This window comes from Arachis hypogaea, chromosome 15, assembly GCF_003086295.3.
Source record: "Arachis hypogaea cultivar Tifrunner chromosome 15, arahy.Tifrunner.gnm2.J5K5, whole genome shotgun sequence".
Taxonomy (NCBI): Eukaryota; Viridiplantae; Streptophyta; class Magnoliopsida; order Fabales; family Fabaceae; genus Arachis; species Arachis hypogaea.
Genome location: NC_092050.1, coordinates 41,268,942 through 41,341,030, shown reverse-complemented (window position 1 = coordinate 41,341,030; position 72,089 = coordinate 41,268,942). Strand labels below are relative to the sequence as shown.

The window sequence follows — 72,089 nt, the reverse complement described above, 5'->3', positions numbered from 1 at the left end:
TCTATCATGGGGGGTGAAAGTTGTGAGTCTTCATGTTCTCTTGTCATCTCAAGTGTAGTTTCAGGTTCAACCACCTCATTCTTCATTGAAAGTTCACTTGATGCAGTGGCCTCCTTATCTTGCTCTTCCACTTTATCCTTCACATCCATCAATTGGTCTTCATTTTCCTTGCTTAGTAGTTCTAAGCGTTTATCTGTGTCCTCCAATTGCTTATCTGTCTCCTGAGAAAGGATTTCTAGTTCCCTCCGGGATTGTTGATATTCCTCCGCCATTCTGTTGAACCTAGACTCAAATTCTGAAAACCATGAGTGGTTCATGGAAGTTTGTGTGGGTGGTGAGTTTTGAAAGGGGCTTTCGGTTGAAGTATGGTCAAGTGATGATATCTCTGGATGAATATCATATGGAGCACTAGAATTCCCTTCCCAGCCACCATTAGAATCATGACTTGCATTATTTTGTGGTGGAGAGAAATATCCCATATGATTTTCTTTCTCATCTTGTGGTTCTGAAGCATAGCTCCATGAATTGGAGTGCCCAGAATTTGAAGTTTCTTGGTGATATCCCCAGCCATCATTAGAGATTGGTGATGGTGGTTGATATCCCATAGAATTTGTTTGATCATAAGATGACTTGAACTCCATTTGAGTTTTGTAAAACACACAACTAAGGAAAATTGAAATTACTCATATCAGAGATGAGAATTTCTTAGTGAGGCAAAAACTCAAACACCTTGGTTTCACTTTGAAACAGAAAACAAAAATAAAGAAAATGCTTGATCTAGACTTCTCACCCACATAATCATTGTTGATCTAATCAATCCCCGGCAACGGCGCCAAAAACTTGATGAGTATTTTGGAGGAAAAATAATTTTCTCCCAAAACACACAAATCTAACCGGCAAGTGCACCGGGTCGCATCAAGTAATAATAACTCACGGGAGTGAGGTCGATCCCACAGGGATTGATGGATCAAGCAATTTTAGTGGGTGATTAGTTTAGTCAAGCTAACATTGAGTGATTTGAGTGACCATTGAAGCCAACAGAATGTAAATGACAAGGAAAATTAAAGTGAAGAAAGTAAATTGCATTGAAACTTAAAGAGCAAGAAATGTAAATTGCATGAAAGTAAAGGGAATTGGGTGCAGGGAAATTAAATGAAAGCAGTAAATCAAAGCTTAGAACAATTGCAAGAGAAATTAAAGAAAAGTAAATTGCAGAAGCCAAGAGAAGGTGAAGTAGTAAACAGGAATGGAAATTCAATTGTGCAGAGAAAGTAAACAAGAAAATTTTCAAGGTGAGATTGAAACAGAATTTCTTCAATTCTCAACCTAAGATTTAAAACGAAATTGAAAACTAAGAGAGAGCTCTCAAATCCTAATGCTCCCTCGTGGAGCCAGCCTCCTCACAAATATGAAAATGATGCCTTATATAGGCTTTACAAAATGGAAATGAAAATGAAATTAAAAACAAATTACAATTAAATAAAATTCCTATTTTATCTATTTCTTGTGCCTTTGAGTGATGATCATTTGGGCCCTTGCTCTTGATGGAATTGGGTTGATAAAGGCCTTGGTTGATTGCTCTTGGAGTTTGAAGAGGAACCGAATTGAACCGGGTTGAGTTTGCAAAAGTTGGACCAAAAGTTGGAGCTAAAGTTAGGGGTCTAACTTTGGCTCCAACTTTTCATAGCAGCCCACAAAACTTGCTGGTATGAACGTTGGTGCCAACGTTAGGTGTCTAACTTTGACCCTAACGTTGGCCTCCCTCATGCACATTTATGGCGCCAACTTTGTCCTCTTGTCATGTTGCCAATTTTATGCCCAATATAGACTATCATATATGGTTGGAAAGCTCTGAGTGTCCGCTTTCTAACCCACTTGGAATCACTTCAATTGGACATCTACAACTCAAGTTATGATCATTTGAAGAGGGCATGGTCGCTGGCTTTGGTGTGCAGCGTTTGAGGTAACGTTTGCCTCAAACGTTGGCGAAAACGCCAGTTCTGGAGGCTCAAACGTATTGTCCACCCCATACTATTGTACATTGTTGGAAAGCCCTGGATGTCTACTTTCTAATGCCGTTGGGAGCACATTATTTAGAGCTCTACAGCTCGATTTATACTCCGTTGAAGGTGCAGAGGTCAGTTGGCCTCACTGCAGGTTGCCACCATGTTCGTTTATGCACATTGCGGGGCAGTTTTCTCCCTCAATTTTAGTGTCCACCATGCAGTGCCATATATGCTTGGAAAGCTCTTGATCCCTACTTTCCAATGCTTCTTGAATCACCTCATTTGGAGCTCTGTAGCTCAAGTTATTCTTGTTGGAAGTATACCCCTTCAAGCTGTTGTGGTGTGTGGCGCCAACGTTAGCCTCAAAGTTAGGGGGCTAACGTTGGCGCAAACTTTTGCTCCTCCCCTTGTGAATTTCATGTGCCAACGTTAGCCACCAAGTTAGGGGGCTAACGTTGGCGCAAACTTTTGGTGCCCAGGGAGGTTCTCTTCATGCCAACGTTAGCCTCAAAGTTAGGGGGCTAACGTTGGCGCAAACTTTTGGTGCCCAGGGGTGAATTTCATGTGCCAACGTTAGCCTCCAAGTTAGGGGTCTAACTTTGAGGCTAACTTTTCACCCAAAAGATTTTGCTTCCTGGTTCAACTTATTCCATTGTCCTTTCTTTACTCCTAGCCATTCCTTCTTGCTTCACCCTTTCTCCAAGCCTTCTTCACCTATCATTAATCAACCAAACACATCAAAGCTATGCTCAAAATCATGAGATATTCATTCTTTCATAATATGTGACAATTTTAGCATAAAACCTCATGAAATAGCATGAATTCATACATGGTTGATTAAATCAAAGGAAGCATGAAAATCTACCCACTTGGCTTGCTTATGGCTCAAGAAAGTGCATAAAACCTATTGAAAACAAAGGAAAAAGGCATAGAAAAACATGACATGATGACATGTCATCAGCACCCATTCCACGTTAGAGGTCACGTTAGTGGGACTAACGTGACTGCTAATGTGGTTCTTCTTTGCTTCCTTTGTCCTGAAATCAAGCAACAAAGTGCATCAAAGTTCTAGTCCAAGTCATGAGTCATGCATCATCCAATTTATCATATAATTCATGCAAAATCCTCATGAAATCATGTAAAGCGCACAATGTATGCTTGAATGAAGATGTAAGTGAATATCTACCTAAAACTAGCTTATTTTCTAAGAAAATGCATGAAACGACCCTAAAAACAGTAAAGAAAAGGTAAGTGAAACTGGCCAAAATGCCCTGGCATCATTAGTAAGTGTGGTTGTAAATTACCGCACCACCTGACACACCATCAGAGCCATCTGAGGAGGAGGCGGATGATCACGAGGCAGATACCCACCCCCAGAGAGAGGCTGAGCAGGCAGGCACAGAGCAAGCTACATCACAGCAGGAGGCCTCGCATCAGATTCAGGCTGCAGACCCTGAGGTTCCTATTCAGTCAGCACCTCCTCTGCAGTAGGCAGACCCTCAGACCACCACCACACCACAGAGACTCCAGCTACCCACCCTTCCAGTGATGACACCCCTTCACACCCTGCTTGATTGAGCATTAGGGACGATGCTTCATTTTAAGTGTGGGGAGGTCGCCATCTCTGGCGTATTTTTTTGGTGAACCACTACAGACTCTTTTTACTTTATTTTGCTACTTTTTCTGTATTTTTCTCTTTTATTTTTATTTTTATTTTTATTTTCTCAGTACTTATATATTGCTATTTTCATGTATTTTGACTCTATTTCTGCATGTTGCACCTTAGTTCATATTTTAGCAATTTAGTTTAGTTACAATTCTAACTTATTAGTTATAGAAATTGTGGATTGATTAGTATAGTTTACTTTTTTTTAAGCATAAGATAACCTAGTTTAGTTTGAAAATATAAAAAGGAAGTAAACTAGAGACTTGAACATAATAGAAACAACCGACACCTTGTATATATAGCATTCCATGTTAGTTAGTTAACAACATTTCATCAAGGAAAAACACAAACTTTAAAGCCACTCAAAATAAATTTTACATTGAGAATAATGGGAACTCTTGATTTTTACTTGCATGACATATATAACTGATATATGATTTCTGAGTTAGAGAACATACAGCCTGTGAGTTTTGAGCTTAATTGTATGGTTAGATTCAAATCATAATTTTTATTCCTGTGTGTTCCACCCTTCTTATTTATTCTGGTGTTCTTTACTTTGTTTTAATCTATATGTCCGATTATAGAATAGAAATACATACCAAGAGAGTGATTGAGGCCATTGTTTGATTTTAGCTCACTTATCCCAAATTAGCCTACCTTTTTCATCACCCTTGTTAGCCCCCTTGAGCCTTTAAATCCCCTCTTATTCTACAAACCACATTACTAGCCTTAAAGACCTCATGACTTTTGTATGCCTATATTCTATAATTATTGATTGGTTAGATGAAGAACAAAGTTATAGAAAGTAAGGATAAAAAGAAGAATAGAGTGATTAACCCAATAAACACTGAGTGACTAGAGAGTAAACACAAAATCCAGTGAGGGTTCAATAGCTCATTAACATATATCTCTGCTTGAATTATTAATCGTCTTGCAAGTTTAAAAAATATTTTTTTTCCCATCTCAATTGTAAAAGTGCTTTATCATTATCTGAGGTCTGGCTATATATATGATTCCTTGAGAAATGTGAATTAATTCAACTACATGTGAGCTTTATATACAAGTGAATAAAAATAATTAGAATTGCATGATGCATTTAGGTAGTTGCATTTAGAATAGATTGCATTGCATGAGATTCCACCACTTCAACCTTACCTTACTCCTTATCTTGGATTTAGCATGAGGACATGCTATTGTTTAAGTGTGGGGAGGTTGATAAACCCATACTTTATGATATATTTTGTGCTCAAATTGAGTGATTTATTCAATCTTTCACCCACTTATTCATATTAATTGCATGGTTTTACTTTCCCTTCCTTATTATGTGATGTATGTGAAAAACATGTTCCCTATGCTTTAAAAGTAATTATTTTAATTTCCCTTTATTACCATTCGATGCCGTGATTCGTGTATTGAGTAATTTTAGATCTTCTAAGGCAGGAATGACTTAAAGGATAGAAAAGAAACATACAAAATTGGAAGGAAAGCATAAAACGGAGTTTTTGAAGAAACAGGCAGCGACGCGATCGCATGGACAACACAGCCGCATGCCAGCGCGAATTAACAGCGACGCGACCGCGTGCTTGACGCGATCGCGCGCCTTAAGCGAAATGCATATGACGCGGACGCATGACTGACGCGACCGCGCGACAAGGAAAACTCCAATTGACGCGACCGCGTGACCTACGCGGCCGTCTGACAGAGGCCACGCACCAGAAATTACAAAAAATGCTCCCAGCGATTTCTGAAGCCCTTTTTGGCCCAAATCCAAGTCCAGAAGGCACAGATCAGAGGTTATGAAGTGGGAGAATGCATCCATTCAGAAGGGAGTCTCCAATTAGTTAGTATTCATGATTTAGATGCAGTTTTGAGGGAGAGGCTCTCTCCTCTCTCTTTTAGGATTTAGATTTAGGATTTTATTCGCTTTCAGGATTATCTCTTTCTATCAGGTTCAACATTCCTTTTTATTTATCTTTTCAATCTAATTTATGAATTCTTCTATGTTACATATTACTCTTTTGAATTAATGTTATTTGAGGTATTTCAGTTTACAATTGTTTCTTTTATTTATATCGTTGTTGCTTTCCATCTGAAGACATTTTTATTCCGGTAGATTTACTTTTCCCTTTTGGTCTTGGTTAAGAAATCAGTAACTCAGGAGTTATCAAACTCAAATATGATTGATAATTGTTATCTTTGCTAATTGAATTGAACTTTAACAATCCCAATCTCTCCTTAGGGATTAACTAGGATTTGAGGATCTAACTAATTAGTCACTTGACTTTCCTTCACTTTAAGTAAAGACTAACTGAGTGGGATTAAGATTCAACTTTCATCATCATTGATAAAGGTAACTTGGATAGGACTTCTAATTTCTCATACCTTGCCAAAAGTTTATCTTACAGTTATTTATTTATTTTATAGTATTTTACTTAAATCAATTGCAATTTAAATTACTTGTTCCTCATCTTAAAAACCCCAATTTACAATCTTCATAACCAATAATAAGAACATACTTCCCTGCCGTTCCTTGAGAAGACGACCCGAGGTTTAAATACTTCGGTTATCAATCTATTTAGGGGTTTGTTACTTGTGACAACCAAAACGTTTGTAAGAAAGGTTGATTGCTTGGTTTAGTAACTATACTTGCAACGAGAGTTTACTATAACTTCTAAACCATCAATCTTCCAGCTCTTTCAACCATCCACGCACACGCGTCACTCACGCGTACGCGTGGATTGGAAGTTTTCCCCCTCCATACATTCACCCGAGAGTTGTGCCTGAAGCGTGCCAACTTTGTGCCCAAGGCACGCGCACGCGTGGATTGCCCTGTTTCACCCACCTTCTTTTTTTTCTCTTCTTTCCATTTCTTTCCTTCTTCCCTTCTCTTTCCACCCCTCAATCATCATCCAACACTACCAAACACCATCCATAATCACTTCTTTTAGTTAGTTAGTTAATTGTTTAATTAGTACATTTTCATTTTGTTTTCTATTTTTCTTTAAAAGTGTTGGATTATTAATATTGTTTACTATTTCTTGCTACTGATTATTGATGAGATGTTATTTTAACATCATTATTTTTAATTTTTATTGTTGGATTTAATTGTTGAGGTTATATTTTGTCACTTGGTTTTGAGTCTTCATGTTTAACATTTGTGAGCACCAAGTGAATGTTACATTGCCTTTAAGCTTCTTAACTCTTTTGAATTGCATGTTTTGGCCACCATGCATTCATCATCTATTGTTAGGCAATTGTATATTATCATTGCATTTTTTAGGTGATTCTTGTTTATGGTTTACCCTTATTCACATCACTTATTTCATGCATTGAGATTGTAGAATTGTGAAATTGGATCGAAAGCTTACCTAGTGACATATTTTTGAGCTTTGTAAAGCTTTGTGGGCCATGCTTGCTATGTGATTGATTTTCACTTCAATCTTTTTTTCCTAAGTTCCATAGCATCTATGTGTTTCACCTCTATATCACTTAGGTGTTGCAACAACTTCAATATGTGTCATTGATTGTTGTGTGAGTTTCATATACCATTTTGTTCACTAAGTCTACCTACACATCAATCAATGTCCATGCATTATTCAATTTCACAATTGCTTGATTAATTACTTGAATGATTTCATGCCTCTTCACTACTTGTGTGGTTGACTTAACCTACAAGTCTTTTGAAGTATTTCAAGAACACTAAAATGAGTGAAATGTGTGTCTTCTTTTGTATAATTGTGACATGGTTTCTAAATACTAGAGTGTGAGTTCTAAACCACATGCAAGTTAGGATTCACATACTAAATTTTCATTAATGTCACACTAATTCACTCACTCAAGTCTAGTGATTTACCTCATTCCAATAATCCATGCTTCCTTGCTTGTGCATTTACTTGTTGATGAGCGGATAATTTATACGCTTTTTGACATTGTTTTTAGTATGTTTTTAGTAGGATCTAGTTACTTTTAGGGATGTTTTCATTAGTTTTTATGTTAAATTCACATTTCTGGACTTTACTATGAGTTTGTGTGTTTTTCTGTGATTTCAGGTATTTTCTGGCTGAAATTGAGGGACTGGAGCAAAAATCAGATTCAGAGGTTGAAGAAGGACTGCTGATGCTGTTGGATTCTGACCTCCCTGCACTCAAAATGGATTTTCTGGAGCTACAAAACTCAAAACGGCGTGCTTCCAATTGCGTTGGAAAGTAGACATCTAGGGATTTCCAGCAATATATAATAGTCCATACTTTGGCCAATAATAGATGACGTAAACTGGCGTTCAACGCCAGCTTTCTGCCCAAATCTAGGGTCCAGCGCCAGAAAAGGAGCCAAAACCAGAGTTGAACGCCCAAACTGGCACAAAAGCTGGCGTTCAACTCCAGAAAGGACCTCTACACGTGCAACACTCAAGCCCAGCCCAAGCACACACCAAGTGGGCCCCGGAAGTGGATTTATGCATCAATTACTTACTTCTGTAAACCCTAGTAGCTAGTTTATTATAAATAGGACCTTTTACTATTGTATTAGACCATCTGGGAACGCATTGTTCTTAGACCATGGGGGCTGGCCACACGGCCATGCCTGGACCTTCACTTATGTATTTTCAATGGTAGAGTTTCTACACTCCATAGATTAAGGTGTGGAGCTCTGCTGTTCCTCAAAGATTAATGCAAAGTACTACTGTTTTCTATTCAATTCATCTTATTTCGCTTCTAAGATATCCATTCGCACCCAAGAACGTGATGAAGGTGATGATTATGTGTGACGCTCATCACCATTCTCCCCTATGAACACGTGCCTGACAAACACTTCCGTTCTACATGCAACAAGCTAGAATGAATATCTCTTAGATCTCTTAATTGGAATCTTCGTGGCGTAAGCTAGAATGATGGCGGCATTCAAGAGAATCCGGAAAGTCTAAACCTTGTCTGTGGTATTCCGAGTAGGATTCAATGATTGAATGACTGTGACGAGTTTCAAACTCGCGATTGCTGGGCGTTAGTGACAGACGCAAAAGGAGGGTGAATCCTATTCCAGCATGATCGAGAACCGACAGATGATTAGCCGTGCTGTGACAGAGCATGTGAGCATATTTTTCACTGAGAGGAGGGGATGTAGCCACTGACAACGGTGATGCCCTTGCATAAAGCCAGCCATGGAAAGGAGTAAGACTGATTGGATGAAGATAGCAGGAAAGCAGAGGTTCAGAGGAACAAAAGCATCTCCATTCGCTTATCTGAAACTCTCTCCAATGAATTACATAAGTATTTCTATCCCTATTTTATTAATTAATATTACAAAACACCATTATCAATTTATATCTGCCTGACTGAGATTTACAAGGTGACCATAGCTTGCTTCATACCAACAATCTCTGTGGGATTCGACCCTTAGTCACGTAAGGTATTACTTGGACGACCCAGTGCACTTGCTGGTTAGTTGTATCGAAGTTGTGAACCATGGTATTGGCACCATGTTCTTGGCGCCATTGCCAGGGAAAGAAAGAGCCATGAATTTTACATAATTAAAGCGTAATCACGATTACGCGTACCAAGTTGCTCACGTTGCCAGGGATTGTTCGAGCCTGGACATCACAATTTCGTGCACCAAGTTTTTGGCGCCGTTGCCGGGGACTTAATTGTTCCTGTTTGGCGCCAAGAATCGTCTGAGATCCCAATCCCGGCAACAACACCATGTTTTTGGCGCCGTTGCCAGGGATTGTTCGAGTTTGGACAACTAACGGTTCATCTTGTTGCTCAGATTAGGTAATTTTCTTTTTATTTTATTTTCAAAAATTTTTCCTAACTATTTCTAAAATTTTCTCATCTGTTTTCGAAAAAAAAATAATATAAAAATGTTTTCAAAAATTTTATTCAAAATTTTTAAGAATGAATTCTAGTGTTTCATGAAGCATGTTGAAGCCTGGCTGGCTGTAAAGCCATGTCTAATTCCTTTGGGAATGAGTATGTCAGGCGTGTCATGTCTGAATTACATGCTGAAGCTTGGCTGGCCATTGGCCATGTCTAGTGTTTTGGACCGGAGCTTTCATTGAAAGCTTGGCTGGCTAGTGAGCCATGTCTAATTCCTGGACTGAAGCTTTAGACTAAGAATGCAAGATTCCTGGAATTCATGTTAAAAATTTTGGAATCCTTAATTTTTCTTTTTCATATAATTTTCAAAAAAATCCAAAAAAATTAGAAAATCATAAAAATCAAAAATATTTTTCTGTTTCTTGTTTGAGTCTTGAGTCATGTTATAAGTTTGGTGTCAATTGCATGTGCATCCTGCATTTTTCAAAAATTCTCATGCATTCATAGTGTTCTTCATGATCTTCAAGTTGTTCTTGGTAAGTCTTCTTGTTTGATCTTGATGTTTTCATGTTTTGTGTCTTTTCTTGTTTTACATGTGCATTTTTCGTTTCTTAGAGTCTAAACATGAAAGATTTCTAAGTTTGGTGTCTTACATGTTTTCTTTGCATCAAAAATTTTTCAAAAATATGTTCTTGATGTTCATCTTGACATTCAAAGTGTTCTTGGTGTTCATCTTGACATTCATATCATTCATGCATGCATTCATTGTTTTGATTCAAAATTTTCATGCATTGGGTCTTTTTGTTGTTTTTCTCTCTCATCATAAAAATTCAAAAATCAAAAAAATATCTTTCCCTTTTTCTCTCATCAAATTCGAAAATTTGGATTGACTTTTTCAAAAATTTTTAAATAAAATTGTTTCTCATGAGTCAAATCAAATTTTCAATTTGAAAATCTTATCTTTTTCAAAATCTTTTTCAAAAATCAAATCTTTTTCAAAATTCTTAGTTATTTTCGAAAATTCCAAAATTATTTTTCAAAAATATTTTTCTTATTTTTATACCAAATTTTCGAAAATAACATAATCAATTAATGTTTTGATTCAAAAATTTGAAGTTTGTTACTTGCTTGTTAAGAAAGATTCAAACTTTAAGTTCTAGAATCATATCTTGTGATTTCTTATGAATCAAGTCATTAATTGTGATTTTCAAAAATCAAATCTTTTTCAAAAACTAATTTCTATCATATCTTTTCAAAAATATCTTCTTATCTTACCTTTTTCAAAAATTTGATTTCAAAATATCCTTTCTAACCTCCTAACTTCTTATCTTTTCAAAATTTGTTTCAACTAACTAACTAACTTTTTGTTTGTTTCTTAACTTTTTCAAAACTACCTAACTAACTCTCTCTCTCTCATTTTCGAAAATATCTTCCCCCTTTTTCAAAATTTCTTTTTAATTTATTAATTATTTTAATTTTTAAATCTTAATTTTCGAAAATTACTAACATTTTTCAAAAACTATTTTCAAAAATCACTAACTCTTTTTCAAAAATTATTTTCGAAAATTCCCTCTCTCCCATCTTATTCTATTTATTCATTCATATCCTAACATCTCATCTCACATCTCTGCCATCCTCACAGTTGTGTTTCTTCCATTACGTCACATTCTTTATCTCCCTCTTTTCTTCTACTCACACAGGGATCCCTATACTGTGGTATAAAGGATCCATATTATTATTATTATTATTTTTCTGTGCCTTCTTCTTTGTCATATGAGCAGGAGCAAGGATAAGAACATTCTTGTGGAAGCAGATCCAGAATCTGAAAGGACTCTGAAGAGAAAATTAAGAGAAGCTAAATTACAACAATCCAGAGATAACCTTTCAGAAATTTTCGAACAGGAAAAGGAGATGGCAGCCGAAAATAATAATAATGTAAGGGAGATGCTTGGTGACTTTACTGCACCTAATTCTAATTTACATGGAAGAAGCATCTCCGTTCTTGCCATTGGAGCAAACAACTTTGAGCTGAAACCTCAATTAGTTTCTCTGATGCAGCAGAACTGCAAGTTTCATGGACTTCCATCTGAAGATCCTTTTCAGTTCTTAACTGAATTCTTGCAGATATGTGATACTGTTAAGACTAATGGAGTAGATCCTGAAGTCTACAGGCTCATGCTTTTCCCTTTTGCTGTAAGAGACAGAGCTAGATTATGATTGGATTCTCAACCCAAAGACAGCCTGAACTCTTGGGATAAGCTGGTCACGGCTTTCTTAGCCAAGTACTTTCCCCCTCAAAAGCTGAGCAAGCTTAGAGCTGATGTTCAAACCTTCAAACAGAAAGAAGGTGAATCCCTCTATGAAGCTTGGGAAAAATACAAAAAGTTGACCAAAAAGTGTCCTTCTGACATGCTTTCAGAATGGACCATCCTGGATATATTCTATGATGGTTTATCTGAGTTATCAAAGATGTCACTGGACACTTCTGCAGGTGGATCCATTCACGTAAAGAAAACACCTGCAGAAGCTCAAGAACTCATTGACATGGTTGCTAATAACCAGTTCATGTACACTTCTGAAAGGAATCCTGTGAATAATGGGACGCCTATGAAGAAGGGAGTTCTTGAGATTGATACTCTGAATGCCATATTGGCTCAGAACAAAATATTAACTCAGCAAGTCAATATGATTTCTCAGAGTCTGAATGGAATGCAAGCTACATCCAACAGTACTCAAGAGGCTTCTTATGAAGAAGAAGCTTATGATCCTGAGGACCCTGCAATAGCAGAGGTGAATTACTTAGGTGGACCTTATGGAAACACCTATAACTCATCATGGAGAAATCATCCAAATTTCTCATCGAAGGATCAAAAGCCTCAACAAGGCTTTAATAATGGTGGAAGAAACAGGTTTAACAATAATAAACCTTTTCCATCATCCACTCAGCAACAGATAGAGAACTCTGAACAAAATGCTTCTAATTTAGCAAATCTAGTCTCTGATCTATCTAAGGCCACTGTGAGTTTCATGAATGAAACAAGGTCTTCCATTAGAAATCTGGAAGCGCAAGTAGGCCAGCTGAGTAAAAGGATCACTGAAATCCCTCCTAGTACTCTCCCAAGCAATACAGAAGAGAATCCAAAAGGAGAGTGCAAGGCCATTGACATAAGCACCATGGCCGAACCTGTAAGGGAAGGAGAGGACGTGAATCCTAAGGAGGAAGACCTCCTGGGACGTCCAGTGGTCCATAAGGAGCTTCCCTCTGAGGAACCCAAGGACTCTGAGGCTCATCTAGAGACCATAGAGATCCCATTAAACCTCCTTATGCCCTTCATGAGCTCTGATGAGTATTCCTCTTCTGAAGAGAATGAGGATGTTACTGAAGAGCAAACTGCCAAGTTTCTTGGTGCAATCATGAAGCTGAATGCCAAATTATTTGGCATTGATACTTGGGAAGTTGAACCTCCCTTGTTCATCAATGAACTAAGTGATCTGGATCAACTGACATTGCCTCAGAAGAGACAGGATCCTGGAAAGTTCATAATACCTTGTACTATAGGCACCATGATCTTTAAGGCTATGTGTGACCTTGGTAAAGGGATAAACCTCATGCCCCTCTCTGTAATAGAAAAACTGAGAATTTATGGGGTGCAAGCTGCTAAAATCTCATTAGAGATGGCAGACAGTTCAAGAAAACAGGCTTATGGACAAGTAGAGGACGTGTTAGTAAAGGTTGAAGGCCTTTACATCCCTGCTGATTTCATAGTCCTGGATACTGGAAAGGAAGAGGATGAATCCATCATCCTAGGAAGACCTTTCCTGGCCACAGCAAGAGCTGTGATTGATATTGACAGAGGTGAACTAGTCCTTCAATGGAATGAGGACTCCCTTGTGTTTAAAACTCAAGGATCTCCCTCTGCAACCATGGAGAGGAAGCAGAAAAAGCTTCTCTCAAAGCAGAGTCAACCAGAGCCCCCACAGTCAAACTCTAAGTTTGGTGTTGGGAGGCCACAACCAAACTCTAAGTTTGGTGTTGAACTCCCATATCCAAACTCTAAGTTTGGTGTTGGAGAGTTTCAACAATGCTCTGAACATCTGTGAGGCTCCATGAGAGCCCACTGTCAAGCTATTGACATTAAAGAAGCGCTTGTTGGGAGGCAACCCAATTTTTATGTATCTAACTATATTTTTCTTAATTATATGTCTTTATAAAATCATGATCATGTGGAGTCACAAAATAAATATAAAAATTGAAAACGGAATCAAAAACAGCAGAAAAAAAATCACACCCTGGAGGAGCATCTGTCTGGCGTTCAGCGCCAGAACAGAGCATGGTGCTGGTGCTGAACACCCAAAATGGGCAGCTTCTGGGCGCTGAATGCCAGAACAGGCATGGTTCTGGCGTTCAACGCCAGAAATGGCACACAAATGGGCATTGAACGCCCAAAATGGCCACCAACCTGGCGCTGAACGCCCAGAGTTGGGTACAAAGGCATTTTTACATGCCTAATGGGTGCAGGGATGTAAATCCTTGAACACCTCAGGATCTGTGGACCCCACAGGATCCCCACCTACCTCCACTCACTTCTTCTCACCACTCTCTTTCACACAACCCCATAAACACTCTTCCCCATAAACCTACCTCATAAACTCCACCTACCTTCAAAATTCAAAACCAATTTCCCACCCAAACCCACCCATATGGCCGAACCTTAACCCCCCTCCCTTCCCTATATAAAGACCTCCATTCTTCATCAAATTCACACAACACACACCTCTACTCCCTTCTTGGCCGAAACCACATCTCCCTCTCCCTCTCCATATTTCTTCTTCTTCTTCTTCTATTCTTTTGTTTATTGCTCGAGGAAGAGCAATATTCTAAGTTTGGTGTGGTAAAAGCATAAGATTTTTGTTCTTCCATTACCATTGATGGCACCTAAGACCGGAGAATCCTCTAGAAAAGGGAAAGGGAAGATAAAAGCTTCCACATCCGAGTCATGGGAGATGGAAAGGTTCATCTCCAAAGCCCATCAAGACCACTTCTATGATGTTGTGGCCAAGAAGAAGGTGATCCCCGAGGTCCCTTTCAAACTCAAAAGAAATGAGTATCCGGAGATCCGACATGAAATTCAAAGAAGAGGTTGGGAAGTTCTAACAAATCCCATCCAACAAGTCGGCATCCTAATGGTTCAAGAGTTCTATGCTAATGCATGGATCACCAAGAACCATGATCAAAGTAAGAACCCGGATCCAAAGAACTATGTTACAATGGTTCGGGGGAAATACTTGGATTTTAGTCTGGAAAAGGTGAGGTTGGCGTTTAACTTGCCCATGATGCAAGGAGATGAACGCCCCTACACTAGAAGGGTCAACTTTAATCAAAGGTTGGACCAAGTCCTTATGGACATATGTGTAGAAGGAGCTCAATGGAAGATTGACTCCAAAGGCAAGCCAGTTCAACTAAGAAGATTGGACCTCAAGCCTGTAGCTAGAGGATGGTTGGAGTTCATTCAATGCTCAATCATTCCCACTAGCAACCGGTCTGAAGTTACTATAGACCGGGCCATCATGATCCATAGCATCATGATTGGAGAAGAGGTGGAAGTTCATGAGATTATACCTCAAGAACTTTACAAGGTGGCTGACAAGTCCTCCACTATGGCAAGGTTAGCCTTTCCTCACCTCATTTGCCATCTATGCAATTCGGCTGGGATTGACATAGAGGAAGATATCGTCATTAAAGAGGACAAGCCCATCACTAAGAAAAAGATGGAGCAAGCAAGAGAGCCCCGTCATGGAGCTCAGTGGTAGAACATTTGACTGCAATTCAAGAGATCCCTGAGATACCTCAGGGGATACATTTTCTTCCACACAATTATTGGAAGCAACTAAGGGTGGAACATCAAGAGCACTCCATCATCCTTCATGAAATCAGAGAAGATCTAAAAGCAATGAAGGAGGAGCAACAAAGACAAGGAAGAGACATAGAAGAGCTCAAGGACATCATTGGTTCCTCAAGAAGGAAACGCCACCATCACTAAGGTGGATTCATTCCTTGTTCTTATTTCTTCTGTTTTTCGTTTTCTATGTTGTGTGCTTATTTATGTTTGTGTCTTCATTACATGATCATTAGTAGTTAGTAACTATGTCTTAAAGATATGAATGTCCTATGAATCCATCACCTCTCTTAAATAAAAATTGTTTTAATTCAAAAGAACAAGAAGTACATGAGTTTCGAATTTATCCTTGAACTTAGCTTAATTATATTGATGTGGTGACAATGCTTCTTGTTTTTTGAATGTATGCTTGAACAGTGCATATGTCTTTTGAAGTTGTTGTTTAAGAATGTTAAATATGTTGGCTCTTGAAAGAATGATGACTAGGAGACATGTTATTTGATAATCTGAAAAATCATAAAAATGATTCTTGAAGCAAGAAAAAGCAGCAAAGAACAAAGCTTGCAGAAAAAAAATAGGCGAAAAAAAAATTTAGAAAAAAAAAAGAGAAAGAAAAAGCAAGCAGAAAAAGCCAAAAGCTCTTAAAACCAAGAGGCAAGAGCAAAAAGCCAATAACCCTTAAGACCAAAAGGCAAGGGCAAATAAAAAGGATCCCAAGGCTTTGAGCATCAGTGGGTAGGAGGGCCTAAAGGAATAAAATCCTGGTCTAAGCGGCTAAACCAAGCTGTCCCTAACCATGTGCTTGTGGCGTGTAGGTGTCAAGTGAAAACTTGAGACTGAGCGGTTAAAGTCAAGGTCCAAAGAAAAAAAAGAGTGTGCTTAAAAACCCTGGACACCTCTAATTGGGGACTCTAGCAAAGCTGAGTCACAATCTGAAAAGGTTCACCCAATTATGTGTCTGTGGCATTTATGTATCCGGTGGTAATACTGGAAAACAAAGTGCTTAGGGCCACGGCCAAGACTCATAAAGAAGCTGTGTTCAAGAATCATCATACTGAACTAAGAAAGTCAATAACACTATCTGAACTCTGAGTTCCTATAGATGCCAATCATTCTGAACTTCAATGGATAAAGTGAGATGTCAAAACTATTCAAGAGGCAAAAAGCTATAAGTCCCGCTCATATGATTGCAGCTATGTTTCATTGATAGTTTGGAATTTATAGTATATTCTCTTCTTTTTATCCTATTTGATTTTCAGTTGCTTGGGGACAAGCAACAATTTAAGTTTGGTGTTGTGATGATCGGATAATTTATACGCTTTTTGACATTGTTTTTAGTATGTTTTTAGTAGGATCTAGTTACTTTTAGGGATGTTTTCGTTAGTTTTTATGTTAAATTCACATTTCTGGACTTTACTATGAGTTTGTGTGTTTTTCTGTAATTTCAGGTATTTTCTGGCTGAAATTGAGGGACTGGAGCAAAAATCAGATTCAGAGGTTGAAGAAGGACTGCTGATGCTGTTGGATTCTGACCTCCCTGCACTCAAAATGGATTTTCTGGAGCTACAAAACTCAAAACGGCGCGCTTTCAATTGCGTTGGAAAGTAGACATCCAGGGCTTTCCAGAAATATATAATAGTTCATACTTTGGCCAAGAATAGATGACGTAAACTGGCGTTTAACGCCAGCTTTCTGCCCAAATCTGGCGTCCAGCGCCAGAAAAGGAGCCAAAACCAGAGTTGAACGCCCAAACTGGCACAAAAGCTGGCGTTCAACTCCAGAAAGGACCTCTACGGGTGCAACACTCAAGCCCAGCCCAAGCACACACCAAGTGGGCCCCGGAAGTGGATTTATGCATCAATTACTTACTTCTGTAAACCCTAGTAGCTAGTTTATTATAAATAGGACCTTTTACTATTGTATTAGACCATCTGGGAACGCATTGTTCTTAGACCATGGGGGCTGGCCACACGGCCATGCCTGGACCTTCACTTATGTATTTTCAACGGTAGAGTTTCTACACTCCATAGATTAAGGTGTGGAGCTCTGCTGTTCCTCAAAGATTAATGCAAAGTACTACTGTTTTCTATTCAATTCATCTTATTTCGCTTCTAAGATATCCATTCGCACCCAAGAACGTGATGAAGGTGATTATTATGTGTGACGCTCATCACCATTCTCCCCTATGAACACGTGCCTGACAAACACTTCCGTTCTACATGCAACAAGCTAGAATGAATATCTCTTAGATCTTTTAATTGGAATCTTCGTGGCGTAAGCTAGAATGATGGCAGCATTCAAGAGAATCCGGAAAGTCTAAACCTTGTCTGTGGTATTCCGAGTAGGATTCAATGATTGAATGACTGTGACGAGCTTCAAACTCGTGATTGCTGGGCGTTAGTGACAGACGCAAAAGGAGGGTGAATCCTATTCCAGCATGATCGAGAACGGACAGATGATTAACCGTGCTGTGACAGAGCATGTGAGCATATTTTTCACTGAGAGGAGGGGATGTAGTCACTGACAACGGTGATGCCCTTGCATAAAGCCAGCCATGGAAAGGAGTAAGACTGATTGGATGAAGATAGCAGGAAAGCAGAGGTTCAAAGGAACAAAAGCATCTCCATTCGCTTATCTGAAACTCTCACCAATGAATTACATAAGTATTTCTATCCCTATTTTATTAATTAATATTACAAAACACCATTATCAATTTATATCTGCCTGACTGAGATTTACAAGGTGACCATAGCTTGCTTCATACCAACAATCTCCGTGGGATTCAACCCTTACTCACGTAAGGTATTACTTGGACGACCCAGTGCACTTGCTGGTTAGTTGTATCGAAGTTGTGAACCATGGTATTGGCACCATGTTCTTGGCGCCATTGCCAGGGAAAGAAAGAGCCATGAATTTTACATAATTAAAGCGTAATCACGATTACGCGTACCAAGTTGCTCACGTTGCCAGGGATTGTTCGAGCCTGGACATCACAATTTCGTGCCTATACTTAACCCATTTGTTCTTAATTATAGCACATTACAAGCCTAAGTGAAAAATAATAAATGTCCTTAATTTGGATCTTTGATTAGCTTAGGCTAGTGAGAGTGTTCATCATTTGATTTTGGGAAGTTGGGAACATTGGGTAGAGATAAAAGTGTGTTTACATTTTTGTTGAAAAATTATGGGAATTGGGTACATACTCATGTATTAATCATGTGTAAACCATATACATTGATGTTCTTGTATATATTTTAGTTTGAAAAGAAAAAAAAATAATAATAATGAAAAAAATAAAAATAAAAATAAAAATAATAGAAATAGAAAAAGAAAGACAAAGAATTACAATAAAAAGGGGACAAAAATGCCCCAAAGTGAAAGTTCAATAATAATCAATGCATATGTGTGGTGATCAAAAGAGAATGCATGAGTGTGTAGGAAAGTGAAGAATGGATAGCTAGGATTGTTTAGAATTGTATAGATTGTCATAGGTTAGGTGGGAAGTTTAAGTTAATCAAAGATTCAAATCTCAAGCTCACTTGACCATATGCATCCTACCTTGGCCCTAGCCCCATTACCACCTATGGGAAAGTCCTCATGATATTTGTATGCATGCATAAAGTAATTGTTGATTGTTAGATGAAAAATAAATCTTAGAAAGCATGATTAGGGCAGAATTGAGTGAATCAACCCCATACACTTGAGTGCCTAGAGCGGATACACATCCGGCGAGGGTTCGATCGCTCAATTACATGTTTCCACCCATGATCATCTTTTCTTGCAATTTTGTAAAATCTTTCAATGATTCAATTCAATTATGGGTTGATTTGATTGCTATTGCCTAAGCCCTTGTGTTTGTATATGTATTCTTGGAATTTAACTTCTTTTGACTAAGCCATTGCATTTATATAGATAGATTGCATTTAGTTAGTTTGCATTGAATAAATGTGATACCCTTTGCTTCTTTCTTGATTTTAGCATGAGGACATGCTTAGTTTAACTGTGGGGAGATTTGATAAACTCCAATTTTGTGGTTTATCTTGTGCTTATTTTAGGAGATTTTATCACCTTTTTCCCACATTTATTCAATGAAATAGCATGGTTTTGTAATTCTCCCTTGAATTGTGCTTAAGTGTAAAAACATGCTTTTTAGGCCCTTAAATTGGTGATTTTAGTTCACTTTAATCCCATTCGATGCCTTGATGTGTTTGATGAGTGATTTCAGGTTCATAAGGCAAGTATCGGATGGAAGAAATGAGGAGAAAATCATACAAAGTGGAGAATGCATGAAGAAACAAGAATTGGGAATGCATCGATGGGCGTGCACACGTACAAGGCGCGTGTTCACAGAAGTGGTTTCGCATAGAGACGCGCACGCGTACATGACGCGTACGCGCGGATGAAGAAACAGCCAATCGACGTGCACGCGCACATGGCGCGTACGCGCCGATACTCTCACATGACCCACTTAAAGGCAAAATGCTGGGGGCGATTTCTGAGCTGCCCAGGCCCAAATCCAACATGTTTCTGAGTGTATTTCATGCAGAATTGAAGTCCAAGCAAAGGGGGAGAAATTATTTGTAGGATTAGCATCATGTAGTTTAGTTTCTAGACAGAGAAGCTCCCTCTTCTCTCTAGAATTAGGGTTCCTAGGACATTTACATCTTAGATCTAGGTTCAATTACATGTTTTCATCTTGTTGCTTTTATGATTTCTTACTTATACTCTTTCATTCTCATGGTTTGTAGTGTTAATTTTACTTTCATGTCTCTTTTATGTTCGTTCTATGTTGGATTTGGTTTATGATGAGCAGATATTTTATACGCTTTTTGGGGGTAATTCCATGTAGTTTTTAGCATGTTTTAGTTAGTTTTTAGTATATTTTTATTAGTTTCTAGGAAAAATTTATATTTCTGGACTTTACTATGAGTTTGTGTGTTTTTCTGTGATTTCAGGTATTTTCTGGCTGAAATTGAGGGAGCTGAGCAAAAATCTGATTCAGGCTGAAAAAGGACTACAGATGCTATTGGATTCTGACCTCCCTGCACTCAAAATGGATTTTCTAGAGATACAGGAGTCCAAATAGTGCACTCCTAATTGCGTTGGAAAGTAGACATCCAGGGCTTTCCAGCAATATATAATAGTCTATACTTTTCTCAAGGATAAATGACGTAAACTGGCGTTCAATGCCAGTTCCATGTTGCATTCTGGCGTTAAACGCCAGAAACAAGTTACAAGTTGGAGTTAAACGCCAGAAACAGGTTACAACCTGGCGTTTAACTCTAGAAACAGCCTAGGCACGTGTAAAGCTCAAGTCTCAGCCCCAGCATACACCAAGTGGGTCCCAGAAGTGGATTTCTGCACTATCAATCTTAGTTTACTCATTTTCTGTAAACCTAGGTTACTAGTTTAGTATTTAAACAACTTTTAGAGATTTATTTTGCATCTCATGACATTTTTAGATCTGAACTTGTACTCTTTGATGGCATGAGTCTCTAAACTCCATTGTTGGGGGTGAGGAGCTCTGCTGTATCTCGATGAATTAATGCAATTATTTCTGTTTTCTATTCAAACATGCTTGTTTCTATCTAAGATGTTCATTCGCACTTCAATGTGATGAATGTAATGATCCGTGACACTCATCACCATTCTCAATCTATGAACGCGTGCCTGACAACCACCTCCGTTCTACCTTCGATTGAATGAGTATCTCTTGGATTCCTTAATCAGAATCTTCGTGGTATAAGCTAGAATCCATTGGCAGCATTCTTGAGAACCCGGAAAGTCTAAACCTTGTCTGTGGTATTCCGAGTAGGATTCAGGAATTGAATAACTGTGACGAGCTTCAAACTCACAAGGGTTGGGCCTAGTGACAGACGCAAAAGGATCAATGGATCCTATTCCAGCATGAGTGAGAACCGACAGATGATTAGCCATGCGGTGACAGCGCACCTGGACCATTTTCACTGAGAGGATGGATGGTAGCCATTAACAACGGTGATCCACCAACACACAGCTTGCCATAGGAGGAACCTTGCGGGCGTGAAGAAGAAGACAGGGGGAAAACAGAGATTCAGAAGACAAAGCATCTCCAAAACTCCAACATATTCTCCATTACTGCATAACAAGTATTTATTTCATGTTCCTTTATTTTTCGCAATTCAAACTGATAATCATAATTAATCTCCTGACTAAGAATTACAAGGTAACCATAGATTGCTTCAAGCCAACAATCTCCGTGGGATCGACCCTTACTCACGTAAGGTATTACTTGGACAACCTAGTGCACTTGCTGGTTAGTTGTGCAGAGTTGTGAAAAGTGTGAATCACAATTTCGTGCACCAAGTTTTTGGCGTCGTTGCCAGGGATTGTTCGAGTTTGGACAACTGACGGTTTATTTTGTTGCTTAGATTAGGAAAAATTTTTCTTTTTGGTTTAGAGTCTTCTATCATTGTTTTTGGTTGAATTTTTTTTAATACTTATTTTCTCTTTTTTTAAATCTTTCAAAAATTTTTACAAACTAATAATTGAGTTTTCCTATTTGAGTTTAGTTTCATATTTTAAGTTTGGTGTCAATTGCATGTTTTTATTTTTTTTTAAATTTTCGAATTTATATTCATTATTCTTTCTTAATCTTCAAGTTGTTCTTGTTTATTTTCCTTGTTTGATCTTTAGTTTTTCTTGTTTTGTGATTTTTCTTGTTTTTCTTGTGCTTTTTCAAAATATCAATTTTCAATAAAATTTTATACATTAAATACCCTATTAAAACACTTTAAATTTATAACTCAATTGGCCAGAGCGTTGTGTTTATGTTCCTGGTAATTAGGAATTTTCCTTTTAAATCTTTTTCAAAAATAATTTTTCTTTGATTAAATCTGGTGCCAAACTTTTAAGTTTGGTGTTCTCTTGTTATTTTTCTTTAATTTTCAAAAAATTATTCTTAGTTTTCTAAAAGTTTTAAGTTTGGTGTTCCCTTTTATGTTCTTGAATCTTTGAATCTTGTTCTTGTTGTTCTTGTGAGTCTTCAAGGTGTTCTTGAGTCTTCTTTGTATTGATCTTAAAATTTTTAAGTTTGGTGTTCCTTGGTGTTTTCCCTCCAAAATTTTCGAAAATAAGGAGCATTGGATCTAAAAATTTTAAGTTTTGTGTCTTTTATTGTTTTTCTCTTTCCTCATTGAATTCAAAAATATCTTTTCCCTTTATTTTAACTGATTTTTTGAAAATTACCTTTAAAAATTCAGATTTTTATTTTAAAAATCAAATCTTTTCAAAATTCAAAATCTTATTCAAAAATCATATTAAAAAATTTTCAAATATTTTCAAATAATTAGTCAATTCAACATTCAAATTTCTTTTTATTTTCTTTTTCTTTTAATTTTTGAAATCTATATTTTATTTTCTAATTATTTTACTTTATTTTATTTCATTTTTTTCGGTTATTTTTAATTAAATAAAACAAAAAAAAATAAAAATATATTTTACTTGCAATTCACATCATCTCCCTTTCTCCGTCATGGATCTAAGTGGAAATGAACAGTCCAGAAGGACTCTGGGGTCATATGCTAACCCCACTACTGCTGCATATGGGAGTAGTATCTGTATACCCTCCGTCAAAGCAGGCAGTTTTGAGCTAAATCCTCAGCTCATTGTCATGGTGCAGCAAAACTGCCAGTATTCTGGTCTTCCACAGGAAGAACCTACTGAGTTTCTGGCACAATTCTTGCAAATTACTGACACAGTATGTGACAAGGAGGTAGATCAGGATGTATACAGACTGTTACTATTTTCGTTTGCTGTAAAAGATCAAGCTAAAAGGTGGTTAAATAACCAACCCACAGCAAGCATAAGGACATTGAAACAGTTATCAGACAAATTCCTGAATCAATATTTCCCTCCAAAAAGGATGACACAGCTAAGGCTGGATATCCAAGGCTTTAAACAAGAGGATGATGAATCCCTTTATAATGCCTTGGAAAGGTACAGAGGGATGCTAAGGAAATGCCCCTCTGAAATGTTTTCAAAGTGGGTGCAGTTAGACATCTTCTACTATGGGCTTATAGAAGGAGCTCAGATGTCCCTAGACCACTCAGCTGGTGGATCTATACACATGAGGAAAACTATTGAAGAGGCTCAAAAGCTTATTGATATAGTTGCCAGAAACCAGCATATGTACATAAGTAATGGGTCCTCCATCAAAGAAGAAGCCAAAGCAATGTCTATTGAGCTTGGTCCTCTAGAACAAGTTGCTGAACTCAATCAACAATTGTGCTTTCTAACAAAACAGCTAGCAGAATTCAAGGAGATGCTACAAGACACTAAAAATGCTAATAAAAATATGGAGGCACAATTGAATCAGAAAAAATAGCAGTTATGAAAGCAGATAACAGAAGAGTGCCAGGCAGTTCAATTAAGAAGTGGGAAAACATTAAATACCTCACTTTAGAGTAGCAGAAAGCCAAGGAAAGAACAACTGACAGAGGATGAGCAAAATATCATCCAAAATCCCTCTGAGGACAGTAAGAGCCCAGAGAGGAACAATTTTGGCGTTCAAACGCCAGAAACAGGCAAGGAGTTGGCGTTAAACGCCCAAAGAAAGCTCAGTTCTGGCGTTCAAATGCCAGGAACAGGTAAAGAATTGGCGTCCAACGCCAATCCAGCTTCCACCCCTGGCATTCAAATGCCAGTGAGGGATCAGACACACACAAGTGCTGATAACAACCCCTCTAAAAAGGCTTCCCCAACCACCTCTGTAGGAAATAAACCTACAGCAACCAAGGTTGAGGAATACAAAGCCAAGATGCCTTATCCTCAAAAACTCCGCCTAGAGGAGCAGGATAAGCAATTTGCTTGCTTTGCAGACTATCTCAGGACTCTTGAAATAAAGATTTTGTTTACAGAGGCACTTGAGCAAATACCTTCTTATGCCAAGTTCATGAAAGAGATCTTGAGTCATAAGAAGGATTAGAGAGAAACTGAAAGAGTTCTCCTCACTGAAAAATGCAGTGCAGTCATTCTAAAAAGCTTTCCAGAAAAGCTTAAAGATCCTGGGAGCTTCATGATACCATGCCCATTAGATGATAATTGCACCAAGACAGCTTTATGTGATCTTGGGGCAAGTATCAATCTAATACCTGCATCCACTATCAGAAAGCTTGGTTTAACTGAAGAAGTCAAACCAACCCGGATATGTCTCCAACTTGCTGATGGCTCCATTAAATACCCATCAGGCGTGATTGAAGACATGATTGTCAAGGTTAGGCCATTCGCCTTCCCCACTGACTTTGTAGTGCTGGAAATGGAGGAGCACAAGAGTGCTACTCTCATTCTAGGAAGACCTTTCCTAGCAACTGGACGAACTCACATTGATGACCAAAAGGGGGAAGTAACCCTGAGAGTCAATTTATGAGTTTAAGTTGAATGCTGTTAAAGCCATGCAGCATCCAGACACACCAAAAGACTGCATGAAAGTTGATCTTATTGACACTTTGGTAGAAGAGATCAACATGGCTGAGAGTCTCGAATCAGAGCTGGAAGACATCTTTAAAGATGTTCAGCCTGATCTGGAGGATTCAGAGGAATTGAAAGAGCCTCTGGAAATTCCTCAGGAAGAGGAAAAACCTCCTAAACCCGAGCTCAAACCATTACCACCATCCTTGAAATATGTATTTTTGGGAGAAGGTGACACTTTTCCAGTGATCATAAGCTCTGCTTTGAATTCACAGGAAAAGGAAGCACTACTTCAAGTGCTAAGGACACACAAGACAGCTCTTGGGTGGTCCATAAGTGACCTTAATGGCATAAGCCCAGCTAGATGCATGCACAAGATCCTATTGGAGGATGATGCTAAGCCAGTGGTTCAACCACAGAGGCGGTTAAATCCAGCCATGAAGGAAGTGGTGCAGAAAGAGGTCACCAAGTTATTGGAGGCTGGGATTATTTATCCTATTTCTGATAGCCCCTGGGTGAGCCCTATTCAAGTTATCCCCAAAAAGGGAGGCATGACAGTGGTTCATAATAAAAAAAATGAAATGGTTCCTACAAGAACAGTTACAGGGTGGTGCATGTGTATTGACTACAGAAGGCTCAATACAGCCACCAGAAAGGATCATTTTCCTTTACCATTCATACACCAAATGCTAGAAAGACTAGCAGGTCATGATTTTTACTGCATTTTGGATGGCTATTCAGGTTACAACCAAATTGTAGTAGATCCCTAGGATCAAGAGAAAACTGCATTTACATGTCCATCTGGAGTATTTGCCTACAGAAGGATGCCATTTGGGCTGTGTAATGCACCTGCAACCTTTCAGAGATGCATGCTCTCTATTTTCACTGATATGGTAGAAAAATTTCTGGAAGTTTTCATGGATGACTTCTCAGTATATGGAGACTCATTCAACTCCTGTCTTGATCACCTGACACTAGTTCTGAAATGATGCCAAGAGACTAACCTGGATTTAAACTGGGAAAAATGTCACTTTATGGTGACTGAAGGAATTGTCCTTGGGCATAAAATTTCAATCAAGGGAATAGAGGTGGATTAAGCTAAAGTGGAAGTAATTGAAAAATTACCACCACTGCCAATGTTAAGGCAATCAAAAGCTTTCTGGGGCATACAGGATTCTATAGGAGGTTTATAAAGGATTTTTCAAAAATCGCAAAACCTCTGAGCAATCTGCTAGCTGCTGACACGCCATTTGTGTTTGACACAGAGTGTCTGCAGGCGTTTGAAACTCTGAAAGCTAAGCTGGTCACAGCACCAGTTATTTTTGCACCAGACTGGACATTACCATTCGAATTAATGTGTGATGCTAGTGATCATGCCATTGGTGCAGTATTGGGGCAGAGGCATGACAAGCTTCTGCATGTCATTTATTATGCTAGCCGTGTTTTAAATGATGCCCAGAAAAATTACATAACCATAGAAAAAGAATTGCTTGCAGTGGTTTATGCCATTTGACAAAATGCTTGGTTGGGCTTTAGAGTAGACTTTGAGCATTCTTGGCATGGAAAGAGTAATTAGGCAATCTTGAGTTATGAAAACTCAACCTATGTTGGTGATCTAGAGTTGTTAGTTAATATCATCTCCATTGACTCTAATCTCTTGCTAATCCAATTAGTAAGTTGATTAGGACATTTGGATTGAGATTAGCTAGTCTTGTTAGACATTCTCTCATGGAAGATAACCTATATCTTCTTCCATCATTGGGGATGACGTAATAAGATAAATTCTTGTTAATTATTGTTATTAGTGACTAGGATGGAAGGCCTATGATCTCAATTCTTGCCATGAATGTCTTTCTCTTTATTACTTGTCTTCTCTTATTTATTTGTCTTCTTTAAATACTTGCTTGATTTACTTTTCGTGTCATTCATCTCTCCTGCCCTCTTATCAATCAAACCCCCTTGCATTCTCATAGCCAATAATTGACCACTTCATTGCAATCCTCGTGAGACGACCCGGAGTCTAAATACTTTGGTTAATTCTTATTTGGGGTTTGTACATGTGACAAAACCATATCTTAATTTGATGTGAGAGTTGTTTATTGGTTTCGAGCTATGCTTACAACGAAGTACTTCCTTTCTTTAGGAAGAAAATCTAGACCGACAACAAAAACTCTATCAATGACCGGACCTAGCAGAGAAGCGTAGTTGTCACCGAGAAGTTGGTGTCTCTGAGGAGTGCATCGGTCATCAATTGTCACTCGTCCATCACCAGTAGTCACCGTTGTCAATCGAATCCATCATGTGCCAAGGTGTCTCAGAGGCTTGTGTGTGGTGATAGTTGCTGGCCGGTCAGGCTGGCACCGTGCGTGAGCAGAGGAGAGTGTGTGGTTAGGAGAGAGGGTTAGAGATTGAAACGAGTTACGAAGAAGCTCCATGGCTGGGGATGGGAAATGGGTTTTAGAAGAAGCTCCATGGCTGGGGTCACAAAGAGAACGGGGGTCAGGGATTGAACTTAGGGCTCGTGGTTTTCTTCTTTTTTTTTTGTTAAGTTTGATTATCGTCAATGAATGGGGAATTTGGGGAATGGAGGGGGGTTTGGAAAATTTTGGGGGGAAGGGAAAGAAAGCCTCAAAACGCTGCCGTTTGGGAGGGATGGATTTTTTTAAAAAATATTGAAAAACCATGACCATAGGTCTTTTTAAGTTATACCCAAAACCATGACTATACATCTTCTATGGTCACCCTTTTTTCAAAAACAGTGACCATAGACCACTTTTAGCTCACCCCCAAAACCGTGACAATAGATAGCTATAGGTCACCCACCAAAACCGCGACCATAGACCCCTTTTAGGTCACCCTTTCGTAAAACCGTGACCATAGATAGCTTTAGGTCACCCCTCAAAACCGTGACCATAGATAGCTTTAGGTCACCCTCCAAAACTGTGACCATAGACCTTTTTAAGTTACCCAAAAGATCGTGACCATAGACCCCCTTTAGGTCACCCTCCAAAACTGTGACCATAGATTCTTTTAGGTCACCCTTTTTTGAAAAACCGTGACCATAGACCCTTTTAGATAACCCCCAAAACCGTGACCATAGACACCTTTAGGTTACCTCCACAACCGTGACCATACATCCTTTTAGGTCACCCTTTTTTGAAAAACCGTGACTATAGACCTTTTTTGGTCACTAATGCACGAGCATCTTGTACCCTTTTTCTTATCATTTTCCAGTTGTTTTGATTAGATTTTATTTAGATTTACTTGATTTTAGAGCAAAAATTCTCTTTGGATGCTACTTTGAGTTGTTTTAGTATTTTTGTGATTTCAGGTAAAATTCAGAGCAATTCGGCAGAGTTTGAAGCTAAAAAGGAAAAGCTGGCAGCACCCCCCCGGGTGGCATTTAGCGCCAGCAAGGGACACAAGTCAGCAACGAAGTCACTCTCTCTAGGGCGCTAAACGCCCCATATGGCGTTCAACGCCAGCAAGCAGTCTGAATTTCCTCAATTTGGGCTTCCCAAGTAGATTTAGCATTTATTAGTTATATTTTATTTTCTTTTTATAATTTTTATTTATGTACAATATCTTTTGGTTTTAGGATTATTATTTTATTTTTATTTTCCGAATCAAATTAGGTTAGTAAAAAGGGAAAAGATCTCTTGCATCTGGGATCATCATCTTCTCTCTTCCGCAAAGTCACTTTTGGAAGAACCCTAGTTTTTCCTGTAAGTCATGAGCAACTAAACCTCTTCGGTTAAGGTTAGGAGCTCTGTTTATTTCTATGGATTAAGACTATTGCTTTTCTATTTTAATTAATATATTGATTCAGTTTCAAGGATTATTTTTGTTCTTAATCTTATGAATCTGGGTGGAACGAGAGTATGACCCTTATTCTATATGAGTTCTTGTGTTTCTCGAGAGAGTTATCTCGCTTAAACAACATCTTGAAAACAAATTCCTCCTAAATTGCTAATTACATGAACTAATTGGGATATGTGACATATAATCTTGTTAGCTTTGGGTAATTAGGATTTTTGTGGCCATAAACTTGTTTTTGAACTTAAACCTCTAATCAGAATTAAGTGACCACGAGAGTGGCAGTTAATGAAGATTAGAGGAGGCTAAATCACTAAGAGATTAGGGTTTAGACATTTATAGTTTGCCATGGAATGAATCATACATTGTTAAAATAGTTGGTAAGAACTTTTAATCCGGAAAAGTAAACATCTCCGAAACTTAATTGTTTTCTCTCACTGTTTTTACACCAAACCTCTTAATTGCTTTCTTTATTCTCTTGTTTATTGTTTTATGCAAATTTCAACCATCAAAACCCCTTTTTGTTCGCCTAACTAAGCCAATTAGATAACCATTGTTGCTCAGTTTGACAATCCTCGTGGGATCGACCCTCACTCACCTAAGGTATTACTTGGATAACCCGATGCACTTGCCGGTTAAGCTGTGGGAATTCTAAATCACGCACCAAGTTTTTGGCACCGTTACCGGGGATCGTTTGTGATTGACAACTACTAGTTGTCTGGTTGCTTAGATTAGGTACTTTTCTTAGTTTTGTTTATTTAGTTTTTCTTTTAATTTTATTATTTTCCCTTAATTTCTGATTTTAAGTTTGGTGTCCCTTTAGTGTTTTCTCCTTTATATTTTTGAAAATTTTTGTGTCTGTCTTTTCAGTTTTTGAAATTTTTAGGTTAATTTTGCATTCTTATTCTCGAAATTTTTAGGTTAATTGCTTACTTCTTTTTTCTTTTATTTCTTTTTACATAGGATATCTCACTGGGAGCTCTCTATACTTTGACATAGAAACTCCTACTTTTCTTTGTCTCTTGTTTGTTTATGAACAGGAACAAGGATAAAGAACCCTTTCTTGAGTTTGATTATGAACCTGAGAAGACCTTGAGGTGGCATTTGTAACAAGCTAGAGCTTACAAAGCCGGAGAGAATCTCAAGGAGACTTTTGAGAAGGAAGCTATGGACGCTATTGGTGGAAACTAGAATGCTAATGAGCAAGCTAGGAGGACGCTTTGCTCTTACACTACACCCACTCCTGACTTCAATGGCCGTAGTATAGCTGTACCTGCCATTAGTGCCAATAATTTTGAGCTTAAGCCTCAACTGATCACTTTCGTGCAGCAGAATTGCCAATTTTATGGACTCCTGTTGGAAGGTCCTAATCTATTCATCTCCAACTTCCTGTAGATCTATGACACTATGAAGACAAATTCAGTGAATCCTGAGGTCTACAAGCTCATGATCTTTCCATTTGCTATGAGGGACGGAGCAAAGTAGTGGCTTGATTCTCAGTCCAAGGAGAGCCTGGACACATGGGACAAGGTGGTCACTGGATTTTTGACCAAATGTTTTCCACCTCAAAAGCTGACTAAGCTTAGGGTGGATATCCAGACCTTCAGACAGAAAGATGAAGAGTCCTTCTATGAAACTTGGGAGAGATAAAAGCTGATGATCAGGAGGTGTCCTCCTGACATGTTTTCAGAATGGACCAGGTTGCAGATCTTTTATGATGGCCTCTGTGAAATGGCCAAGATGTCACTGGACAACTCTGCAGGTGGTTCCTAGAAAATGAAGAAGATGCTTGAAGAGGCTAATGAGTTTATTGAGATGGTTGCCAACAACCAATATCTATACACTTCTGAGAGGAACGCTATGAACTCTAGGATAACTTAGAAAAAAGGAGTCCTGGAGGTGGACACCCTAGACGCCATTTTAACTCAAAATAAGATTATGTCCCAACAGATTAGTATGATTTCTCAGCACATGACTGAAATACAAGTCATAACTATCAATACTCAAGATGCATCCTATGACATGAATGGAGGCTACATCCAAAGGGATGGCTGTGGTTGTGCTCAACCCACTACAGAGTAAGTTAATTATATGGACAACTCCTCTAAAAATCCCAACAATGATCCATATTTGAATACTTTCAATCAGGGATGGAGGAATCACCCTAACTTTGGGTAGAGAGAGCAACTGCAAAAGCCCTAATAGAGCTTCAACAACAACCAGTGTGAATCAAATCAGAACAAGTTTAAAAACCAGTAATTCCAGCCCTCTTAGCAGTAACAAGGTCTCTCTCAAAGCCAAGACACTCCTGACTTAGCTACACTAGTTTCTGAACTTTTCAAGACCACTCACAGCTTTATACAAGAGACAAGAGCTTCAATTCAGAACTTGGAAGTACAAGTGGGTCAGTTGAGTAAGAGGATACCTAAGAGATCTCCTAATACTATTCCCAGTAACACAGAGGTAAATCCAAGAGAAGAGTGTAAGGCCCTTGCCATGGCCAAGGAGACCGAGCTTAAAGAGATGCATGTTGCTGAGGAATTGAAGGAAGAAAGGGCTCAAGAAAAGACTGGAATCACATTGTTACATGTCCCATTGGTGGCATAGAAGCCTGAAGTACCACACTCTTAAAAGCTTTAAGAGGAGACCAAGGATGAGTGCTGCGGAATTTATAACCCACAAACTAACTGGCAAGTGCACCGGGTCGTACCAAGTAGTACCTCAAGTGAATGAGGGTCGATCCCATGAGGATTAATGGACTAAGCAACAACGGTTAAGTGATTTACTTAGTTAGACAAACAGAAAAGAGTGTTGAAAGTTCAAATGCATCAAACAGTAATTCAAAGAATCAGAAATCAAGCAGTAAATTGAGGTGAAATATATATGGAGAAAACAGTTAACGCTTCAGAGATATCTATCTTCTGGATTGACTTTTCTTACTAACTATTTTAATCATGCAAGATTCAATTCATGGCAAACTATATGTGACTAAACCCTAATTCCTTAGACCTTTTTAGTCTTCTCTAACCTTCATCAACTACCAATTCCTTGGTCACTTAATTCCTATTAGAGGGTGAAGTTTAATTCTAGTTTATATGCCACAGAAACCCTAATTACCCAAATAGAAGAGGATTATATGTCACGTATCTCGTTAAGTCCAGATAATTAGAAGTTTAGGAGAAATTATTTTCAAGCTGTTGTTCAAGCAAAGAGCTTTTCCAAGTTGTACAAGAACTCAATCAGAACAAGGGTTATACTTCCGTTCAACCCTAATTCATAAGATAAAGAATGAAAACAATTCTTGAAATAGAAATCAGTACATGAATTAAAATAGAAAATTAATAGTATGAATCCATACAATAGACAGAGCTCCTAACCTTAACAGTAGAGGTTTAGTTGCTCATGGTTCAGAGAGAAACAAAGATTCTCAAAAAACTGTAAAGTGCGGAATGAGGTATAAAAGAAGAGAAGAGCCCGAAGGGCTGATTCTTTTCCCTTTTATATCTAATCCTAATTAATGTAAAATATATTTCCTAAAACTAAATAATATCTTTTCCTATTTTAAAATAAAAATAAATTTTAATCAAAATTAATTCATTACATCTCATGCAAGCCCTTGGACAAATGGGGGACCACCTGATTTGCAAAGTGTGGCACCAAACTTGGAGAATCCAAGTTTGGCGCCGTTGAGGCCGTGTGGAATCCTTGAGGCTTCTCCTTGCTGGTGCCAAACTTGAGGTATCTCAAGTTTGGCTTCGGCAAGCCAGTATGCACTCTTCAATTCCCTTAGTTGGCGCCAAACTTAAGGTATCTCAAGTTTGGCTTCAACAAGCCCGTGTGTAATTCTTGGAGAATGAGTGTGTGGCGCCAAACTTTGAGAATCCCAAGTTTGGCTTTTCCAAGTTTGGCGCCACCTCCTGGATTTTTTGCGACTTCGTTTCTTCACGCAAACTCTGTCAAATTCATCCAAAATGATACCTGAAATAAACAGAATTACACACAACTCAAAGTAGCATTTATAGTGGCTAAAGGATAATTAATTCTTGATTAAACTTAACAATTTAGATGCAAATTCAATAGAAAAAGATGGAAGAGATGCTCACGCATCAATGAGCAGTTCACTCAATTCTTGGAAATCTTTAAAAGGTTTCACATCAATATTCCTTTTGCTGAGGTGTTGGAGAAGATGTCTCCCTATATGGCCTTCATGAAAGGCCTACGCTCTGAGAAGTAGGCCTTGAAGGGAGATAAAACTGTGGTTTTGACCAAGGAGTGTAGTTCACTGATTTAGAGGAAGCTACCCAAGAAAATACCAGATTTGGGAAGCTTCCTAGTTCCCTTTACCATTGGGACTATTATGTTTGAGAAGGCACTGTGTGATCTTAGCTCAAGCATAAATATGATGCCTCTGTTTGTGATGAAGAAGTTGAGAATCCAAGAGGCAAAGCCTACAAGAATAGCACTGGAGATGGCTGACAAGTCTCGGAAGCAGGTGTATGAATTAGTGGAGAATGTCCTGGTAAAGGTTGGAGACCTCTTTCCCCTTGCAGACTTTGTGATACTTGACACGGGAGAGGACACAAATGACTCCATCATCCTAGGAAAGCCATTTCTATCCACTGAAAGAGCCCTCATAGATGTTGAGAAAGGAGAGTTATGTCTGACGCTATGGGAAGACTATTTGGTGTTCAAGGTTTTTAAACCTCCACCACTCTCGGGAAAAGGAGGTACTTGCATGAAGAGCTCAATGCTTAAGCCTCTCTCACTTGGTGGAAAGCCATACAGTCCCCCCTGACATCAAACCTAAGTTTGGTGTTGGGAATTCACTACATACCAAAAATGGAAGAGGTCCCAAGAAGAAGGTACCTAAGGATTGGAAAACAAGAAGATTCCTACTGCGGACTTCTCACCTGGCATAAAAAATGGTGTTCACAAGAAGTCCAATTATACCACATATAGTGAATAAGATCCTATCTCTGGAGCATGTTGAACTGATTCATGAGAGCACAGGAAAGAAGTTCACAATAAGGGGCGAAGATCTGAGCCCCTATGATTCTCCTCCTTAGAGGAGCTGACCGTCAAGCTAGTGACAATAAAGAAGCGCTTGTTGAGAGGCAACCCAACCATAAGTATCCTTTAGTTTATTTTAGTTTTATTTTAGTTTTATTTTAGTTTTATTTCATTTGATTTTTCATTGATCTTTAGAGTTTTCTTAGGTTTTCTAATGTTTGTGGTCATGTACAGCGCTTAGAACAGGGACATGAAGACTCAGAATGAAGAGCAGAACGCCCTGGAGCAAAACAAGCGTGGGTGCTAAATGCCAGGGAGGGCGTTTAGCGCCAGAAGAGGAGTAGAGCCTTGGGCACTAAACGCTAGGACCGGCGTTTAGTGCCCAGTAAGGCAGTTTCGAGAATGAAGAAGGTGTTTTGGCCAATGGTTAAATCCCAACTCCCAATCACTTTAACCATTCAAACTTATCCATTCTCTCTCCTCCTTACCCACTTTTCCATCCACATTCATCCATCCCATCAGCCGCTACTTTCCTTGATTCTCTCAACTCACCTCCCACTCCACCCATTCCACTCTCATCTATCCCATCAATCTCTCCTCCCAACAACCCAAAATTCAAATTCAATTCCCTTCTACCCATACCCCATAACTGAACCCCCCTTCCCCACCTATAAATACCCCACTCTTTTTCCACTTTCACCACACCACACACTTCCCTCTCCTTCCTTACTTACTCTTTCCCTTTGCATACTCCCCATTTTCCCTTTCTTCATTCTACTATCTCCATGGCACCCAAGACTGGAGAGTCCTCCTCAAGAAAGAGGAAAGAGAAGGATCATACATCCGATCCATGGGACTTTACCCAGTTCTTATTTAAAACACATGAGAATCACTTTTATGATGTGGTGCATAAGAAGATGGTGATTCCCAAAGTCTGCTTCGATCTGAAGCCAAACGAGTACCCGGAGATCCAGTACCAGATTCTGAAATGGGATTGGGAAGTTCTGACCAACCTCGTAACTAAGGTTGGAGCATTGATGGTGCGGGAGTTTTACGCCAATTCTTGGGTGACGTACAAGCATGTCAGAGGCGTGAACCCAGAGCCAGAGAATTGGCATACCATGGTTAGAGGGAATATTATGAATTTTAGCCCAGAGAGTGTGAGGGTGGCATTACAGTTACCACCATCTGAAGAGGACCCTCATTCATACACTCGGAGGGTCAACACTGACTAGGGGTTGGATCAGATTCTTGCTGATATTTGCCTCTCTGGAGCTCAGTGGAGGAGGGATTCTAGAGGTCAGTTATACCAGCTGGGTAGGCATGACCTTAAGCTAGTTGCTCGAGGATGGTTGGAGTTTATCCAATGTTCCATCCTCCCTACAAGTAACCGCTCTAAGGTTACCATCGAGCAAGCATTGATGATCCACTATATCATGCTCGGTAACGAGGTGGAGGTGCATGAGGTAATCCCTCAAGAGTTCTACAAGATAGCTGACAAGGCCTCCACCTCTGCGAGACTGGCTTTCCCTCATCTCATCCACCGCCTATATGCAGCAATTGGAACTCACATTGATAGAGATACCCCGATCGACATTGAGAGGCCGATCACTAGGAAGGGTGTAGAGCACGTTCACATTAGAGAGCTCGGCATGGACCACAGTAGGAGCCAGTTCCAATGCCTCCACAAGATCTTCCGGAGATACCTCAGGGAGTCTATTTCCCTCCCCGTGACTACTGGGACCGGTTGACCACATCCATAGGGGAGCTGACATCATCTGTTGATCAGCTAAGGATAGAACATTAGGATCATTCTGCTCTCCTCCACCAGCTGATGGAAAAGCAGAGGAGGCTGGGGCACAACATAATGTAGCTGAAGAGCCAGAGAGGATTCTCCAGAGGGAGTAGTAGCCACCATGACTAAGGTGGTTGAGTTTCATTCTCCTATCCCTTATCTTATTTCTGTTTTTTAGTATTTCATTCTATTTTCTGTTTTCTATTCTATGTTTGCATGATCACCAGTAGAATTTCCTTGCTTTCTAGTTAGTTGTTTATTTTATCATTTTATGTCTATCTGGTCTCATGTATCGCCCACTGAGCTTAAAGAATTATCAAAAGAGAAAGAAGTAGTAAAATACATGAGATTTTGAGTTATATATTTTGAGTTATTCTAGTTACTTTGTTGTGGTGGCATTACCTTTGTTTTTGAATGTAAGAATTAACTGTGCATATTTGATATTAAAGTTAATAATATTGGTTCTTGAAGTACAGGAACTTAGAGAAGTATTATCGATTCTCTGAAATAAGAAAAAGATTGATTTTTGAAGCAAAACAAGCAGCAAAAGAAATAAGAAAAAGAAAATCAAAAGAAAAAGGTCCAAGGCTTGGAGCATCAATCATTAGGAGGGTCAAAACTGATCTAAAGTTCAAAAGAGTGGTTTTTCCTAACCATATACTTGTGGTGTAAAAGTGTCAAGTAGCCCTTGAGACTGATGATGAGCGGATATTTTGTACCCTTCTTAGTACCATTTCTTTAGTGTTTTTGAACACATTTTAGCAAGTTTTATTATGTTTTAGTAGGTTTTAGTGCAAGATTCACATTTTGGATACTACTTTGAGTTTTTGTGTCTTTCTTATGATTTTAGGAGATTTTTGGATGAAACTGGCAAGTTTTGGCAAACTCTGATTCAGAGGCAAAGAAAGGATAGCAAATGCTGTCAAATCCTAACCTCCATGCATTCCAACCTGCATATCTTGAGCTACAGAGGTCCAATTGACGTGCCCTCAATGGCGATCGAAATATAACTTCCAGCGCTTTTCAGCAATATATAATAGCATATACTTTTCTTCGGAAATGACTGCCCAGAATGGGCGTTGAACGCCCAACTTATCCCCTCTCTGGCGTTCAACTCCCAAGAGGGACCGAGGCCAGTGTTGAATGCCCAAAATTGGCGTTCAATGCCACCAAAGGAGCACAAGGCAGCGTGGACACCCCCTAGTAGGTGTTCAATGCACCCTCACCCAAGTTGGATACCAAGCTTAGCCCAAACACTCACTAAGTGAGCCCAGAAGTGGATTTTCGCACTCCTTAGCTTAGTTTATCTCATTTTTATAATTTTTAATTATTATTAATATCTTTTTGGGTCTGGATTAGTATATATAGGAGAAGACCACCCATGTTTAAGATCTTCTTCTAGCAGATCAGACATTATTTCAGTTTTCTGTGTAAAGTATGAGCAACTAAACCTCCTAAGTTAGAGCTCTGCTCATTCCTATGGATTAATACCATTACTTTTCTACTTTAATATATGTTTGATTCCATTCTATGATGTATTGTCGTTCTTCATCTTTATAAATCTGGGGTGGAACGAGAGTATGATCCCTTATTCTATATGAGCTCTTGTGAAGCCTTAGCCGGATAGTATTGAGCTACAGCTTGAGAATACATTACAGGTTCCAACAAGTTATCTGGGCTAATTAGGATACGTGACATGAAATCTCGTTAGTCATGGGTAATTGAGGCTCTCTGTGGCGTTAAGGCTAGAATAATGAGCATCATTCACCGTTCTGGAAGATCTGACCTTGTCTGTGGCGTTTTGAGTAGGATCACCAGAGATTGAATTGCGTGAGCTTCACCCTTGTTCAGATTGAATGACCATTAGCACCGGCATTTGATGTGGATTAGAGGAGATTAATGACCACTAGCCCCGGCTTTAATCTCTTACAGTCTTGCCACTGATTGAATCACTCATTGTTAAAGTAGTTAGTAAGAAGTATTAATCCGGAAGGATAAGCATCTCCGAGGCCTTAACTGTTTTTTCATCATTATTTTTACACCAGTTTGGTATTACTTTCTTTATTATTCTATTTTACGTGCCTACAACAACCACAAACTGTTCTATTCGCCTGACTAAGTCCAACAAGATAACTATTTCTTGTTCAATCCAACAATCATCGTGGGATCGACCCTCACTCACCTGAGGTATTACTTGGACAACCCGGTGCACTTGTCGGTGCAGTTGTGTGAGTTCAAATTTCACGCACCAAGTTTTTGGCGCCGTTGCTGGGGATTGTTCGAGATTGACAAGCTACCGATTATCTTGCTCCTTCGATTAGGTACCTTTACCAATTTTTCTTTTAATTTTGTTTCTTGTTTCCTTTTCCTAACATTTTTTTTTAAACTTTTATCTTTAGCCATCTTTTTTCTTTTGTTTGAATCTTATGTCAACTTTTAAGTTTGTTGTCCTTTTGGTTTTTGTGAATTTTCTTTTCTTCATTTTAGAAAATTGTTCTTGTTTTCTTTCTTCTTGTTCAAAATTTTTTTGGTGTTTTCTTTTGATTGATTTCAAAATGTTTAAGTTTGGTGTCTTTTAGTGTTTTTTCTTTTCAAATTTTTTTAAATTTAGTGTCTTTAATTTTAAAATTTTTTAAGTTTGGTGTCTTGTTAGTGTTTTTCTTTTCTTTTTTAAATTTTAGGAAAAAAACATATTTTCGAAAATCTTTTTAAATTAAATTAAAAATTTTAAGTTTGGTGTCTTGATTAGTAATCTTGTTTTCCTTGTTTATCTTTTCTATCTTTAAATTCTTTATTTTATCTTTTTCTTTAATTTTCAAAATTTTGTTTTCTTATCTGATTTCAAATTTAAAATTTTAAATTTTAGTATCTTGTTAGTTTTGCTTTCTTTTAAAATTTGAATTTTAAAATTTTTAAAATTTAAAAAAATAAAATATATAATTTCAAAATTTTTGAGACTTTTTTTAACAATCTTTGTTTCTATCTTGGTTTAATTTTTAAGTTTGGTGTCTTGTTAGCAAACTTTTTGGTTTAAATTTAATTTTCTTTGATCTTATCTTGTCTTTGAAACTTTATCTCATCTTTCTCTTTGATTTTCAAATTTAGTTATCTTATCTTATTTTAAATTCAAATTTTAAAATTCGATTTTTAAATTCAAATTTTAAAAACTTTAGTAATTTGTTAGTTCTTCTTTCTTTTAAATTTAATTTTCAAAATCTTTGTTTGACTTTCTCTTTTTAAATTTCAAAAATTTTCAAAATCAAATCTTTTATCTTTAATTTCAAATCTTTTATCTTTAATCAGTGCTATACAGCTTCCAGGCCAGTTATATTAGAACCTGTTATGCTTGTTGAGCTGAAAGTACCAACAGAATTCCAAGGAGCCGTTGCTGGTGACATTAACAAGTGGGGTTCTTATTTTATTTTATCCTTGTTTCTCTTTCAAATGGATATTTCGATAAATTTTAATAATTACTGATATTTTTTTATCTCGTTAACAGGAGAAAAGGTGTTATTGTTGGCAATGATCAGGAAGGAGATGACTTTATCATCACTGCCCATGTAAGTGATTAACAAATCCATGCTAATATTTTTATTGGAAGGTGTTCAAGTATTTTTGTTAGTATTAATGGGAAGGTTAGCATGCTTATGTCTTTTGGGCATCTAAACTCTGTGCATACTTAACAAAACTAGAATGCTTTTGATGCATATTCTGTAAACTTGAGAGCATGCTCTAGGGTTTAACCTTAATGGCTTAACTGGGAATATCTAATGCAGTTTGTCAATTTCAATTCTTATTCCTTTCCCCTCGTGCTATGGTTGTTGATTCAATAGAAACTCTTGATCCTATTAACACTGTTAGTAATTTTCCTTCAACTCTATTAACACTTTTCTTTTTCTATCATTTGCCAATGTCTTTAAATTTAACATTTTGTTTTGATTTATGTATTTGATGCCAGGGAACCATAGCCTATTTTTCTATGCTTTTTCACTAGATTTTTGCTTAAGTTTCATATAAATTTTGTTAATAAAGGAGCAAAAGAATGAAAAATCTCTGCATGAATCAAATTTCAAGCATAGGTGAATTTTAGTTAATATACTAGGTAAATAAGATGAAATAGATCACACTAAGTCAAGTCATGATTTTGAGCATTATTAGCACACTTAGTATAGTAAAGATTATCTTGTATGTTACTTTAATACACTTTTTTGTTTACTGATAGGAAAAGTAGAAGCATCTAGATTAGGAATTTTAATTCATTTTTGTAATTTGAATTTTCATCTTTGTAAGCCTATATATAGGCAGTAGCTGGATTGGAGGACTCACTCTGGATTGGAGGGGAGTCCAGGGTCATGCATCCATATCCCCTGACACACACCTTTCATGCACTTTTCTTTCTTTTCTTTTCTTTTCTTTTCTGCTTTCTAGTAGTTTAGCTTTACTTTGTAATTTTTATTTATGAATTTTGCATTTTCAATTTCTGTTTTAATCTTCTTCTTTATTTTTCTGCATTCTCTTTCTTTTCTGTTGAGTAGAGCAATGAACCACTAACTCTTTGCATTTAGGTTAGAGAGCTCTGTTGTTATTTAATGGATCAATACTAGTTTTCATTCTCTTCTTCTTTCTTTTATCTTGATTTTACTAGAAAGCATTCGGTCTTCTTCCAATTTGGTAATTGTCTTGGGAAAGAAGTTACCCGTAATTGGATCTCCCTGGAACCTTGGAAGAGGAATGAGGAGATCATGTTAGAATTGCTTTCTCATGTTAGACCGGACTGGGGTTTGGATGGATATTGTGACATTTAATCCTACCAAAACTTTGATTTGGAAATACATGTGGTATAATCAGTGACCAAACTTCATCTCTTCCCATGAGCTCTTAGATCAAGGAATTGGGCAATTGTTCATGCTTAGAGAGATTGGATTGCTAAGGAATTGGGATCCAATCACCTAAGATTGCCAAGAAGATCAATGAACGCATTGATCAATGAACGCATTTCAATATCTCTTGATCCCAATGCTCATTTTATTTTCAGTTCTTACATTTACTTTCTGTCATTTACTTTCTGCACTTTAAATTTATGTCAATTTACTTTTCTGCACTTTACTGCTTTCATTTACTTTTATGTAATTTACATTTCTCACTTGATTTTCACTCCAATTTGAACTGTCTAACTAGGTTAATCAATTTAACTATTGATTGCTTAATCCGTTAATCCTCGTGGGATTGACCTCACTCTTTAGTGAGTTTTATTACTTGAAACGACCCGGTGCACTTGCCGGTAGTTATTGCGTGGAACTTATTTTTCGCGTATCAAGTTTTTGGCGCCGTTGCCAGGGATTAATTGTGATTAACAAACTACCGGTGGTTGACTACCTAGATTAGACATTTTTTTTTTCTGTTCATTTAATTACTTTTGTTCTTTATTTTCTATGCTCTCTGACTGTTTGTGTTAATGCCTCACCAAGAAACCCCTGCTCATGACATCTCTAGGTCTTGGTGATTGTGTTAATTAATACAACAGTTAGTTTTATTTAGCTTTCTGTCAAATAAATTGGGCATATGGTTACATTCTAAGTTTGGTGTTGTCCTGCGACAATCTGTTTTTCAATCTTTTGGGATGCTTGCATCAATTCTAAGAGGAAGTGTCACACTAAATTTGGTGTGCCACTTATTTTTCTATGTAAGGTATCCAGCAACATCACTTGTTTGTTTAACCATAATGCCTTTGCTTCTTAGGCCTGCAGTGTTATCTTTAATTTTTACTTGCTTAACCACATACATCACTCACATTTCATTGTGTAAGACAGTTATGACTTATCATAGACCTCATCATCACTGTTTTATTTGTTGCTTGAAGACAAGCAATCAATCTGAATTGGTGTGGGAAGGGAGAAAAATAGGAGGAAAAGGACAACAACAATGAAGATGAAATACAAGGTGGTAAAGTTCCTTTTTTCTCTTATTTATTTCCAGTACTCTAAATTGCATGATTGTCTTCTATTTTCTTTGTATGTATGTGTGATTGCTCCTTGTGAATAAGCATAGTTTGAATTGTGACTTGTAACATGCTGCATGACATCATGACTTCCACCTTAAATTTTGTGAGTCCAAAGCAGTGTAGTTTCATGATCATAAACAACCAAGCTCCTTAAAGAAGAAGTTAGCATGAGCTTATAAGTATTGGGAAGCTAGCATGACTATTGTTGCTCAATTGCATTTTGAATTTGTGAATTAAAGTTTTCATCTAGGACATTTTATGAAATTTTTGAAATCATGAAAACCTTGAACAAGCAATTGCAATTAAGGCAAGAAAAGAAAAAGGGAAGGAATGAGAAAGCTAAAGGCTCTGAGTACCAATGACAATTCAATTGTTAAGTACTTATGGTGTTTATGTATCGAGCAAAAAGCTTGAAAACAAAACACTTAGAGTCAAGGCTAGGCTCAAGTGCAAAAGCACTCCCTCAAAGGTCAAGGCTCTGAGCATCAATGATTAGAGAATCAAGAAAAGAAACAAATGAGCATAAAGAAGTTCTTTGATTAAATGCTTGTGGTGCTTATGTATCAAGTGGTAATACTTGAAAACAAAGCATTTAGAGTCGTAGCTTTGCTTGTAACTCATGGTGCAAAGCACCCGAAAAGAATAAGCCATAAACAGAATGAAAAGCTTGTTCATGGAAGAAACCTAAAGAAAAAGATTTCATAAATTGAGCTAGATAGAGGCATCAATTATCTGAATTTCTTTTGTGAGTGGTGCATGCATAGAAAGCTAGCTAACCATGAACATTATACTGATACTCTTCTTACCTTGGATTGTCAAACTTTATTGTATGATTCTCTTCTTGCTTGGGGACAAGCAAGATTTAAGTTTGGTGTTGTGATGCCAGGGCATCATAGCCTGTTTTTCTATGCTTTTTCACTAGATTTTTTCTTAAGTTTCATGTAAATTTTGTTGATAAAGGAGAAAAAGAATGAAAAATCTCTGCATGAATCAAATCTCAAGCATAGGTGAATTTTAGTTAATATACTAGGTAAATAAGATGAAATAGATCACACTAAGTGAAGTCATGATTTTGAGCATTATTAGCACACTTAGTATAGTAAAGATTATCTTGTATGTTACTTTGATACACTTATTTGTTTGCTGATAGGCAAAGTAAAAGCATTTAGATTAGGAATTTTAATTCATTTTTGTAATTTGAATTTTCATCTTTGTAAGCCTATATATAGGCAGTAGCTGGATTGGAGGACTCACTCTGGATTGGAGGATAGTCCAGGGTCATGCATCCACATTCCCTGAAAAACACCTTTCATGCACTTTTCTTTCTTTTCTTTTCTTTTCTTTTTTGCCTTCTAGTAGTTTAGCTTTACTTTGTAATTTTCATTTATGAATTTTGCAGTTTCAATTTCTGTTTTAATCTTCTTCTTTATTTTTCTGCATTCTCTTTCTTTTCTATTGAGTAAAGCAATGAACCACTAACTCTTTGCATTTGGGTTAGAGAGCTCTATTGTTATTTAATGGATCAATACTAGTTTTCATTCTCTTCTTCTTTCTTTTCTCTTGATTTTACTAGAAAGCATTCGGTCTTCATCCAATTGGGTAATTGGCACACGAAATCGTGATTATTCATTCCCTGGCTATAGCGCCAAAAACTTGGTGTGGGAGAACGTGATTTCAAGACTTATTCACAATTCCGTGTAACTGACCAGCAAGTTCACTGGGTCGTCCAAGTAAGACCTTACGTGAGTAAGGGTCGATCCCATGGAGATTGTCGGCTTGAAGCAAGCTATAGTCATCCTTGTAAATCTCAGTCGGGCGGATTCAAATGGTTATAACGTTTTGATAATTAAAATATAAATAAAACAGAAAATAAAATAGAAATACTTATATAATTCATTGGTGGGAATTTCAGATAAGCGTCTGGAGATGCTTTGTTGCTTCTAAACTTCTGCTTTCCTACTGCCTTCTTCCAACCATGCGTTACCTCCTTCCATGGCAAGCTGTATGATCCTCTCGGATGAAAACAAATCCATATGTGCTGTCACCGCACGGCTAATCATCTGTCGGTTTCCGCTAGCGTTGGAATAGGACCATTCTCCTTTTGCACACTGTCACTGCGCCCAACATTCGCAAGTTTGAAGCTCGTCACAGTCATCCCTTCCCAGATCAACTCGAAATCCCACAGACAAGGTTTAGACTTTCTGGATCTCAGGAATGCTGCCAATGGTTCTAGCCTATACCACGAAGATTCTAATCTTAGATTCAAATGCTCTGTTGTTAGGAGAGACAATGTGAATCATTGATTGGGAACCCTGATGCGCATAAACTAGTTATGCTACGATTAGGAAATTGCACGATCGGCAAAATTCCTTCCGGCAAGTGCACCGGTTATCGTCGTCAAGTAAAAACTCACAATAGAGTGAGGTCGAATCCCACAAGGATTGGTTGAGTGAGCAATTCGGATTAGAAGTTTGTTCTAGTTGAGCGGAATCAAGGTTTGAGATGAGAATTGCGGAATGTAAAATTGGCGGGAAAAGTAAATGACAAGAAAATTAAATGGCTGAATCTTAAATTGCATGAATTAAAGAACAGAATGTAAATTGCTGAAATTAAAAGGGAATGGGGATGATTGCAAGAATTGAATTGCGGAATATAAAGAGAAAGTGGAAATCAGAAATGGGGAATTCATTGGGTTTAGGAGATATTGAAATCTCCGAATCAAAACATGTAAATCTCTTCCTCAACCAATGCATTCATTGAATTTTGCTTGGCAATCTTATATGATTGGATCCCAATTCCTTGGCTCACCAATGCTCTCTAAAAACAAACAAATTCCCAATCCCTTGGTTTAAATGTTCATAAGAAGAGATGATGCTTGATCACTGATTATACCACACAATTTCATGAACCACAATTTGGTAGGATTACATGTCACAATATCCATCCAAACCCCAATCCAATCCACTGTGAGAAAGCTTCTCTAGCATGAATCCTCCATTCCTTTCCCAAGGCTCCGAAGGATTCCAAGTATGAGTAGTCTCTTTCCCAAGACAACTACTCAATGGAATTAGATCGAGAAGCTTTCTAACAAAATTCAAGAGAAAAGATTGAAGAAGAAGATAAACTATTATTGATTCATTGAATTACAATAGAGCTCCCTAACCCAATGAAAGGGGGTTTAGTGAATCATAGCTCTGAATTCAATTACAAAGAAAAGGAAACTAGCTAAAAGTGAAAGTAAAATAAAAATCCTCTCTAACTTAACTTCTATCCTATTTATACACTTTCTATATTGAGCTTCAGTTGTGCTTCTTGGGCTTTGAGGCCTCTCCTTGCTTTCCTTTTGCCTTGGGTTTATGATCCATAATCTTGATGAGGTTGTTGATCCAGATCCTGTAACATTTATTGAGCCAACTTAGTGATAATCAAATAATGACACATGACTCAATAAATTGAGATTTCAAACTCATCAATCCTTCAGGCCCAATCCCATAAACCATGATATTCAATTGGGTTTCATACCAAAGTAAGTTTAAGTTAATACTTGTGCTCAAAGACTAACTTAAATCACAATATTTTTGGCCCAGAAACCCTTTTCAAGAGTGGCGTTTAAGTTGTAGTTTAAGCTTAAACTGCAACTTAAACGCCAGACACTTCCAGTGAGGCCATTTGTAGAAGCACGTTTAAGCTTCAGTTAAGGTTAAACTGAAGCTTAAACGTGGAAATGGAAGAAGGTAGCCCTGGAGAGTAATGTAGTCGAACACGTTTAACCTCCAGTTTAAGGTTAAACTGGAGGTTAAACGTGGAAAAGGAATGAGGCATCCTGGAGGTCGAACACGTTTAACCTCCAGTTTGAGGTCAAACTGGAGGTTAAACGTGGAAAGGGGTGTAGGCATACTGGAGGTCGAACACGTTTAACCTCCAGTTTGAGGTCAAACTGGAGGTTAAACGTGGAAGCTTGGAATGGTGGCCCTGGAGGTGTCGAACACGTTTAACCTCCAGTTTGGGGTCAAACTGGAGGTTAAACGTGGAGATGGAGAGAGCAACCCTGGAGTGAAAAAACTATCGAACACGTTTAAGCTCCAGTTTGAGTCAAACTGGAGCTTAAACGTGGAATGGCCCCTGGTACTCTTCCTGGTTCTGGCGTTTAACCTCCAGTTTGAGGTCAAACTGGAGGTTAAACGTGGAACTCCTCCCTGGGTGGCATACTCATTCTGGCGTTTAACCTCCAGTTTGAGGTCAAACTGGAGGTTAAACGTGGAATGCTCCTTAAGTGAGGCTTTTCATTCTGGCGTTTAACCTCCAGTTTGAGGTCAAACTGGAGGTTAAACTTCAATCCCAGCATTTCTTATCCTTCATGATTTTGACGTTTAAGCTCCAGTTTAGGCTTAAACTGGAACTTAAACTCCACATGTGATATACAAGCTTCCTTTATTGATTTTGTTGCTTCCTTGCTTAGCCTCTTCTTCCCTGAAATCATCCAAACAATTGCATCAAAGTCTTGCAAAATTTCATGAGAAATCTTTCATTCATAGCATTTAAGTAATATAACTAAAACTCATGGAATTTGCATCAAAAATCATATTGTTTGGATGGTTCATTACTTTGTTCTTCATTTAACCATTTTTGGTTACTTTAAGCTCAAGAAAATGCATAAAACAACTAAAACTAACAGAAAAATGCTAGTGAAACTAGCCTATGATGCCTTGGCATCACAACACCAAACTTAATACTTGCTTGTCCCTAAGCAAGTCCTGAGTTATTTGAGAAGAAAGTATGAACAGAAAGTAATTACATTGGCTATATTAGCAAGCAATTGAAGTTCATCAGAAGGGTTCTATGCAGAAAGTTGCAGCATCACTTTTTCATACTTATCAGGTAGGATTATCACTTTTTCATTGCATCCGTCAAAAATTGCTATGGCCTCCTGTTATTCTTATGTCTTTGGCACTTCTCTTTTGTTTTTCTTTTCTTTTTCTTAGAGCTTCTTTTGCTCCTTGCTTGCTTAGTGTCATGTGTTGCACAAGCCTTTGGCATTTTCTTTTTCTTATCAGTGCACTACACATATCCACTTTAGGCATTTTAGTTCACATTTCTTCTTGAGACATTGGTGCCCAGCACCTCTTTGTGTGACTAAATGTTTTGTATTGAGGTTGCTCTTGATAATGGACTTTTGATTGATAATCCCGGGTTAGTTAACCCAAGTTATCAAGTGTTGAAACACTCCTCCGAACCTATTCATCCAAGCATATCCTTAATACATAAACACCACAGGCATTTGTCTCAGAAGTTCAAACCATTGATGCCTAGCTTATTTTCTCAATTTTTTTTGCTTTTTGGTTGCCTTTTTCCGTGGCTTTTTCTTTTCCTTTTTCTTTCTTTTTCATGGCCAAAGACATTTATTCATCAAGATCCATAGACAATTTTTACTTCTACATAAAAAATGATAATTCTACACTTCTAATTTTAGTGATGTGACTAAACAATCAAGCATGCATACCACCACTTAATTCTACTTGATTTGTCACTAATTTAGCCAAGTTACTTTTGTTCAAACTTTTCTTTTATTTTTGGAAACAGAACAAGCATGGCACGCACTTGTTTAAGAAGGTGAAGTTATATCCAAACATCTAGGCACTCACTTTATTCAAAGCACTTAACAAACACACATACTAAAAAAAATGACTCATAAAAAAAAAAAAAACTCCACCTAACACTTAAATGACTGATGATGAAAACACGTTCATAAAGACAATTCACCAATTATCATTTGATTATTAAGGAACGAGACCACCTCTTATTTATTGCTTGGTTCTTCTTAATTCTTGGGATCCTGCTTCTTCTTGCTTCCTGCCTCTTTTTGACCACTTGTGCTTCCTTTGTCTTTTCTTATGAGCTTTTTCCAGAATCCAGCCTTTTTCATCGTTTCTTCCACTCCTTTTTCAAGGATCATTGCCTTGTTTATTTCTCCTTCTTTCCTCCCTTTGAAATACTCATCATAAGCTGGGAATGCTGGGTCCATCTTGTGTAGATGTTCTCCTATGTAGTTAAGCTTGATTTGCGAACTGATGTTGTAGTCAGCTTGGACTGAGTATCTTGCATTCTGTAAAGTGGTGGCTTCCTTGATTGCCAAGACATTGGCATCTTGGTGTTGGCATATGTGGCTGAAGGATTCCTGTAAGTGTAGATTTTGTTCCCTTTGCAGATCAAAGAATCTTGATTCAAAGTTCCTTTGCATATCCATCATTTTTAGATGAAAGTCTTCTTGTCTTTCCTGAGACCTCATGTATTGTTGAGACATTCCTTCCATGATTTCCTGCATTCTGCTCATATCCATGGGGTCTCTGGGAATTCGTTGTCTTCTTTCAGGAGTTGCTTGCTCTTCTTGCTCTTCTTCTCTGTCTTCTCCTTCCTGTCTTTCTTGTCCTGCTTCTTGCTCGGCTTCCACTTGTTGCCCTTCTTCATTTCTTCTTCTTGTATGTCTTGGAGGAGTTGGGCCAAGAGTCATTCTGTGTGCAGTTATGGCCAGCCCAGGATATAGCCAATTAGGTCTTTCATCCTCAAGTGGTACTTGGGCATCGATGCATAGTCTAATGATGGTGCTAGGGAAATGAAGCCAGGATTCAGGGTCACTTTTCTCACTAAACTCTTGTATCTGTTCAGCAATGAGTTTATGAACTTTGATCTCTCCTCCAACCATAATGCAATGTAGCAAGATGGCTCTTTTAGGGACTATTTCTGAAGAGTTTGCAGTGGGTAGGATGGATCTCCTAACTATTGCATACCACCCTTTAGCTTCAGGTGTTAGGTCTCCTCTTCTCAAGACTCTTGGAGCCCCTCTTGTTTTTCTCACCCATTCAGCTCTGATGGCACAAAGGTCTTCATCAATAGTTGTATAGTCAGGTTCTCCTCTCATCCTTTCTTCATAACTTGCTTGGCTGAAATGTATGTTTTTCAGGCCAAGAGTTTTCATGATTGCTTTGGGACTGAAGTCAACTTCCACCCCTCTCACATAGCTTTTGTATGTGGGGTTCTTGGTTTGATCCTCCCTTACTGCATTTGCATAAAATTCCTTCACCAAGTTGATGTTGATTCTAGTGATTGGCTTAGTTAGGAGCTCCCACTTCCTCTTTTTGATCTTTTCCCAAACACCTGGGAACTCATCCTTTTCAAGTTCAAAGGGGACCTCAGCTAGTACCGTTTTAGGTCTCATCCATTCGGCTTGAATCTCATGGAACACTGATCTGTATCTCCATGCATCGAATCCCCTGTTTTCCTCCATTGGCTGCTTGTCTTTTCTTCTTTTGTGGCTAGATGAAGCTGCCATTTTGGTAAGTGACAACTAAAGTTGACACGGTGAAGCAAGAAGTGTTGTTGGAGGTGTGGTGAGATTGTTTTCGGCAAGAGATGGTTATGCTATGATGAAGGAAAAAAATGTATGAAGGAGGATTGATGGTGTGGGACTCGTTCCCCAAGTGGTTCTTTATAGTGCCCATGAGTGAAAAATGAACGGCTAGGGTGGTTTGTGAAGGGTGGCTTGATGGTAAATATATGAATTGTAGATAAGGACGATTGGCTTTTCATTTTCTTGGAAGTATTCTGGATGCATTAGGTTGTACATGTAGCTTTCTTTTCTTGCAGAACTTCCTTTTCCCATGTGTTAGTTTCAAAGATTTATGAATTTTCTTTTTGACCAAGCACGTACCTCCCTTTGTCTTTTTCCTCCATTTTTGTCTTTTCTTTTGTACCTGCACAAACAAACAAAATTGCTATCATTTTTCGGTCCATGTGAATTATGAATAGTATTTGCACATGTAAATCAATGCTTGTCTTTATGAGCTTATAGCCGTGACATTCTACATGTATGCACACTTATTATTTGGACACCAAACTTAGTTTTTGGTTAAGTCTCCTGATGACATGACATCCACATTGGTTGTCCTTAATGAGTGTGCATATTTCTAATAAATCATAGTCACCTTGGCTCTTTGATTCTAAACAAAGTGACTACCCTAAGTAATTGAAACTAAAGCATTAAAACATATGAATGGTATACTTGTCATGAATTTTGAAATCCAGAGGAACTTCTTGCTTTTCATAAACTGTGTTCAAAAAGAACACCAAACTTAATGTTTGGTTGTGCACCTTGAATGAAAGATGGAATTCAATTTGAGTAAGATTTGGGAGTGCCATCAGGCACACCAAACTTAGAGACCAATTGTAATTTACATGCACGGTTTAGTGCACTTAATCAATAGTTGTCCTGAGGATTCAAGTTCATGCATAAGAAACCAAACTTTATTAGATGTAAAGCAAAGCACTAAAGATTAAGGATACTAAAAACATGGGTTGCCTCCCATGAAGCGCTTCTTTAACGTCACTAGCTTGACGGTTGTCCCTTGTTAGGGTGGATTGTAGTGCTTGACGTCCTCTCCTCTCACTATGAAGACGTCCCCTCTTGATTCATTCATGACCTCTAAATGTTCCAAAGAAAGAACTTTCTTGATTGTGAACACTTGAGGGAGCTGAGAAGGAATGGTCTTGAGGCCAGGTGGGATTGGCAGATAATGACTTGAGATCACTTTATCTCCTGGAGAAAAACCTTCAGTGGGAATTTTCTTGTTTCTCCATCCTCTTGGCAATCTCCCTATCACTCTTCCCTTTCTCTTGAGGATTTCTTCATTGACCTTTATGTCAGGAGGATCCTTCTGATCTGTTTCCACTGATTCTTGTGGCTCTAACTCTTGCAACTCTTGTTTGCCTTCCAATGACTGTTTTAGAGTCTCAGCTGCTGGATTACTTTCCTCCAAACATGGATGGCTACTATCATCTTTGGGCTTTTCAGATTCTGGTTCAGGCTCAGATGCAGGTTTGAAGACTTTGAAAATGAGCTGTTCATCATGTATTCTCAGAATTAGTTCTCCTTGTTCTACATCTATGAGCGCTCTAGTAGTGGCTAGAAATGGTCTGCCCAGAATGATAGGGTGTAAATAGCTTTCCTCCATGTCCACAATGACAAAGTCTGTGGGGAAATAATAATCTCCTACTTTCACCAGCACATTTTCAACTACCCCTTCAGCTTGCTTCTGAGTTTTGTCAGCCAGTTGTATGATTACATCAGTGGATCTCACCTCGTTCAGTTGTAGCCTCTTCATAAGAGTTAGAGGCATCACATTTATGCTAGCTCCTAGATCACAGAATCCTCTGTCAATTTTTGTTTCCCCTATGATGCAAGGGATATGAAAACTTCCTGGGTCCGTTTTCTTAGAGAGTGTGTCTTTCTTGATGAGAGCACTGCATTCTTTGTTCATTGTTACCGTTTGTCCTCCCTTCAAAACTCTTTTCTTGCTTAACAATTCCTTTAAATACTTGATGTGTGTGGGCATTTGATGAAGAATCTCAAGAAAGGGAACATTGACATGCAGAGAATTAAATGTCTCTAGAAACCTTGAATAGGTTTTCCTTTTTTCACCTCCTCCTAACCTCTCAGGAAATGGTGCTTTTGGTTGGTATACCTCCATCATGCCTTTTTGCAGATCCTTGGCTTGCTCAGTTCCACTTTCCTGCTTAACTTCTTCCACATCTTCTTTCAAGATTTCTGGTTCCTGCTGTGAGGACCTGATTCCTTCTTCTTCTGAGGCTTCCTTCAATATGGTGATGGCCTTGCACTCTTCCCATCTTACTCTCTTTTGTTCCCCTTTAGGATTCTTTTCTGTGTCACTAGGGAACACTGCAGTTGATTTGGGTGCCTGTTGAGATAGCTCTCCTACTTGAGATTCCAACCTTTTGAGTTTTTCACCATGGTTTCTTAAGGTAGTTCTCACATCATCCCTGAAGCTCTTCAATTCAATTATGTCTTGGCTCATGGTTGCCATCATTCCTTCCATCCGGTTTAATTGATCTTGAAATTGTTGGTTCGGATTAGGTTGGATATGTTGATTATTTTGGCCATGATATGATGATTGGGGGTAAGTGTTTTGTGTGGCTTGGTATGATTTTTGGTTGGAGTTTTGGTATGTGGAGTTGTTTTGTTGGTTGTGGTTGTAAGGTTTGTGGTTTTGTGGTTGGGTTTGTTGGTTTCCCCACCCAAAGTTTGGGTGGTTTCTCCAGCCTGGGTTGTAAGTGTTGGAGTGTGGATCATATGATTGCCTTTGTTGGTTTCCCACATAGTTAACCTCATCCCAATCACCTCCTTCAATGCCTACTTCCTCTTGATCTTGTGTGTGTATTGCAGCCACTTGCTTTGTTTCTAATTGCCTGGTAAGCTCTGCTAGTTGCTTGGCAAACACCTTGTTTTGGGCTAGAATTGTATCAACATGGTTCAGCTCCATGACTCCCTTAGTGTTGTGCCTTTCTGATGCATAGTAGTACTCATTCTCAGCCACTGTCTCGATCACTTCAATGGCTTCTTCCACGGTCTTTTTCTTGTTCAATGAACCTCCTGATGAATGGTCTACAGCCTTCCTTGATTCATAAGAGAGCCCATCATAGAAGATGTGCAGTTGCACCCAATCATGGAACATGTTTGGTGGGCATTTCCTTGTCAAGTCCTTGAATCTCTCCCATGCCTCGTAGAGAGTTTCACCATCTTGTTGTCTAAAAGTCTGGACCTCAGATCGAAGCCTATTGACCTTTTGTGGAGGGTAGAAACGTGCCAGAAACTTGCCTTCCACCTCATCCCATGTGGTTAGACTCCCCCTTGGGAATGATTCCAGCCACTTAGCTGCCTTGTCCCTAAGTGAAAATGGGAACAAAAGCAGTTTATAGGCATCTTCCTGGACTCCATTGGACTTCACAGTGTCACAAATTCTCAGGAATTTTGTGAGATGTTGGTTTGGGTCTTCATTAGCACTTCCTCCAAAGGAACAATGATTTTCCACCAATGATATTAGCTGTGGCTTGAGCTCAAAATTGTTGGCCTGAATGGGTGGTTTTTGGATGCTACTACCACAATTCCCAGAGGTTGGGTTTATGTATGAACTAAGAACCCTCCTCTCAGGAATGGCATTGTTTCCATCAGCTCTCTCATGGTTGTGAACTTCTCTATCCATGTTGAGATCTAGAGCTTCCTCAAAATTGTCCTCAGATTCTCCTTCAGATTCCTCTTCTCCCACTACTCTCTTCCCTCTTGCTTCCCTTCTAAGTCTATGAAGGGTCCTTTCCGGTTCGGTATATGGAGGAGTTGATGTCTCTCCTCTCCTACCTGTCATACAAGAACACAGCTCAAACACAAACAAGTGAAATACTCTTGGTTAATGGAAGAGTATGGTTAGATCAATTGAGGAATTAAATCAAACAGTTAGTGAGTCAGTGAGTTAGTTGCATGGATTTAAAGGCATAAAGAAGGAAAGCATGTAACCAAGTGCAGAAATTAAAATTCAACAAGTATCTAGAACAGAATTAATCAAAGCAAGAGAAAATTGCTCAATCTAGTTAGCTTCCAATTTGAGAATTGTCAATCGAAAACCAATCCCCGGCAACGGCGCCATAAACTTGATGCGCATAAACTAGTTATGCTACGATTAGGAAATTGCACGATCGGCAAAATTCCTTCCGGCAAGTGCACCGGTTATCGTCGTCAAGTAAAAACTCACAATAGAGTGAGGTCGAATCCCACAAGGATTGGTTGAGTGAGCAATTCGGATTAGAAGTTTGTTCTAGTTGAGCGGAATCAAGGTTTGAGATGAGAATTGCGGAATGTAAAATTGGCGGGAAAAGTAAATGACAAGAAAATTAAATGGCTGAATCTTAAATTGCATGAATTAAAGAACAGAATGTAAATTGCTGAAATTAAAAGGGAATGGGGATGATTGCAAGAATTGAATTGCGGAATATAAAGAGAAAGTGGAAATCAGAAATGGGGAATTCATTGGGTTTAGGAGATATTGAAATCTCCGAATCAAAACATGTAAATCTCTTCCTCAACCAATGCATTCATTGAATTTTTCTTGGCAATCTTATATGATTGGATCCCAATTCCTTGGCTCACCAATGCTCTCTAAAAACAAACAAATTCCCAATCCCTTGGTTTAAATGTTCATAAGAAGAGATGATGCTTGATCACTGATTATACCACACAATTTCATGAACCACAATTTGGTAGGATTACATGTCACAATATCCATCCAAACCCCAATCCAATCCACTGTGAGAAAGCTTCTCTAGCATGAATCCTCCATTCCTTTCCCAAGGCTCCGAAGGATTCCAAGTATGAGTAGTCTCTTTCCCAAGACAACTACTCAATGGAATTAGATCGAGAAGCTTTCTAACAAAATTCAAGAGAAAAGATTGAAGAAGAAGATAAACTATTATTGATTCATTGAATTACAATAGAGCTCCCTAACCCAATGAAAGGGGGTTTAGTGAATCATAGCTCTGAATTCAATTACAAAGAAAAGGAAACTAGCTAAAAGTGAAAGTAAAATAAAAATCCTCTCTAACTTAACTTCTATCCTATTTATACACTTTCTATATTGAGCTTCAGTTGTGCTTCTTGGGCTTTGAGGCCTCTCCTTACTTTCCTTTTGCCTTGGGTTTATGATCCATAATCTTGATGAGGTTGTTGATCCAGATCCTGTAACATTTATTGAGCCAACTTAGTGATAATCAAATAATGACACATGACTCAATAAATTGAGATTTCAAACTCATCAATCCTTCAGGCCCAATCCCATAAACCATGATATTCAATTGGGTTTCATACCAAAGTAAGTTTAAGTTAATACTTGTGCTCAAAGACTAACTTAAATCACAATATTTTTGGCCCAGAAACCCTTTTCAAGAGTGGCGTTTAAGTTGTAGTTTAAGCTTAAACTGCAACTTAAACGCCAGACACTTCCAGTGAGGCCATTTGTAGAAGCACGTTTAAGCTTCAGTTAAGGTTAAACTGAAGCTTAAACGTGGAAATGGAAGAAGGTAGCCCTGGAGAGTAATGTAGTCGAACACGTTTAACCTCCAGTTTAAGGTTAAACTGGAGGTTAAACGTGGAAAAGGAATGAGGCATCCTGGAGGTCGAACACGTTTAACCTCCAGTTTGAGGTCAAACTGGAGGTTAAACGTGGAAAGGGGTGTAGGCATACTGGAGGTCGAACACGTTTAACCTCCAGTTTGAGGTCAAACTGGAGGTTAAACGTGGAAGCTTGGAATGGTGGCCCTGGAGGTGTCGAACACGTTTAACCTCCAGTTTGGGGTCAAACTGGAGGTTAAACGTGGAGATGGAGAGAGCAACCCTGGAGTGAAAAAACTATCGAACACGTTTAAGCTCCAGTTTGAGTCAAACTGGAGCTTAAACGTGGAATGGCCCCTGGTACTCTTCCTGGTTCTGGCGTTTAACCTCCAGTTTGAGGTCAAACTGGAGGTTAAACGTGGAACTCCTCCCTGGGTGGCATACTCATTCTGGCGTTTAACCTCCAGTTTGAGGTCAAACTGGAGGTTAAACGTGGAATGCTCCTTAAGTGAGGCTTTTCATTCTGGCGTTTAACCTCCAGTTTGAGGTCAAACTGGAGGTTAAACTTCAATCCCAGCATTTCTTATCCTTCATGATTTTGACGTTTAAGCTCCAGTTTAGGCTTAAACTGGAACTTAAACTCCACATGTGATATACAAGCTTCCTTTATTGATTTTGTTGCTTCCTTGCTTAGCCTCTTCTTCCCTGAAATCATCCAAACAATTGCATCAAAGTCTTGCAAAATTTCATGAGAAATCTTTCATTCATAGCATTTAAGTAATATAACTAAAACTCATGGAATTTGCATCAAAAATCATATTGTTTGGATGGTTCATTACTTTGTTCTTCATTTAACCATTTTTGGTTACTTTAAGCTCAAGAAAATGCATAAAACAACTAAAACTAACAGAAAAATGCTAGTGAAACTAGCCTATGATGCCTTGGCATCAAACCCAAGAGAATATACTCCGGTTGTCGTCCAATGACTACGTTGAACATTATGTAGACCGCTTTGTGGTTGTCAGGCACGCGATCTTGGCTAAGCGAGTAACAAAGATTGGGTGATTGTCACGAGTCACCCCTTCATTCTGACTTAACTGAATTAAGTACGAGAGTATATCTTGGAGAAGAAGTAGGCGTGAATTGAAAGGAAAACAGTAGTAATTGCATTAATTCATGAAGAACAGCAGAGCTCCACACCTTAATCTATGGGGTGTAGAAACTCCACCGTAGAAAATACATAAATGAAAGGTCTGGGCATAGCCATGAGGAAAGCCTCCAAATGTGTATAATAGCATAAGATTAACAAAAAGACCTCAAATAAATCTCTAAAAGTAGTTTTTATACTAAACTAGTAACCTAGAGTTACAGAAAATGAGTAACTAAGTGCAGATAGTGCAGAAATCCACTTTCGGGGCCTACTTGGTGTGTGCTTGGGCTGAGCATTGAAGCTTCCACGTGCATAGGCTGTTCCTGGAGTTAAACACCAGTTTTGGTGCCAGTTTGGGCGTTTAACTCCAATTCTGGTGCTAGTTTGGGCGTTTTACGCCAAGATGTTGTAGACTGACTTTGAATGCCAGTTTGGGCCATCAAAACTCGAGAAAAATATGGACTATTATATATTTCTGGAAAGCCCAGGATGTCTACTTTCCAAAGAAATTGAGATCGTGCCAATTGGGCTTCTGTAGCTCCAAAATATCTATTTCGAATGCAGCAGGGTCAGAATCCAACAGCATCTACAGTCCTTTTTCAGCCTCTGAATCAGATTTTTGCTCAGGTCCCTCAATTTCAGCCAGAAAATACCTGAAATCACAGAAAAACACACAAACTCATAGTAAAGTCTAGAAATGTAATTTTTGAATAAAAACTAATAAAAATATAATAAAAAGTAACTAAAACATACTAAAAACTATGTAAAAACAATGCTAAAAAGGGTATAAATTATCTGCTCATCACAACACCAAACTTAAATTGTTGCTTGTCCTCAAGAAACTAAAAACAAAATAGGATAAAAATAAGAGAATATACAATGAATTCCAAACTTATCAATGAACTTAGTTCTAATTAGATGAGCGGGGCTAGTAGCCTTTTTGCTTATGAACAGTTTTGGCATCTCACTTTATCCTTTGAAGTTCAGAATGATTGGCATCCATAGGAACTTAGAATTCAGATAGTGTTATTGATTCTCCTATTTCTGTATGTTGATTCTTGAACACAGCTACTTTATGAGTCTTGGCCGTGACCTTAAGCATTTTATTTTCTAGTATTACCACCGGATACATAAATGCCATAGACACATAACTGGGTGAACCTTTTCAAATTGTGACTCAGCTTTGTTAGAGTCCCCAGTTAGAGGTGTCTAGAGCTCTTAAGCACACTCTTTTTACTTTGGACCACGACTTTAACTACTCAGTCTCAAGCTTTTCACTTAACACCTTCACGCCACAAGCATATGGTTAGGGACAGCTTGGTTTAGCCGCTTAGGCCAGGATCAAAGCCTTGGATCCTTTTACCCTTGCCTTTTGGTTTAAAGGGCTATTGGCTTTTTCTGCTTACTTTTTCTTTTTCTTTCTTTTTTCTTTATTTTTTTCTTTTTTTCGCAAGCTTTGTCTATTCACTGCTTTTTCTTGCTTCAAGAATCAATTTAATGATTTTTTAGATTATCAATAACATTTTTCCTTTTTCATTATTCTTTCAAGAGCCAACAAATTTAACATTCATAAATAACAATTTCAAAAATATGCACTGTTCAAGCATTCATTCAGAAAACAAAAGGTATTTCCACCACATCAAAATAATTAAACTAATTTCAAGATAGAATTCGAAATCATGTACTTCTTGTTCTTTTGCAATTAAAAACATTTTTCATTTAAGAAAGGTGAAGGATTCATAGGACATTCATAGCTTTAAGACATAGACACTAAGACACTAATGATCATGTAATAAAGACCCAAACATAGACAAAACATAAAGCATAATTTTCGAAAAACAGAAAAATAAGAACAAGAAAATTAAAGAACGGGTCCACCTTAGTGATGGCGACTAGTTCTTCCTCTTGAAGATCTTATGGAGTGCTTGAGCTCCTCAATGTCTCTTCCTTGCCTTTGTTGCTCCTCCCTCATGGCTCTTTGGTCTTCTTTAATTTCATGGAGGAGGATGGAATGCTCTTGGTGCTCCACCCTTAGTTGTCCCATATTGGAACTTAATTCTCTTAGGGAGGTATTGATTTGCTCCCAATAGTTTTGTGGAGGAAAGTGCATCCCTTGAGGCATCTCAGGGATTTCATGATGAGGAACTTCCTCATGCTCTTGTGGAGGGCCATGAGTGGGCTCTCTTGTTTGCTCCATCTTCTTCTTAGTGATGGGCTTGTCTCCTTCAATGAGGATGTCTTCCTCTATGACAATTCCAGCAGAATTACATAGGGTACAAATGAGATGAGGGAAGGCTAACCTTGCCAAAGTGTAGGGCTTGTCTGCCACCTTATAGAGTTCTAGGGATATGATCTCATGAACTTCTACTTCCCCTCCATTCATGATGCTATGGATCATGATAGCCCAATCTATTGTAACTTCAGACCGGGTTGCTAGAAGGAATGATAGAGCGTTGGATGAACTCCAACCATCCCCTAGCTACAGGTTTGAGGTCAAGCCTTCTTAGTTGAACCGGCTTGCCTCAAGAGTCTCTCTTCCATTGAGCTCCTTCCACACAAATGTCCCTAAGGACTTGGTCCAACCTTTGATCAAAGTTGACCCTTCTAGTGAAAGGGTGAGGATCTCCTTGCATCATTGGCAAGTTGAATGCTAACCTCACATTTTCTGGACTAAAATCCAAGTATTTCCCCCGAACCATTGTGAGCCAATTCTTTAGGTTCGGGTTCACACTTTGGTTAAGGTTCTTAGTGACTGATGAGCGGATAATTTATACGCTTTTTGGCATTGTTTTAGTATGTTTTTAGTAGAATCTAGTTACTTTTAGGGATGTTTTCATTAGTTTTTATGTTAAATTCACATTTCTGGACTTTACTATGAGTTTGTGTGATTTTCTGTGATTTCAGGTATTTTCTGGCTGAAATTGAGGGACTTGAGCAAAAATCAGATTCAGAGGTTGAAGAAGGACTGCTGATGCTGTGGATTCTGACCTCCCTGCACTCAAAGTGGATTTTCTGGAGCTACAGAACTCAAAATGGTGCGCTTGCAATTGCGTTGAAAAGTAGACATCCAGGGCTTTTCAGCAATATATAATAGTCCATACTTTGGCCGAGTTTAGACGACGTAAAAGGGCGTTGAACACCAGTTCTACGCTGCTATCTGGAATTAAACGCCAGAAACACTTCACAAGCCAGAGTTGAACGCCAGAAATATGTTACAAACTGGCGTTCAACTCCAAGATTGACCTCTACACGTGTAACATTCAAGCTCAGCCCAAGCACACACCAAGTGGGCCCCGGAAGTGGATTTATGCATCAATTACTTACTTTTGTAAACCCTAGTAACAAGTTTAGTATAAATAGGACTTTTTACTATTGTATTAGGATCTTTGATCAGTTTTATGCTATCTTAGACTTTCATGGGGGCTGGCCATTCGGCCATGCCTGAACCATTATCACTTATGTATTTTCATACGGTAGAGTTTCTGCACTCCATAGATTAAGGTGTGGAGCTCTGCTGTTCCTCAAAGATTAATGCAAAGTACTACTGTTTTTCTAATCAATTCAATTTATTCCGCTTCTAAGATATTCATTCGCACTTCAACCTGAATGTGATGAACGTGACAATCATCATCATTCCCTATGAACGCGTGCCTGATAACCACTTCTGTTCTACCTTAGATTGAATGAGTATCTCTTGGATCTCTTAATCAGAATCTTCGTGATATAAGCTAGATTGATGGCGGCATTCATAAGAGTCCGGAAAGTCTAAACCTTTTCTGTGGTATTCCGAGTAGGACTCTGGGATTGAATGACTGTGATGAACTTCAAACTCGCGAGTGCTGGGCGTAGTGACAGACACAAAAGGAGGGTGAATCCTATTCCAGTATGATCGAGAACCTCAGATGATTAGCCGTGTTGTGACAGAGCATTTGGACCATTTTCACAAGAGGATGGGATGCAACCATTGACAAGGGTGATGCCTCTAGACGATTAGCCATGCAATGACAGCGCATCGGACCATTTTTCAGAGAGGATAAAAAGTAGCCATTGACAACGGTGATGTCCTTACATAAAGCCAGCCATGGAAAGGAGTAAGATTAATTGGATGAAGACAGCAGGAAAGCAGAGGTTCAGAGGAACGAATGCATCTCTATACGCTTATCTGAAATTCTAACCAATGAATTACATAAGTATTTCTATCTTTATTTTCTATCTATTTATTATTTATGTTCAAAAACTCCATAACTATTTTATATCCGCCTGACTGAGATTTACAAGGTGACCATAGCTTGCTTCATACCAACAATCTCCGTGGGATCGACCCTTACTCACGTAAGGTTTATTACTTGGATGACCCAGTGCACTTGCTGGTTAGTTGTATCGAAGTTGTGAATGAAAAACGATTTATTAAGACATGCGTACAGAGTTTCTGGCGCCGTTGCCTGAGATCACAATTTCGTGCACCAAGTTTTTGGCGCCGTTGCCGGGGATTGTTCGAGTTTGGACAACTGACGGTTCATCTTGTTGCTCAGATTAGGTAATTTTCTTTTTGTTTTATTTTCAAAAAGTTTTCAAAAATCATTCAAAAAAAATTTCTCCTTTATTTTCGAAAAAAAAATAATAAATCTTTTCAAAAATATATTTTTCTTCAGAATTTTTAAGAATGAATTCTAGAGTTTCATGAAGCATGTTGAAGCCTGGCTGACTGTAAAGCCATGTCTAATTCTTTTGGATAGGGGCTTCCAACCATCAGCATAGAGGCAAGTTAATTGGAATGTCAGCCCTGGCATGTCTGAGTTACATACTAAAGCTTGGCTGGGTATTAAGCCATGCCTAACCCTCAGATTGGAGCTTTAGAATAAGAGTGCAAGATTCCTGGAATTCATATAAAAAATTTTGGAATCCTTATTTTTCTTTTTCAAATGATTTTCGAAAAATATAAAATAAAAATACAAAAAAAATAATAAAAAAATCATAAAAATCAAAAATATTTCATGTTTCTTGTTTGAGTCTTGAGTCAAGTTGAAAGTTTGGTGTCAATTGCATATTCATCTTGCATTTTTCGAAAAATTCATGCATTCATAGTGTTCTTCATGATCTTCAAGTTGTTCTTGGTAAGTCTTCTTGTTTGATCTTGATGTTTTCATGTTTTGTGTCTTTTCTTGTTTTTCATATGCATTCTTGCATTCATAGAGTCTATACATGAAAAATTTTTAAGTTTGGTGTCTTGCATGTTTTCTTTGCATTAAAAATTTTTCAAAAATAAGTTCTTGATGTTCATCTTGACATTCATAGCATTCTTGCATGCATTCATTGTTTTTATCTAAAAATTTTCATGCATTGCATCATTTTCATGTTTTTCTCTCTCATCATAAAAATTCAAAAAATCAAAAAAATATCTTCCCCTTTTTCTCTCTTAAAATTTCGAAAATTAGATTTGACTTTTTCAAAAATTTTTAAAATCTAGTTGTTTTTATGAGTCAAATCAAATTTTCAATTTAAAAATCTTATCTTTTTCAAAATCTTTTTCAAAAATCAAATCTTTTTCATTTTTCTTATCTATTTTCAAAAATTTCAAAAAAAATATTTTTCAAAAATATTTTTCTTAATTTTACATCATATTTTCGAAAATAACATCATCAATTAATGTTTTGATTCAAAAATTTCAAGTTTGTTACTTGCTTGTTAAGAAAGATTCAAACTTTGAGTTCTAGAATCATATTTTGTGATTTCTTGTGAATCAAGTCATTAATTGTGATTTTAAAAATCAAATCTTTTTCAAAACTAATTTCAATCATATCTTTTCAAAAATATCTTTCTATCTTATCTTTTTCAAAATCATATCTTTTTCAAAAATTTGATTTTAAAATATCTTTCCTAACTTCTTAGCTTCTTATCTTTTCAAAATTGATTTTCAAATTTGTTTCAACTAACTAACTAACTTTTTGTTTGTTTCTTATCTTTTTTAAAACTACCTAACTAACTCCCTCTCTCTCTAATTTTCGAAAATATCTTCCCTCTTTTTCAGAATTTCTTTTTAATTAACTAATTATTTTAATTTTTGATTTTAATTCTCGAAAATTACTAAGCTTTTTCAAAAACTATTTTCGACAATCACTAACTCTTTTTCAAAAATTATTTTCGAAAATTCTCTCTCTCTCTTATCTCCGTCTATTTATTTATTCATCTACTAACACTTCATCTCACCCAAATTCGAACCCCCTCTTCCATCTGTGTTCGAATTTTTTCTTCTTCTTTTCTTCTACTCACACAGGGACCCTATACTGTGGTAAAAAGGACCCCTATTATTATTATTTTTCTGTCCCTCTTTTTCATATGAGCAGGAGCAAGGACAAGAACATTCTTTTTGAAGCAGATCCAGAGCCTGAAAGGACTCTGAAGAGGAAACTAAGAAAAGCTAAATTACAACAATCCAGCAAGCACCTTTCAGAAATTTTCGAACAAGAAGAGGAGATGGCAGCCGAAAATAATAATAAGGCAAGGAGGATGCTTGGTGACTTTACTGCACCTAATTCCAATTTACATGGAAGAAGCATCTCCATTCCTGCCATTGGAGCAAACAATTTTGAGCTTAAACCTCAATTAGTTTCTCTGATGCAGCAGAACTGCAAGTTTCATGGACTTCCATCTGAAGATCCTTTTCAGTTCTTAACTGAATTCTTGCAGATATGTGATAATGTTAAGACTAATGGAGTAGATCCTGAAGTCTACAGGCTCATGCTTTTCCCTTTTGTTGTAAGAGACAGAGCTAGAGTATGGTTGGACTATCAACCTAAGGATAGCCTGAACTCTTGGGATAAGCTGGTCAAGGCTTTCTTAGCCAAGTTCTTTTCTCCTAAAAAGCTGAGTAAGCTTAGAGTGGATGTTCAGACCTTCAGACAGAAAGAAGGTGAATCCCTCTATGAAGCTTGGGAGAGATACAAAGAACTTACCAAAAAGTGTCCTTCTGACATGCTTTCAGAATGGACCATCCTGGATATATTCTATGATGGTCTATCTGAATTGGCTAAAATGTCATTGGATACTTCTGTAGGTGGATCCATTCACCTAAAGAAAATGCCTGCAGAAGCTCAAGAACTCATTGACATGGTTGCTAATAACCAGTTCATGTACACTTCTGAGAGGAATCCTGTGAGTGGTGGGACGCTTATGAAGAAGGGAGTTCTTGAAATTGATACTCTGAATGCCATATTGGCTCAGAATAAAATATTGACTCAGCAAGTCAATATGATTTCTCAGAGTCTGAATGGAATGCAAGCTGCATCCAACAGTACTCAAGAGGCATCTTCTGAAGAAGAAGCTTATGATCCTGAAAACCCTGGAATAGCAGAGGTGAATTGCATGGGTGAACCTTATGGAAACACCTATAACCCCTCATAGAGAAATCACCCAAATCTCTCATGGAAGGATCAACAAAAGCCTCAACAAGGCTTTAATAATGGTGGAAGAAATAGGTTTAACAATAGTAAACCTTTTCCATCATCCACTCAGCAACAGACAGAGAACTATGAACAAAATACCTCTAATTTAGCAAACTTAGTCTCTGATCTATCTAAGGCCACTGTAAATGTTTCATGAATGAAACAAGGTCCTCCATTAGAAATTTGGAGGCACAAGTTGGCCAGCTGAGTAAAAGGATCACTGAAATCCCTCCTAATACTCTTCCAAGCAATACAGAAGAAAATCCAAAAGGAGAGTGCAAGGCCATTGACATAGTCAACACGGCCAAACCTGGAGAGGAAGGGGAGGACGTAAATCCCAGTGAGGAAGACCTCCTGGGACGTCCAGTGATCAATAAGGAGTTTTCCTTTGAGGAACCAAAGGAATTTGAGACTCATCTAGAGACCATAGAGATTTCATTGAACCTCCTTATGCCCTTCATGAGCTCTGACGAGTATTCATCTTCTGAAGAGAATGAGGATGTTACTGAAGAGCAAGTTACCAAGTACCTTGGTGCAATCATGAAGCTGAATGACAAATTATTTGGTATTGAGACTTGGGAAGATGAACCTCCCTTGTTCACCAATGAACTAAGTGATCTGGATCAACTGACATTGCCTCAGAAGAAATAGGATCCTGGAAAGTTCATAATATCTTGTACCATAGGCAACATGATCTTTGAAAAGTTTTTGTGTGACCTTGGTTCAGGGATAAACCTCATGCCCCTCTCTGTAATAGAGAAACTTGGAATCTTTGGGGTGCAAGCTACTAAAATCTCATTAGAGATGGCAGACAATTCAAGAAAACAGGCTTATAGACAAGTAGAGGACATGTTAGTAAAGGTTGAAGGCCTTTATATCCCTGCTGATTTCATAATCCTTGATACTGGAAAGGATGAGGATGAATCCATCATCCTTGGAAGACCTTTCCTAGCCACAGCAAGAGCTGTGATTGATGTTAACAGAGGTGAATTAGTCCTTCAATTGAATGAGGACTCCCTTGTGTTTACAACTCAAGGTTACCCTTCTGTATACATGGAAAAGAGGCACAATAAGCTTCTCTCAAATCAGAGTCAACCAGAGCCCCCACAGTCAAACTCTAAGTTTGGTGTTGGGAGGCCACAACCAAACTCTAAGTTTGGTGTTGAACTCCCATATCCAAATTCTAAGTTTGGTGTTGGGAAGTCTCAACAATGCTCTGAACATCTGTGAGGCTCCATGAGAGCCCACTGTCAAGCTATTGACATTAAAGAAGTGCTTGTTGGGAGGCAACCCAATTTTTATTTATCTAATTTTATTTTTCTTGTTCTTTCATGTTTTATTAGGTTCATGATCATGTGGAGTCACAAAATAAATATAAAAATTGAAAACGGAATCAAAAACAGCAGAAGAAAAATCACACCCTGGAGGAAGACCTTACTGGCGTTTAAACGCCAGTAAGAAGCATTTGGCTGGCGTTCAACGCCAGAACAGAGCATGGTTATGGCGCTGAACGCCCAAAATGGGCAGCATCTGGGCGTTTGAACGCCAGAATTGCACCCTGGAGAAGAGTTAGCGCTGTACGCCCAGAACAAGCATGGTTCTGGCGTTCAACGCCAGAAATGGGCAACAAATGGGCGTTCAACGCCCAGAACAAGCACTAATCTGGTGCTGAACGCCCAGAGTTGTGTGCAAGGGCATTTTGCATGCCTAATTTGGTGCAAGGTTGTAAATCCTTGAACACCTCAGGATCTGTGGACCCCACAGGATCACCTCAGGATCTGTGGACCCCACAGGATCCCCACCTACCTCTACTCACTTCTTCTCACCCCTCTTTCACACAATCCCATAAACACTCTTCCCTATAAGCACTTCACCACTCACATCCATCCACTCTTCCCCATATACATACCTCATAAACCCCACCTACCTTCAAAATTCAAAATCAATTTCCCACCCAAAACCCACCCTTATGGCCGAACCTTACCCCCCTCCCTTCCCTATATAAAGCCCTCCATTCTTCTTCATTTTCACACAACACAACCCTCTCTTCCCCTTCTTGGCCGAATACACCCCTCCCCCTCTCCTCCATATTTTCTTCTTCTTCATCATCTATTCTTTCTTCTCTTGCTCGAGGGCGAGCAATATTCTAAGTTTGGTGTGGTAAAAACATAAGCTTTTTGCTTTTCCATTACCATTGATGGCACCCAAGACCGGAGAATCCTCTAGAAAAGGGAAAGGGAAGACAAAAGCTTCCACCTCCGAGTCATGGGAGATGGAAAGATTCATCTCCAAAGCTCATCAAGACCACTTCTATGATGTTGTGGTCAAGAAGAAGGTGATCCCCGAGGTCCCTTTCAAGCTCAAGAAGAATGAGTATCCGGAGATCCGACATGAAATCCAAAGAAGAGGTTGGGAAGTTCTAACAAACCCCATCCAACAAGTCGGCATCCTAATGGTTCAAGAGTTCTATGCCAATGCATGGATCACTAGGAACCATGATCAAAGTAAGAACCCAAACCCAAAGAATTATATTACAATGGTTCGGGGGAAATACTTAGATTTTAGTCCGGAAAATGTGAGGTTGGCATTTAACTTGCCTATGATGCAAGGAGATGCACGCCCCTACACTAGAAGGGTCAACTTTAATCAAAGGTTGGACCAAGTCCTCATGGACATATGTGTGGAAGGAGCTCAATGGAAGATTGACTCCAAAGGCAAGCCGGTTCAATTAAGAAGACTGGACCTCAAGCCTGTGGCTAGAGGATGGTTGGAGTTCATTCAACGGTCCATCATCCTCACTAGCAACCGATCTGAAGTTACTGTGGATCGGGCCATCATGATTCATATCATCATGATTGGAGAGGAAGTAGAAGTTCATGAAGTCATCTCCCTTGAATTCTACAAAATAGCCAAAAAGCCCTCTCCTGGGGCAAGGCTAGCTTTTCCTCATCTTATTTGCCATCTATGTTACTCAGCTGGAGCTTTCATAGAAGGAGACATTCCCATTGAGGAAGAGAAGCCCATCACTAGAAAAAGGATGGAGCAAGCAAGTGAGCCCATTCATGGATCTCAAGAGACGCATGAAGCTCATCACCATGAGATCCCGGAGATGCTTCAAATGCATTTTCCTCCACAAAACTATTAGGAGAAAATCAACACCTCCCTAGGAGAATTAAGTTCCAACATGGGACAATTAAGGGTGGAACATCAAGAGCACTCCATCATCCTTCATGAAATAAGAGAAGATCAAAAAGCAATGAGAGAAGAGCAACAAAGACAAGGAAGAGACATAGAAGAGCTCAAGGACATCATTGGTTCCTCAAGAAGGAAACGCCACCATCACTAAGGTGGACTCATTCCTTGTTCTTATTTTCTGTTTTTCGTTTTCTTAATGTTAAGTGCTTATCCATGTTTGTGTCTTATTACATGATCATTAGTAGTTAGTAACTATGTCTTAAAGTTATGAATGTCCTATGAACCCATCACCTCTCTTAAATGAAAAATGTTTTAATTCAAAAGACCAAGAAGTACATGAGTTTCGAATTTATCCTTGAACTTAGTTTAATTATATTGATGTGGTGACAATACTTTTTGTTTTCTGAATGAATGCTTGAACAGTGCATATGTATTTTGAAGTTGTTGTTTAAGAATGTTAAATATGTTGGCTCTTGAAAGAATGATGATAAGGAGACATGTTATTTGATAATATGAAAAATCATAAAAATGATTCTTGAAGCAAGAAAAAGCAGCAAAGAACAAAGCTTGCAGAAAAAAAAAAGAAAAAAATATAGGGAAAAAAATAAAATAAAAAGAAAAAACAAGTAGAAAAAGCCAAAAGCTCTTAAAACCAAGAGGCAAGAGCAAAAAGCCAAAAACTTTTAAAACCAAAAGGCAAGGTTAAATAAAAAGGATCCCAAGGCTTTGAGCATCAGTGGATAGGAGGGCCTAAAGGGATAAAATCCTGGCCTAAGCGGCTAAACGAAGCTGTCCCTAACCATGTGCTTGTGGCGTGAAGGTGTCAAGTGAAAACTTGAGACTGAGCGGTTAAAGTCAAGGTCCAAAGCAAAAGAAGAGTGTGCTTAAGAATCCTGGACACCTCTAATTGGGGACTTTAGCAAAGCTGAGTCACAATCTGAAAAGGTTCACCCAATTATGTGTCTGTGGCATTTATGTATCCGGTGGTAATACTGGAAAACAAAGTGCTTAGGACCACGGCCAAGACTCATAAAATAGCTGTGTTCAAGAATCATCATACTGAACTAGGAGAATCAATAACACTATCTGAACTCTGAGTTCCTATAGATGCCAATCATTCTGAACTTCAATGGATAAAGTGAGATGCCAAAACTATTCAAGAGGCAAAAAGCTACAAGTCCCGCTCATTTAATTGGAGCTATGTTTCATTGATAGTTTGGAATTTATAGTATATTCTCTTCTTTTTATCCTATTTGATTTTCAGTTGCTTGGGGACAAGCAACAATTTAAGTTTGATGTTGTGATGAGCGGATAATTTATACGCTTTTTGGCATTGTTTTTAGTATGTTTTTAGTAGAATCTAGTTACTTTTAGGGATGTTTTCATTAGTTTTCATGTTAAATTCACATTTTTGGACTTTACTATGAGTTTATGTGTTTTTCTGTGATTTTAGATGTTTTCTGGCTGAAATTGAGGGACTTGAGCAAAAATCAGATTCAGAGGTTGAAGAAGGACTGCTGATGCTGTTGGATTCTGACCTCCCTGCACTCAAAGTGGATTTTCTGGAGCTACAGAACTCAAAATGGCGTGCTTCTAATTGCGTTGGAAGGTAGACATCCAGGGCTTTCCAGAAATATATAATAGTCCATACTTTGGCCGAGTTTAGATGACGTAAATGGGCGTTGAACGCCAGTTCTACGCTGCTGTCTAGAATTAAACGCCAGAAACATGTCACAAGCCAGAGTTGAACGCTAGAAATACGTTACAAACTGGCGTTCAACTCCAAGATTGACCTCTACACGTGTAACATTCAAGCTCAACCCAAGCACACATCAAGTGGGCCCCGGAAGTGGATTTATGCATCAATTACTTACTTCTGTAAACCCTAGTAACTAGTTTAGTATAAATAGGACTTTTTACTATTGTATTAGGATCTTTGATCAGTTTTATGCTATCTTAGACTTTCATGGGGGCTGGCCATTCGGCCATGCCTGAACCATTATCACTTATGTATTTTCATACGGTAGAGTTTTTGCACTCCATAGATTAAGGTGTGGAGCTCTGCTGTTCCTCAAAGATTAATGCAAAGTACTACTATTTTTCTATTCAATTCAACTTATTCTGCTTCTAAGATATTCATTCGCACTTCAACCTGAATGTGATGAACGTGACAATCATCATCATTCCCTATGAACGCGTGCCTGACAACCACTTCCGTTCTACCTTAGATTGAATGAGTATCTCTTGGATCTCTTAATCAGAATCTTCGTGGTATAAGCTAGATTGATGGCGGCATTCATGAGAGTCCAGAAAGTCTAAACCTTGTCTGTGGTATTCCAAGTAGGACTCTGGGATTGAATAACTGTGACGAACTTCAAACTCGCGAGTGCTGGGCGTAGTGACAGACGCAAAAGGAGGGTGAATCCTCTTCCAGTATGATCGAGAACCTCAGATGATTAGCCGTGCTGTGACAGAGCATTTGGACCATTTTCACAAGAGGATGGGATGCAGCCATTGACAAAGGTGATGCCTCCAGACGATTAGCCATGCAGTGACAGTGCATCGGACCATTTTCCAGAGAGGATAAAAAGTAGCCATTGACAACGGTGATGTCCTTACATAAAGACAGCCATGGAAAGGAGTAAGATTGATTGGATGAAGACTGCAAGAAAGCAGAGGTTATGAGGAACGAATGCATCTCTATATGCTTATCTGAAATTCTAACCAATGAATTACATGAGTATTTCTATCTTTATTTTCTATCTATTTATTATTTATGTTCGAAAACTCCATAACTATTTTATATCCGCCTGACTGAGATTTACAAGGTGACCATAGCTTGCTTCATACCAACAATCTCCGTGGGATCGACCCTTACTCACGTAAGGTTTATTACTTGGACGACCCAGTGCACTTGCTGGTTAGTTGTATCGAAGTTGTGAATGAAAAACGATTTATTAAGACGTGCGTACAGAGTTTCTGGCGCCGTTGCCTGAGATCACAATTTCGTGCACCAGTGATCCATGCATTGGCATAGCACTCTTGAACCATTAAGATCCTGACTTGTTGAATGGGGTTGGTGAAAATTTCCCAACCTCTTCTTCGAACTTCATGTCGGATCTCCGGATATTCACTCTTTTTGAGCTTAAAGAGGACCTCGGGGATCACCTTTTTTTTAGCCACAACTTCATAGAAGTGGTCTTGATGGACCTTTGAGATGAATCTCTCCATCTCTCATGACTCATAGGTGGAAGCAATTGCCTTCCCTTTCCTCTTTCTAGAGGTTTCTCTGGCCTTAGGTGCCAATAGTGGTTATGAAAAACAAAAAGCTTTAGCTTTTCCCACACTAAACTTAGAATGGTTGCTTATCCTCGAGCAAAAGAAGAGAGAAAGGAGTAGAAAAAGAAAAAATAAAGGAGATGGAGTAGTGGTTTGGGTTCGGCTAAGGGGTAGTAGTGTGTATGTTGTGTGAAGATGAAAGTGGTAAGGAGGGGTATTTATAGGGTAAGGGAGAGAGGGAATTCGTCCATTTGTGGGTGGGTTTGGGAGGGAAATGGTTTGAATTTGAATGGTGAGGTAGGTGGGGTTTAATGATGGATGGATTTGAGTGGTGAAGAGGTTGTGGGGAAGAGGGTAGGATTTGATAGGTGAGGGGTGTTTGGGGAAGAGTTATTGATGGGATTTGTCAATGGTGTTTGGGGAAGAGTGTTATGGAAAGGTGTGAAGAGGAGAGAAGAAGAGGTGGGGTTGGTGGGGATCCTGTGGGGTTTACAGATCCTGAGGTGTCAAGGAGTTTGAGTCCCTGCACCATTCTGGCATCTAAATGCCCATTCTGTGCCAATTCTGGCATTTAACGCCAGCTCTGCTACCTTTCCTGGCGTTAAACACCAGCCCTGCTATCTTTCCTGGCGTTAAACGCCACTCTGCTGCCCATTTCTGGCGTTAAATGCCCGCCAGATGCCCATTTCTGGCATTTAACGCCAGCCAGATGCCAGACAGCTCTCTCTGGCATTAAATGCCCAGAATGCTGCCAGGCTGGGCGTTAAATGCCCATTCTGCTATCCTCACTGGTGTTTAAACGCCAGTAAGTCTGTCCTCCAGTGTGTGCTATTTTAATGCTGTTTTTCATTCTATTTTTGAATTTTTTGGTTGTTTTTGTGACTTCACATGATCATCAACCTATAGAAAACATAAAATAGCAATGGAAAATAAATAAATATAATTAAATAACATTGGGTTGCCTCCCAACAAGCGCTTATTTAATGTCAATAGCTTGACAGTGAGCTCTTAAAGAGCTTCACAGAGACTCAGAGCTTGATGTTGGCCTCCCAACACCAAACTTAGAAGTTGAGTGTGGGGGCTCTATTTGACTCTGTATTGAGAGAAGCTTTTCTTGCTTCCTCTCCATGGTTACAGAAGAAGATCCTTGAGCCTTAAACACAAGGTAGTCCTCATTCACTTGAAGGACTAACTCTCCTCTGTCCATATCAATCACAGCTCTTGCTGTGGCTAGGAAGGGTCTTCCTAGGATGATGGATTCATCCTCATCCTTCCCAGTGTCTAGGATTATGAAATCAGCAGGGATGCAAAAGCCTTCAACCTTCACTAAGACATCCTCTACAAGTCCATAAGCCTGTTTCCTTGAATTGTCTGCCATCTCTAGTGAGATTCTTACAGCTTGCACCTCAAAGATCCCTAGTTTCTGCATTACAGAGAGGGGCATGAGGTTTATACTTGACCCAAGGTCACACAGAGCCTTCTTAAAGGTCATGGTGCCTATGGTACAAGGTATTAAGAACTTTCCAGGATCCTGTTTCTTCTGAGGTAATTTCAGTTGAACCAGATCATTTAGTTCATTGATGAGCAATAGGGGTTCATCCTCCCAAGTCTCATTACCAAATAACTTGGCATTCAGCTTCATGATTGCTCCTAGATATTGAGCAACTTGCTCTTCAGCAATATCTTTATCCTCTTCAGAGGAAAAATACTCATCAGAGCTCATGAATGGCAACAGTAAGTTTAGTGGAATCTCTATGGTCTCAATATGAGCCTCAGATTCCTTTGGTTCCTCATTAAGGAACTCCTTGGAGGCTAATGGACATCCATTGAGGTCTTCCTCACTGGAAATCACTGCCTTTCCCTCCTCTACAGGTTCGGCCATGTGGGACGTATAGATGCCCTTGCACTTTCTCTTTGGATTCTCTTCTATATTGCTTGGGAGAGTACTAGGAGGGAGTTCAGTAACTCTTTTACTCAGCTGACCCACTTGTGCCTCCAAATTTCTAATGGAAGACCTTGTTTCAGTCATGAAACTGAGAGTGGTCTTAGATAGATCAGAGACTACAGTTGCTAAGTCAGAGTGGCTCTGTTTAGAATTCTCTGTCTGTTGCTGAGAAGATGATGGAAAAGGTTTGTTATTGCCAAACCTATTTCTCCCACTATTATTATTATTGAAGCCTTGATTAGGCTTCTGATGATCCTTCCATGAGAGATTAGGATGATTCCTCCATGAAGGATTGTAGGTGTTTCCATAGGATTCCCCCATGTAATTCACCTTTGCCATTGCAGGATTCTCAGGGTCATAGGCTTCTTCTTCCTTAGTATTGCCTAATGCAGCCTGCATTCCAGACAGACTCTGAGAAATCATATTGACTTACTAAGTCAGTATTTTGTTCTGAGCCAATATTGCATTCAGAGTATTAATCTCAAGAACTCCTTTCTTCTGAGTTGTTCCATTATTTACAGGATTCCTTTTAGAAGTGTATATGAACTGGTTATTTGCAACCATTCAATGAGTTCCTGGGCTTCTCCAGGCATCTTCTTCAGATGAAGAGATCCACCAGCAGAGTGATCCAATGACATCTTGGACAATTCAGACAAACCATCATAGAATATCATATGATGCTCC

The 72,089-nt window shown here is 38.4% G+C and overlaps 3 non-coding genes across 3 annotated transcripts; 1 reads left to right on the top strand and 2 right to left on the bottom strand.

Annotated features, from left to right (window-relative positions):
- Positions 1-11,789: 11,789 nt before the first annotated feature.
- LOC112752575 (small nucleolar RNA R71) lies at positions 11,790-11,897 on the bottom strand. The gene has a single exon (XR_003177006.1). It is a non-coding gene; the product is annotated as a small nucleolar RNA R71 (small nucleolar RNA).
- A 40,072-nt stretch (positions 11,898-51,969) lies between these two features.
- LOC112753644 (small nucleolar RNA R71) lies at positions 51,970-52,073 on the top strand. Its single transcript, XR_003178019.1, has one exon. It is a non-coding gene; the product is annotated as a small nucleolar RNA R71 (small nucleolar RNA).
- A 10,341-nt stretch (positions 52,074-62,414) lies between these two features.
- Positions 62,415-62,522, bottom strand: LOC112753744 (small nucleolar RNA R71). Its single transcript, XR_003178114.1, has one exon. It is a non-coding gene; the product is annotated as a small nucleolar RNA R71 (small nucleolar RNA).
- Positions 62,523-72,089: the final 9,567 nt, after the last annotated feature.